Genomic DNA, 72089 nt, shown 5'->3' with positions numbered 1-72089 from the left:
AGGCGACATCAACGGTATTTTCCGTCATGATCGCGGTTATTAAGAAAGCCACATCAAGAGGAATGGTGGTGACATGAGTCCTTGGCCGGATGTTGTACAGGATCACAGATAAAATGCCCCTTGCATGAATGCTCAGATCCTTCCTGTTGTAGTGGGTTGGGTTCCCTTGCCGGCTAAGCTCTGGTCCTCTCCCTGGGATACAAATTGTTTCAGATATCATCTCCACCATGTTGGCACAATTGTTGACATTCTGCCGGTAGAAGCATCTTTCATGCTCCGACAATTGGAGTGGTTCCCCCAAGAATTCACTGATTGACTCTCTGTCGAACGCCACAGTTTTGCCTCTCACATAGGACTGATATGAATAAGCAACAGATTCATCAGTAGTCTTGATGGCATTGGCATAAAATTCCTTGACTATGTCGTAGTCAATTACAGTGTGTGGTTCAAACACACGTTGCCAGTTCCTATTCTCAAGAAAATCCAACATAGCAGCATAAGGACTCCCTCCTTGTCCTAAGGGGACAACCACTTTCTCAGTTAAAATGGTGCGGGAACCCAGATTCTTGAACCTGTCTGCTTGGGCCCGACCTAAAAACCTATCAGCTTGGTTTGCAGTAGCACGGGATCCTCTAGGACCAGAGCTTGTGGACTTGGTGCGTACTCTCTTGGCAGGATTCATCTGCAATTATCACAACAAATGACAAGGCAACAGAAAAAATCAGAACAGAAAAATTAACAAAAACTCTCCAGCCGCGGCGCGACTGCGGTTTCCCGCGGCGCGGCTGCGGCGCAACTGAAAGGGTTTGCCTGCTATGGGTCTTTCTTTCAGCCCTTAACCCTCTTTCATTTGAATCAGAAACGACTTCAGAACCATAAATCGAAGTTGTCTACCCTAGGGTTTGCAAAGAAAACATCATTGGATTCCTAATATTGAAGATTTGAGATTACCTATTGAGGGGTTAACATTACCAGAACATAATACCGAAGAATGAGATACATACCTTGCTGTCGAATGAGTAATGATGAAAAATAGTGAACTAGGTGAGAGATTGGAGCTCTGAACCAGAACTTGCGTTTTTGGGACTTGGGAGTTGTAAAAGATAGAATGAGGGGGAAGTGGGGGGTTTCAAAATAAACCTATTTTTAGCCCTGCACTGCGGCGCGCAAGATGAATCCTGCGGCGCGCAAATATTTTTGTTTGGCGTCGCGGCGCGCACTTACTGCCCGCGGCGCGGTTAATTAAAAAAATGAACTTTTTATTACTTGTTCCCCCACTTCATTCTTTTGTAACTTCCATTGTGCTGATGGCACTGAGTGATGATAATCCATAAAAATAAAAGATGAAATTAAAAGAAAATTACTTAAAATAAAAGATGCTTACTCTGTTGGGTTGCCTCCCAACAAGCGCTTCGTTTAACGTCGCATGGCTCGACGGTTAAACTCCTTTGACTAGGAGTTCAACAGTGAGATTGTGCACACTTCTCTATCAAACTCTCCCCCAAGGTAGCTTTTCAACCGTTCTCCATTAACGGTCCAACTGTCTTTAGTCTTACCATCTTCGATAGTAATGGCTCCGTAAGGTTTAATTTCCTTAATTATGAACGACCCTGACCACTTAGACTTCAATTTGCCTGGGAAGAGCCTGAGCCTGGAGTTGAATAGTAATACAAGGTCGCCCACCTTGAACTCTTTCTTTTTGATTCTCTTATCATGGTACCTTTTCATATTTTCCTTATACATTTTATTAGATTCATATGCTAGGTACCTGAATTCCTCAAGTTCATGGAGTTGATTCTTCCTCTTCTTATACGCCAAACTATCATCTCTATTGAAGAAACGTAAGACCCATAGTGCTTTGTGCTCCACCTCCACCGGTAAATGACATGCCTTACCATAAACCATTTGAAAAGGTGATGCACCAGTTGGTGCTTTGTATGCTGTCCTATATGCCCACAAGGCATCGTCTATCCTTACCGACCAGTCTTTACGGGACTCTGACACCGTCTTCTCGAGAATATTCTTGATTGCCCGGTTTGAAATTTCTGCTTGCCCGTTGGTTTGGGGATGATAAGGTGAAGCTATCTTGTGGTTGATATGATATTTGTCCAACACCTTTGCCACCTGTTCATTAACAAAATGAGATCCACCATCGCTTATGATCACTCTAGGCATGCCAAAACGTGTGAATATGTTACGGTTTAAAAATTTTAGCACCGTTTTGGCATCCGCCTTTGGTGTAGCGATGGCTTCAACCCACTTGGAAACATAATCCACTGCAACTAAAATATATTCGTTAGTAAAAGAAGGAAGAAATGGTCCCATAAAATCGATCCCCCAACAATCAAAAACTTCTACTTCAATGATGGTTTGAAGTGGCATCTCATCCCGTTTACTTATCCCACCAACTCTTTGACATTTGTCACAACTCTTTGCATGGTGATGGGCGTCTTTGAAAATTGTTGGCCAGAAAAATCCGGATTGGAGGACCTTTGTTGCCGTCCTCCATCCATTAAAATGACCACCACTTGGTGAATTATGACAATGCCACAAGATTTGTTGGGCTTCTTCTTCGGTCACACATCTTCTTAGAATTCCATCCTTACCTATCTTGAACAAGTATGGGTCGTCCCACACATAGTACTTTGCATCTGCTAACAACTTTTTCTTTTTGTTCCAGTCAAAGTCCTCTGGTATCATACCGGTTGCTTTATGATTCGCTAAGTCGGCGAACCAAGGTCTTGTTTGTATTTCAAAAAGTTGTTCATCCGGGAATGTCTCATTTATCTCAGCTTCTTGGTTGGTGACATTTACATTGACCAACCGGGATAAATGATCTGCTACTACATTTTCTGACCCTTTTTTATCCCGGATTTCTATGTCAAATTCTTGTAAAAGAAGGACCCAACGAATGAGTCTTTGCTTCGAATCCGGTTTGGTGAGCAAATATTTTATTGCTGCATGGTCAGTATAAATCACCACTTTTGACCCAATGAGATAGGATCTGAATTTTTCAAGAGCATACACTATAGCTAAAAATTCTTTTTCTGTGGTAGCATAATTGACTTGAGCGTCATTTAATACCTTGCTTGCATAGTGTATGACATGAAAAACTTTTCCTTTCCGTTGGCCTAACACCGCACCTATGGCATAGTCGCTAGCATCACACATAAGTTCAAAATGGTTGTTCCAATCTGGTGCTACTATCACAGGTGCGGTAGCTAGCCGTTCTTTCAGGTCATTGAAGGCTTTAACACAAGATTCATGAAAATTAAAACACGTACCTTGATTGAGTAAATTACTCAAAGGCTTGGCAATCTTGGAAAAATCTTTAACAAACCTTCTGTAAAATCCTGCATGACCTAAAAAGCTTCGTACTCCTTTGACATTTATTGGAGGTGGTAGCTTTGAAATTACCTCCACCTTGGCTTGGTCTACTTCAAGTCCTCTTGAAGATACTTTGTGTCCGAGTACAATTCCTTCTGTTACCATAAAATGACACTTCTCCCAATTAAGTATCAAATTGGTCTCAATACACCTTTCAAGTGCCACGTCCAGATTGTTCAAGCATGAATCAAACGTCTTTCCGAACACTGAAAAGTCATCCATGAATACCTCAATACTCTTTTCAATAAGGTCAGAAAATATGGCTTGCATGCATCGTTGAAAGGTTGCTGGGGCATTGCATAGTCCAAATGGCATCCTCCTATATGCAAAGATTCCAAATGGACATGTAAATGCTGTCTTCTCATGATCCTCTGGGTTGACTACGATTTGATTGTATCCGGAATATCCATCCAGAAAGCAATAGTAATTCTGCCCCGATAATCTCTCAAGCATTTGATCCATGAATGGTAATGGAAAGTGGTATTTTCTCGTTGCTTTGTTGAGTCTCCGGTAATCTATGCACATGCGCCACCCGGTCACAGTTCTAGTTGGTATGAGTTCATTCTTGTCATTCCGGATTACCGTCATGCCTCCCTTCTTTGGAACAACTTGTACTGGACTTACCCATGCACTATCAGAAATTGGGTAAATCATTCCTGCTTCTAGGAGTTTGATCACCTCTTTCCTTACTACCTCTTTCATTGTTGGATTTAGCCTTCTTTGTGGTTGGGCCACTGGTTTGAAGTCTTCTTCTAACATAATCTTGTGCATGCAATATGCAGGGCTGATACCTTTCAAATCTGCCAATACCCATCCGATTGCTGCTTTATTCTTTTGAAGGATTTGTATAAGTCTTGCCTCTTCTGTAACATTTAACTTTGAGCTAATAATGACCGGCTTACTTCCCTCTTCATCTAAAAATACATATTTCAAATGAGTTGGGAGCAATTTTAATTCTAGCTTTGATTCTTTTACTTCTTTGTTTAGCTCCAAATCCTCCACTTTGTCTTCTTTGTTGGATATGTTGCCACCTTTCTCTAATTCTTTTAGAAACAACTCAATTTCTTTTTCTTCTTCTTGAGTGAGTACATTAACTGAATCAACAAGAGACCTCTCTAAAGGGTTAGAGAGATGAATTTGGCTCGCCACTCCTTCGACACTTGCTTCAGTTATATCCATGCGAAAACAATCATTCTTGTCTTTGGGTTGTTTCATCGCATCAAAAAGGTTAAAACATACCTCTTCATCTTGGACTCTTAGCTTCATTATACCGTCGTCGATGTCAATCATCATCCGGGCTGTTTTCATGAATGGTCTTCCAAGAATGATAGGTGAATCTTTATCTTCTTCCATATCAATCACCACAAAATCTACCGGAAACAAAAATTTGTCAACTTTTACTAACATGTCTTGTGCAATTCCATATGGGAGAGTGGTAGACTTGTCTGCTAGTTGCAAGGTCATTCTTGTTGCTTTCATCTCAATATTTCCCAGCCGCTTTACTATTGATAAAGGAATTAAATTTATGCTTGATCCGAGATCAATCAATCCATTCCCAATATTTTGATTTCCTATTGTGACTGGTAAAGTAACTCTTCCAGGATCTCTCGCCTTTTGAGGGAGGCGTGATATGATAGCACTACATTGTGCATCAAGTATAATAACCTCTTCTTCTTCCGGTCTTTTCTTCTTTGTCAAGATATCTTTCATAAATTTCACGTATTTTGGCATTTGGGCAATAGCTTCAGAGAATGGAATATTAATTTGTAGTTGCTTAAAAATTTCCATAAACCTGGCATATTGTCTCGCGTTGTCTTTCTTTGAAGGAGCATGAGGATATGGCAAATGTTGACTTGGAATTGTGTTGTTCGCCATCTTATCTTTAGCACTCCTTCTTTTTAATTTCTCCTTCTTGACTTCTCTACTCATATCTTCCTCTTCAGCCCCCTTGTTAATAATTTCGTATTCTTCATCTTCTCCATCATGTTTTTCATCTTCCTTTTCTTTATCCTTGCCACCTTTTTGTCCAGACCTTGTTACCACTGCTTTGCAATGTTCCCTTGGGTTCTCTTGAGTGTTGGCCGAGAAAGTTGCATTTGATTGATTAGTTGCAATCTGCTTAGCAAGTTGGCCCACTTGAGTTTCTAAACTCTTTATAGCTGCTTCTTGATTCTTTTGATTTATTACTGATGTTTGAATGAACTGATTCACTGTCTCCTCCAACTTGGATTGTCCTCCTTGCTGTTGTTGTGGTGGTTGAATGTATGGTTGGAATGCTTGTTGTTGATACCCTTGAAGCGGTGGTCTTTGTTGGTACCCTTGGTTGTTGTATCTTGGTGGATAACCTTGTTGGTATGGCTGATTCTGATATTGATTCTGCCTTTGTCCTTGGTTATTATTCATGTAATTCACTTCTTCTTCTTGCACTGGTGGACAGAATCTTGTTTGATGATCTCCCTTGCACAATTCGCACCTAGCAACTTGATATGAATTAGATACCCCGTTCAGCTCCTTGATCTGTTGTGGTAATTTAGACATTTGTTGTGTCAAAAGCTCCACTTGTGAAGTTAGCAATTTGTTCTGAGCAAGTAGAGCATCACTGTTGTTCAACTCTAACATTCCGGGTTTCTTATCTCTTACTGTTCGATCATGATTGCCTTGACGATCATTTAGAGCCATTCGCTCTATTATCTGAGTAGCTTCTTCAGGTGTTTTGGACATGAGAGAACCACCAGCTGTGGCGTCCAAAAGTGTCTTGTTTGTAGCTGTGAGACCGTTACGGAACATATGGATTTGATCGACGTCTGTAAAGCCGTGTCCTTTGCACTTTCTCAACATAGCTTTATACCTTTCCCATGCTTCATTTAAAGATTCATTACTACCTTGAGAAAATACTGCTATTGCTGTTTTTGCTTCAAAGAATCGGTTTTGAGAGTAAAACCTTTCCAGAAATTTTTCTTCCAATGTGTTCCAATTAGTCATCACTGCTTCGGGTTGATCCAGATACCAATCTTTTGCCTTAGATAGCAAAGAGTGTGGGAACAACCTCTTGAATAATGCTTCCTCATCAGCTTGAGCGACACCCGTAGTACCTGCTAACTCATAGAATCGAGTAAGATGCGTGTACGGGTCTTCATGGTCCAATCCGGCGAAAGGACTTGCACAAATCAATTGTATGATACCGGTCTTCAGTTCTGTCGGTCGCCCGTTGGCGGCAGTTCTAGCGAACTGAGGATTGAGTCTTGGACTATAAGCACATGGACCATTAGCAGCCATGTTGACAATAGTAGGTTGTATAAAAACTTCCGGTTCTTCCTCCGTGAATAGTTCGTGAAAGAAGAATCCTTCTTGCGACTCGTCAATGGTTTCAAGTTGTTGTGACGATGTCGCGGTTGCGTTGTCTCTTGCTTTTGCTATGTTTGCTCTTCTTCGTGCTTTGCTATTTAACCTCCTAGCGGTCCTTTCGATCTCGGGATCAAAAAGAAGTTGATCGCTAGAAACTTTGCTGCGCATACACGATCTTCTGCAAAACTAGCAAACACGTGAAACAACCAAATAGAGAAAATAAAACTTAATACTCAAAATAAGAACTATTGCAATGCGTGCAATATTGACACCAATCCCCGGCAACGGCGCCAATTTTTTGAAAGTATTTGTGGGTAAATATTTTCGGTAATATATCGTATCCACAGGGATTGGTTAATATCACTGCCGTTCTATAGTTAATTATTTTGAGTTAGAAAAAGTAATTGGATTTGTGTTATGATTCTAATATTGTCAAATATAAATAATAGTAAGAATGCAAATAATGAGAATTTGTTAACGATTAAGGAAATATGTTGAGCTTTAGGGTTCATCAACCTATTCCTATACAACTTATGGATTAATTCACAATTGAACAATCATTTGAACTATTATCTTCACTTATCCTCAAATATGATTCCATGTCTGCAAACCAAATTAGATAACTTTTACCGGTATGAGATTCGATCTCTCCAAATATCAATAACGATAATAGTAATTAGGAACGATAATTATGAAAACCCAATCACAATTCCATCTCTGCAAATTGCAATTGAATCAATATAGTAACCTAGGGCAAAAGTAAAAATCCTCTCTTTCGATCAAGGATTCAACAATGATGTGAATTAAAAGCAAGGTTTCTTATTGATAATAAAATTCAAACAATTGTTCATAGGAAAGAATCAATGGTGTTGTATATTCATAGGTTAACTACTACCTTAAACTCAACAAGAGGAATTTAGCTCTCCATAGACATGAAGAACACACAAGAATCAATGGAGGGATTCATCTTCATCAATGGAATGTCTTCGATTGGTAAAGAATTGGCCTTCAATTGTTGTTCTTGACTGCAAACTCAGAATGCTCTCCTAATTTCGCTCACCCAAAAAGATCTCTCTCACTTGGAAGCTAGGGCTTCTATTTATAACTTTTTGGGCTTTTAACGCCGAGGCCGCGGCGCGGCATAGGACTGGCGCGGCGCGCTCACAAACAGAGACTTTGGCGCGGCGCTGGCTAGAACTCCCGCGGCGCGCCCTTGTCAGACTTCAACTTTTTGCTTTGCCTTTGAGACTTCCAGCTTTCTTTCCTCTTCATGTTTTCCTAAAGCTCCAGTTCAACTCTAAACCTGCATCAATAATACCCACAAGTGATTCGATTTGCTTTACACATGAACTGAACCTTTTCAATTCAATTCTCACTAAAAACCTATGGATCCATCACAATTTGCATTAGTTTAGAGAAGAAATCACTTATATTAACACATGAATTTACCATTAATTTACTCCTAACAACCATGTGGCAACTTCTCCTTATACTCCTCAACATAATGGAATAGCAGAAAGAAGAAATATGACCATATTGGATATGGCTAGATGTATGCTGAAGCAGAAGAATTTGTCGAAATCCTTATGGGGTAAAGCAGTCATCACTGTTGTCTATATGTTGAAGTTGAAAAAACATGGAGAGGAGGACAAGGTCAATGCTATTTTTTTCAAACAAATTGTGGGATCCCTGATGTATGTATGCAATAGTCAACCTGATATAGGTTTCACAGCCGAATTAGTGAGCAAATACATGAGTGAACCAAGGGTGTCACACATGAAGGCTGCAATAAGAATCCCGAGATACTTAAAAGGATCAATAAATTATGAAATTCTATTTCGATGAGATTCTGAAAGCAAAGAAGCTACGGTTACCTGTTATTCAGATGTTGATTAACGTGGAGATAAGGAATATTGGAGAAGCACAACATGTTATTTCTTTCAAGTATTTGGTGCCCTAATATCATGGTGCTCGAGAAAGCAACCTGTGGTGGCATTGTCATCCGTGAGGCTAAATATATAACAGGATTCTATGATGTGTTTCAAGTAATTTGTATCAGATACGTGCTTGAATAAATGAAGGTGGAAGTAAAGAAACCTCCGGTGCTGCAGATCGACAACAAGTTAGCGATAAATCTTGCAAAGAATTCAGTTCTGCATGGAAGGAGTACGCACATCGAAGCTAGATTTCACTTCTTAAGGAAGAAGGTAAATCGGTGTGAACTTGAAGTAAGGCATTGCTGAAGTGAAGTAGATTTGGCCGACATTTTCACCAAAGGATTCAAGATCGGAAGATTTCTGAATTTGAGAATCAAATTAGGAATAGTTCAGGTCGATTATGATTAGTCTGTGTTCGACAACTCGGATTATAAGGGGGTGTGATCAAAGTTAGGGTTGACAAACGTCAGCCCCGTTTATGTCCGCCCCACAAAAGTCCGCAAAAAATTGGAGCGGGGAGGGGCGGACATACTTAAGGATGCGAGCCTAAAACATTGATATGCCCCGCGCTAAAAGTGGGGGCGGGGTGGGCCTACGGACACCGCTCTTTTTAGGCTTAAAAATACAAAAAATCATGTAAATGCATATGCCCACAAAAGCCCGCATAAAAAATGGGACGGGGCGGTCACATTAGAGGGTGTGGGCCTAAATCCTTGGCTCGTCCGTACTATAGTCTAGGCAAAACGGGCATGCCCAAAGGGGCGGGCCCGTTTTGCCACCCATATTCAAAGTATAATCCAAGTTTAGTAGCCCATGAGCAAAGTTAATTAGGATTTAGTTTTTTTTACTTATTATACAAGTTAGTTTGTTGTATATAAATGACATCATATAATTCAGTTTTTATCATTCAATAATATCAATCCTTATTTCTTTATTCCCCCTCTCTCGTTCTCTCCTTAACTAAAGTGCCTCACGAACTAACAGGGGTTAATATGAAAATTTTGAAAAAATATGACAAACAATTTGCAAAAATGAAAGATTAATAAAAATTAATTTGATATTCACATGTATAGAGTTGTTTCAGACTGAATTTTTAGACTAACTCTAGCCCAATAATACTTCTTTAAGACTATAAATGTCTCACACCATCATCTCAAAGGTACACAATAATTTAAACATTAACATCATACTCACGACCACCACTAACTTAAGCCACTGACTATTTGTAGGTACACCTCGTTCGTCGGGACCAAGGGTGAAGATGAAATTCAACCCGACTCCATCGTCAAGTCATCTTCCACATTATATCATTGTCGTCATTGTGAACTTGAGCTCAAGATTAGAACACTGATGAGTTTTTATCTGAAATGAGTATATGTTTGTGTTGGGCAAGACAACAAGTTGTATTCCCCTTATAAGCTTATACACTTGATTGAGTACGAATCTCGACACCTACCTTTATAAGTTAAATCCTTCCTCCAAACTCTCACGTTCGTTTGAGTGAAAATCTAGAACCTTAACCTAAACATGCCAAATTCCTTTTCCAAGATCCCAACTCGATTGAGCAAGAATCTCAATATCAAGTTGAACTATGTATAAACTCCTACACATAGTTCAACAAAAACTTCGACACTCAACCTCAACATGTCTGACTCCCCGTCTAAGCTCCTAGAGTTAGTTGAGTGAAAATCTTGAACTTTAGTTTCAGCCCATTAGATTTCCCCTAAAAACTCCTACATATAGTTGAATAAGAACTTTGAGCCTTAATTTCTAGAGACTCCTAATCGATCATCTACAAACTCGAAGAAACATCGAAGTCAAGCCATCATTTGATCCTATCAATTAAATGCTTAGGGACAATTGTTTTAGATTGGACTTTTGGATGGAGACTCTGACTAACAGCCTTAAAATCATCTTTCACATTAGTCCATTTAGATGGAGATTTTAACTAACAGCTGCCTTAAAGTCATCTTTCACATTAGTCTATTTACCGTTGTGAAATTGAGTTCTAAATCAAAACAAGAGTAAAAGAGAAATTTCAAATTCATCATTTTAAAAAGTCATTTGAATTAATTAAATTTAATTTTAAAAAAAACTAAAATACTTCATAAATGTCCATCGTTTAAAAAATACCCCCAATTTTTTTTATCAAAACAGAGAAATTAGAAATACCAAAAAATTTACCAAAATTAAATTAACTCAATATTCTCCCATCCAAAGAAAGTCCAAAGTATAATTAGGATAAAGTTTTTAAAAATGAAAATGGTTGAGCTATCCAACAACATACTATGTCATAATGTTGACCACATCAATTGAATTGGTTTACTTGCTTATGTCATGGCTAACTCAGCATGCAGCCGACGGTCAAGACAAAACATACTGTCAGAATCCCATCCCTTTTAGTCCCCGTTGCCTTTATTTGACTATCAACACATGCATGTAACACAACACTCACCACATTTTTTTAACATAACAAACTTGCCTCACTGTTCAGGCTGCTATAACAACAATCTATAAATACTTCAATATACAAAAACACAAACAAACTCATCTTCCAATAATCGCATCTTTAGCATATTTTCTCTCTCCAACTCCAATACTTACTTTTACAACTATGGAAGCTTACTCCGCCACCTCTTATCCTTCATCTAAGTCTCAAAGTAATTCACTACTCAACTCCGTGAGAAAAACACAACCTAAACCATGGAAAAAAACTTCAGTAATAGCTCCACAACCATCAACAGCTATTAGGGTTTATGAAGTGGATGTTATGAATTTCCAAGAGCTTGTTCAGCAACTCACCGGTGCACCAGAATTCAAGCCTCATCATCATCATCATCATCAACAACAATTTGTCAATGCTAGTCAGAGAGTGTCATCGGATTGGAACAAAGGGGTGCAATCTCATGAGGAGAGTAGTGATAGGACAAAGCAACAGGGTGTGTTGGAGTTGAACTTGTCGTCACCGTCTTCTTATAGTTGGTATTCTTCTCTGTCATGAAAATAGGAATCTGAATAGTGACCGATTGAGAAGAGTTCTTGTTTGGTCTTTCGAAATTGTTTTAATTGTAATTTGCTTTAGTTGTGGCAGTTTGATAACTGTTGCTAATAATAAAATGTAAGAGATGAAATTTATTTTAATTTAATAGATGCTTGATTATCCATCATGGATTGTTAATTAGATGCAAATAATCATATATGATCTATTGACATTAAGAAGATTCTATGGCTTCAAAATCTATGAACTTGCTATAAAGGCAAACCAACATTTCATTCTCAGGTACACGCGGGTTAGCATAAGCAATGACACAAGCTCAAATGTAACAGACCCAAAAAAAACCATCAGCAGGCCCAAGCGGCTAGAAGATTTTGTGTGATGCAGTCAAATACAACAAACGCAAAACAAGAGACATTTTTAAATAAGAGACATTTTTAAATAGAGATGGATAAGAAGTTTTTAGAGTTTGTTAAATATCTTATTTAGATACAGTATTAGCCTTAAATGCAACTTTAATTTTCTTATTTTGTACTCTTTTTAGTTTTGAATCTCATTTTAAAAATCAAATTTTGGTCTTTTTTTTATTAAGTTTTATTTTGAATTAAAGTCCTCCAACCAAATTTGAGAATAATTTTTTATGATGTAACACATTTTATCGTCCTCAAAACTACTCACAATTTATGCAACAATGACATCTTCATCAAACACAAAGAATACATTTCCACTTGCCGCAACCATCAAAGTCCCTACTCTTGTTGGGAACCAAGCTTATGTTCATGAGCCACCCATAAAGGAAGAGAAAGCTCTGGTCAAGAAATTCCAGGTACTACCAATCATCAGTTCACCTCATTATACAACCAGATATCCCAACAACCTCTCATATTTCCTAAACACAAAATCCACCAAGGCTTCACTATATATGAAAAATGTATATGGATCGACCTCTCGCTTCCCTTTTGCAACATATTACTTGATGAATTCCATAGTTTTCCGTCTACTAGTCACATGGGATTTTTCAAAACCTTAGTAAAATTGCAAGCTAACTTTTAGTAGGAAGTAATGATAAACCATGTCAAACAATTTGTTAAGAATTGTTCCATCTGTCAATAGGTCAAACATGAAACCAAGAAAACACATGTCTTACTCCAACCCCTCTTTATCCCTCATGCTATTTGGGAAGACCTTTCCCCTGACTTCATCATTGACTTACCCCTCTCCAAAGGCTACACTTCCATTCGTGTGGTGGAAGACCGCCCCTTTAAGGGTGTTCATCTGGATCGCTTGTTCTCACACTTTACTGCTCACAAAGTAGCTATACTATTTTTTGACACTGTGCGTAAACTGTTTGGAATGCCTTATAACCTTGTCTTAGATCGAGATCCATTATTCATCAGCAAATTCTAGCATAAATTGTTCTCCTTATGTGGAACCAAACTGCGCATGAGTACCTCATACCATCCTGAAATTGACAGTTAAAATTAAGTATTCAACAAAGTATAAGAATAATATCTTTGTTCTTTTGTGTATCACAAACCCTCCCAATGGTCCAATTACCTCCCACTTGTTAAATGGTCTCATAAAACCTCAATACATTCCTCCACTGGCCTTACCCCATATCAAAGCCAATCCTCAATTGAAGCTATTGATTCTATACTAGCTAACATACAACAACTCGTCATCAAACTTCATGCTAAGATACTCAAAGCACAAACTGCCATGAAACATTATGCTTACCAACATTGTCGTGACATCACATTTGATGAAATTTCCTTTGTCTATGTCAGCTTACAAACTCTCTAAATGCTTCTATGAACTATCAAGGTGTTTCATAAAATTGGAAAAGTAGCTTACTGTCTCGCCTTCCTACCACTTGCAAAATTCACCTAGGTTTTTATTGTTCACTCCTCAAACTTCACCATGGACACATTCCCTCTGTCACCATCATACCACCTCTTTCAATTAACCATCAACCTATTATCACTCCCCTATCAATCCTTGACACCAAACTCGACTCATCCACAAACCCCATACTATAAGATGGTACTAGTACAATGGTCAAGATTACCCCAATAGGACACTAGCTGGGAGTCTTGGAACTCACTTTACCCTGATTACAACCTTGAGGAAAAATGTGTCTTTCAATGTACCAGGGGATATTAGTAGGGGTGTGCAAAATAACCGGTAACCAAGAACCAAATTAGTATCCAAATAAAACCACATTTAAAAGTCCAACCCAAACTTATGTTTACAAATTGGTGGCCCATTAAAAAAAACCGGTTACAAACCGGTTTAAGTATGGGTATACTCCAAAACCCATTGTTAAGTAGCAGCAACTTTAATCTACATAAACTAAGATAACCCCCACTTGCATTGCTTATTTCAATGTGAATTCTAATTGGTTAATCTAATGTGTAATGTTTATCTCTAGTTGTAAAGTAGAAACAACTTTTAGCTTATTAAACTAAGACAACTATGTTAACAAATTATAATCTATATTGTTTGACAACAACTTGTATGTTCTTGAAATAGTCCATGTGTGTTCAATTTTATTTATGTTACCAAATTTCAGAATTCATATGTTACATGTATTAATGATAGACTTGTGGTCTATCTTAGTTTATGTAAACTAAAAACTCTCTTTTTTAATTTATTTGTGATATTTTGTATTTAAAAAATTGGTTAAATTTTTTTTTTTTGTAAAATTGTTTTTAAAACTGGTTTTTTATAAAACTGGTTTTTTATAAAACTGTTTTTTTATAAAACTGGTTTTTTTATTAAATTGGTTTTAAAACTGTTTTTTTAAGTAAATAAAAAATCGATTTTGAGAAAAACTGGTTTAAAATTGGTTTTTTAAAAATTGGTTTTTATTTTTAAAACCGGTTTAAAACTGGATTGAACCGTATGTAAAGCGGTTTTAAAAAACCAAACCGGTTTTATAGAAATAGTTTTAAGATCCAAACTAAACCATATATATAATTTGGTTTGGTTTGGTTTATGATCCATGCACACCCCTAGATATTAGCATAAGCAATGACACAAGCGCAAATGTAATTCCCTTGAACAAGCCCAAATGACACAAGCGCAAATGTAATTCCCTTGAACAAGCCCAAAAGAACCATCAACTAGGCCAAACATTTAGAAGATTTTGTATGATATAGTCAACTACAGAATTCGCAAAACAAAGGGCATTTTTCAGATAGAGAAGGATGAGAAGATTCGGTAGTTTGTTAGGATCATTTTAGATATTATCAATTGTAGTCGATTTTTCATTCCTGAATTTGTTGGATTCAGTTAAATTATATCAACCATTAGATTTCATATACCACGTCTATAAATATTGACATTATCATGAAAGGATCATAAAAAGAATTATCCTCATTTATCATCTAATGTCTAAGGAGGTTTCCTTCATCATACTAATTCAAGGAAAACTTCCTTAAAACACAATATTCTATTATTATCCTAAACTTTTTATTTACGATCGTCGTAGATTTAGTCATTAAAGTGTTTACAGGTACATCACCATATTAAACAAAGATCTGAGACCACTGTAAGCTAGTCAATTCGAATAAAAGTTAAGAAATTGATGCTTGCACCAAGGAACCTACTCCAATTGGCGCGCGAGACCCAATCTATTCACTTTTTTTTTCATATGAGGGATTAATTAAATGAATTATTTATTAGATGTATTTGATGGATTGAATGGATTGACGAACCATTAGTGACAATGATGATGGCTAGAAACAATGCCCTTATAGGCAAACAGGGATGATGAACATGTTAAGTCAAACAAAGACTTTGTCGAGGTTCTATGAATGATAAAGATGCTTACAGGCTTATGTCGATCTTTTTGTCTGGTTAGCAGAAGGGATATCAAATATTGGAGTAGCTTTCCACTTTCTGACCATACATAAAACTCCTCTTACCTATCCTTGCGTCACTAGAAGTAGTCACATGAGATGACTGAAGACACCAAGAAACTAGTGAAAGACTGGTTGAAAATCAGATTCAATGTTATGCTAGTCAAGAAGTCAAATAAAAAAGGTTGAATATGTGTAGATTACTCCGACCTTAACAGGGTGTGCCCTAAATACACTTAACTCATGCCCAATTATGGACGACTACTCTAGGTATAATCAGATATTGATGGATCCTAAAGACTACATGAAAACACCCTTTATGACTTACAAGGGTAATTTTTGCAATAAGATGATACCCCTTCAGGTTTATCACCGTGGCAGTAATATTACTATATTTGAGGAGGGTGAAACTCATCTCTCCATATTTCCTGGTCATGGAGCCGTATGATCTACTCTCTAGTTCTATGATCCATGTCTAAGGAGTCTCTAAAATCATCTCGGTCTTAGGGTTGAGAAAAGATGATAAAATCATTCACCAAAGAAACACATATACAAATTTTTTCATCACCTTGTGCGAGGTATCACTAAATACTATCAAAATACACTAGGCTACCATCATTGTGTTTTTTTTATCAAGTACAATAATCAAAATTAGTTTTCACAACACATTCAGAGTGGATTCGAATAGATATATGCAGATACAATTTTGTTACCCTCCATAGTTGGGAGCCCACATTGCTTAAAACGCTGAAGGTTTGAGTAACATATATGTGAGAAGACTATAAATTAAATGTCTTTAACATTTTAAGTCGAATTGTAGTTTTCAGCTCACATGTGTAGTTGTTTGTCTAAATATGAATGATCATCCAAATTTTTCTCATCATCCAATAATAATGTTAAACAATTTATTTGTGATTGTTCTTAATCTGATACTTTGATCTGCACCAGTGTTGTAGGCTCCCCTTAAATCTTTAAAAAATTGAGTTTTCTTAAATCTTCTAGAATTTCTACAAACTCATATTATCTAAAGATTTATTGATGATTGCAACTTCTATATTCTTGCAAACTCGAGGACTCTAACTTATTCTGTAAATTGAAAATATTGGGTTTACAGTAAAAATTAAATAAATTGATAAATGGACATTGAACCAACTCCAAAGTTTCATGCTACACTTGTAACAAAAAAACAATTGTCAAGGAGACTTTTAAATATTGACAAGCACATGATTTTGGATTTTTTAATAGAAAGAAAAAATACATAAAAGAAAAAGGATAAATATGGACTTAGATCATCTCCTTCATTTTTCTCTCTTCATCCCTCTTCCTCCTCTCTATCTCTCTCTATTACATAATCATTTATACTTAAAAGAGAGAAGGAGATTAAGAGAGAGATAGAGAGGAAGGAGAGGGATTGAGAGAAAAAGAGAAGGAGATGATCTAAAATCGAACAAACATAGACAAGGACATGTGAGGATGTCTATAAACTATTTTAAAAACATTTTTGAACAAAACTAAAGAGAATGACTAGTGATTGAAAATGAGGTGTAAACATTGATGAAAATTAAAACAATTGATAATGAAACTAAAAATATATTAGCAGTAGAACAATGATTATATATACTTTGCGGCGGAGCCAAGTAAGGTTCAAGGTTGCAGCGGATGATTTAAAGTGTTGCTCCTTCCGTCTCATAATAAGTATTTCATTTATAATTTTTTGATGTTTCAAAATAAATGTCTCTTTAAAATACCAATACAACATTTACTCACAAAATTACACAATTAAGATTCAAACCAACATTTCATTAGTTAAGCCTACTTACTTTGTGATAGGCCAACTAAACATTTGTAAACTTCTTGCATTCTTATACATATATTTTAAATATTTAACATAAAATATATAAATTAATATTTACAAGTTATTATTAATAAGATTAATTTTATATATATATATATATATATATATATATATATATATATATATATATATAAATTTAATTTATCATTTTTACATTACAAATATTATATTATTATTATTAACTTGCATCTCCGGATCCAAAGTGAATTGCACACCATTTTATAAGATGACAAATATTTAATTCGTCACTATATATTTCAATCAAAGTGAATTGCACACAATGTTATAACATGGCTGAGGAGGTGTGCCCACATGTTTGCTTGGCCGTGCAAGACAGTAATAGAGATCATAATAGAGTTTGACTCAATCATATTAAGAAAAATAAATTAGGATTGTCAAAGATTAAAAAAATAGGATAAGTTAACTTATTAAAGATGAATTTATAGTAATTTTTAAAATTAATCAATAATTGATAATAAATTATTTATTTAAATTTATAATATAATATTTAATAAAATTAGTTATTGAATTAACTTATAATTATTCAATAACATAGAAATATTTAATTAATATTTAATATTCTTATTTAAGATTACATTAATAAAAGTGAAAAAACTATAAATTAATTGAATTAGCTTATAAAAATAAATTATAAATTAATAATTATAATTTTGTATAAAAAATAATAATATTTAATATTCTTATTTAAGATTACATTAATAAAAGTGAAAAAACTATAAATTATTTGAATTAGCTTATAAAAAATAAATTATAACTTAATAACTATAAATTTGTAAAAGAATAATAATAAAAAGAATTTTTTAAATATAAGAGCATTTAAATTATAAAAACTTAAGGTATAAACTCAAAAATATATTTTGCCAAAGACATAGAAACATGCTCAAGGTTCCACAAAGATGTGTAAGAGTTCAATGTTGAGTTTCTTTTCCAACAATTCTTGATCATTGTCTTGTCTTTCTTTGATTTCATTTAGGTTATTGTACTCAAATTTTTTTCAACTTAGCTTCATATATATATATATATATATATATATATATATATATATATATATATATATATATATATATATATATATATATATATATATATATATATATATATATATATATATATATATATATATATATATATATATATATATATATATATATATATATATATATATATATATATAGGGGACGACTCAGGTGAGAACACTTGGTTATTATGATAAATGAGAACAATGAATCACGACCATTAAATTTTGATTTTGTTGATTTTAATGGACTGGATTGGTTTCTCTTTCTATTGGTTTCTCTTTCTATGTTGATTTAAAATAAATATTAAGGATTTTAGAAAGAGAAACCAATCCAGTCCATTAAAATCAACAAAATCAAAATTTAATGGTCGTGATTCATTTTTCTCATTTCTCATAATAACCAAGTGTTCTCACCTGAGTCGTCCCCTTATATATATATATATATATATATATATATATATATATATATATATATATATATATATATATATATATATATATATATATACTTCATTCCTAAATAGGATAAATTGGATAAGAATTACCATTAAAAAACAAACATCAAAAGTATCACATTATACCATACTTTCCAAAACAAAACAAAAAACTAACATATAAAAACTTTTCACAAAATCATATCAATCTTAAAGTTCATATAATGGTTTCTTCTCTTCTTTGATAAAATAATCTCTTAGTAAGAAATTTACTTCATACAACTTTTGTTAATTCAAAATTAGTCTCCAATTTCTGTATTTTGGGGCCAAAGTTTAATAAAATGTAAGGAACTAATATTGACATGAGACTATGAGAGTATATTATAAAATAGCTAAAAATATAATTAACCCTAAAAATAATTAATTTGTTATATTATTGTTATTTTTGTTATGTGGTTGTTTGGGAGTGAAACGACGTCGTAGCACGGTGTCTTATCTGGTTAAGAAATGAGAAACACTTGAACAAATGAAGTGATGGTAAACGCCATCTTGTGATTGTGAGCGAGATTGAGATCAAAGATGTCATGGTTAGCAAGAACAATCGCGAACTCTCTCAAACTCGATGAAGAAGACGAAGACAATTTTGAACAAGAACAACAACCAGAAAACCCTAACAACTCCAAATCCGAATCAGAACCATCTCAATCACAATCTGAATCTGCATCTCCGTCAACTCACAGTCCCACCGCACGCGGCGTCAAAGAAGATATCTCCGAGATTACCAAATCCCTTTCCCGCCAATTTTGGGGCGTAGCTTCCTTTCTCGCACCTCCTCCCGATCCCGATCAGGATCACGATCCTCGAACGCTTGAGTCCGATCCTAATCTCCCGGATGAAGATGTCATCGCTGGAATCCGAAGCGATTTTGCTGAAATTGGTGGGAAATTCAAGAGTGGAATCTCGAAGATCTCAGGTAATAAGACTGTTTCTGAATTCACGAAGATCGCTTCGAGTTTTCTCCAAATCGGATCCGATGAGGAATACGATCTCGACGGCGTGGTTGGAGTGACGGAGGAGGTTGTCGCTTTTGCTAGAAATTTAGCTATGCATCCGGAAACTTGGCTGGATTTTCCACTTCCTGATGATCCTGATTCTGATGGTATATTCTGATGAAATTTGTGTGAATTCTATTTTTTGTGCAATAATTTTGTAGACAAATAGTATGTTTTCTGTTATAGGTTATAGAATTAAGTTGTTTATATTCTAGCTTAGATATTCTAGTTCATATTGTATATGATTCTTCATGAAGGATGCACCATGAATTCATCTTGCAATTTATGTGCTTATGCAGATTTTGATTTGTCTGATGCTCAACAAGAGCATGCTCTGGCTGTTGAACATCTTGCTCCGAGGTTAGCTGCTCTTAGAATGGAGTTATGCCCTGGATATATGAGTGATGGATGCTTTTGGAAGATTTACTTTGTACTACTGCACCCTAAACTCAGCAAAAATGATGCTGTTTTTTTATCAACTCCACATGTAAGTTGAATTTTAATTTGAATCAGTTTTAATAGGTTACTTTGTTGTTTCTAATCATTTTTCATTTTAAACATGTGCAACTAATGATTGAATTTGAGAGTAGAGATAGAGATAGTGAATGTGTTTAATTTGATTGTTGTCTTGGTACTCAGCTATTGATCTTATATAACTATGGCAAAATGAGTAACACTGCTCACATGGTCAAATACTTTTTATAAAAACCCTTGTGAGTTATACATGATTGTTCTGTGTCACAACTAAAAGGTGTCTAAGATGTTTTGAAATTCATAATGAACTTGAGTTTTTTAAATTTTATTTTCAACTGCCTCTAACTTTTGGTATTAATTGTTATTGTATTAACAACAAAATAATGTTTTGCTTGCAGATAATGGAAGCTAGAGCATCGTTAACTCAAGCATTAGACATAAGAAGAAAGGAAAAGAAAGAACCCGACTTAATCAGCATTCCCTCAAAAGAGGAGGAACAAGAACAACTTCTTTCTGTGCCAAGCAATACTCAACTTGAATCATTGCCTCTTCAGACATCTGCTGTTGAAAAATCCCCTTCTATGGTTGTGGATAATATAGAGACGGAGGGGCATACTGTTAAAAGTGATGTAACTCAACCTATTGACAAGCCTGTGGTTAAAGAAGCTCCGTCTATGGTTGTGGATAATGTAGAGACCGAGGAGCATACTGTTAAAAGTGATGTAACTCAGCCTATTGACAAGCCTGTGGTTAAAGAAGCCCCGTCTATGGTGGTGGATAATGTGGAGACCGAGGAGCATACTGTTAAAGGTGCTGTTATTCAACCAATCGACAGTTCTGTTGTTAAAGAAGCCCCAATTATTCCATCTGCAGAACAATCATCATCTGGTTCAACAAATCGGTTCTCATATGAAGCATATGAGGACGATGCTGATGCCGATGATTGGTTGAAAGAGGATGATAGTTCTGAAATGGTTGGTCCCAGTGGAACTTCCATTCATACTGGCGGCGATGACGAGGATGTCTCATTCAGTGACCTTGAGGAGGATGATGGTGATGTACATGCAAGTTATAAGAAAACATCAGGTTCTGATTCTTCCACAAAAGACTCCCGAGATTGGGTTCAGTTAGGTAGAAGTTCACCTAACTCTGATAAGGATATAAACTCTTTGGAAAGCAGAAATGCAGGCTCTGAGATTTCCAGTGCTCGTAATTCTATGACCAAGGATTCCAATGATTGGCTTAATGTTGATGACATTGATGTAATTTGATAATGCCACGTAAATGTCAGGGGTAAGTTTTTTATATGATTCTCTTCTACTTTGTCTCTTCTACTTTGTGAATATTTGCATACTCTTTTTTCCTGTACTCTGTGATTACCTCTGAAGACCGTGCTTTGTGTAAATAAAGCCAGTCTCCACTGGTGTTTGTGCTATGTATGGTTATTATTGCACCGTACTTGAATCTTCTATTTGAATTTGATATATTGGAATATTTCTCGGTTGTTCAAGTTTGTTAATCCTTTTACTTAACTAAAGTGAACATATTCATATGTTCCTGAATGAATCATGGCTTGAAATAATTTTCTATTTTGGCTAAAGGTAAAAAAGAATTTTATTGCTCAAAATAAAAGCAATTGACTAGCACAAGGTGTACCAACTGAACTGACAAACATCATGCCCACTAATGACAGGAAGGTAAGCAAATCCATACAAGGAAGCACAATAATTGAAATGTGCTTCGCCCTCCCTTACTTCTTACAGCTTGTGCCTGGCTTGAAATTATTAGTAGCTGCGATGTTCAGTATTATTTATATATATCATGATAACATCTATATTTTGTAAAATATAAGCATATGTATATTATATAAGAAGAATCATCAATAGCAGAATTTTTAAGCATTTGATACCAATTTGGTTCAGAGGTACCTGGTGTACACAAAAGAGTTTAACTGCATCACCAGTATGGCCAGCTTTAAGTAGTAGCCGTTGTTGTACTAAACATCAAAACTCACTGATGTTTAGAGCTTTTGGCAAATGAGATTTAGATGTTCTTAGACTAAGCGTTGTCAGTCCTGCTATTCTAAACGACATAATCTCTACCGCACATATGGTCTTATGTTTCTGAGAGGAAACATAATTTGAATATTCTTGTTGGTAGACTATTATATGAGAAATGGGATGTACAGTTGTTGATATATACTGCTTTGATCCAAATAGCTGGATTGATTATCTTAACACTATACATCTTTTAAAGCGTGACTTGCTGATTCTTATGAGAAACTATTGTTACTAAAAATTAAGGCAAAATTGGAGCTTTCATCCTTTAAAACATTGTTGACAGTTTTTTAGTTTTTGTTAAAAAAAGCCTATGTGGCTTAAGGGGCTGCTGACATGTATTATCTTCAACATAGTAACAATAGTTTTCAGGATTGTTGTTAGTTTGAAGGAGATGGAAAGGGAGAACTTTGGAGGTAGAGGAGTAAAATAAAAAGAGAAAATTTTTACCATTTTTTGAAACAGTGTTTTTATAGAGAATAGTAAATGATTGTTTATTGTAAATAATTTTAAAAATCTTATAATAATATATATTGAATTTAAAGATCTTGTCAAAGTCCTCCAAAATTTTCTATAACCTTTCCAAATGGGGAAACTTAAAGACAGTGGTCCAATCACAAACCGAAAAATATATACATATAAATCGCAACACCAATACAACGCAAATCATGTTGACTTCCCATTTAGATGTTATATTCTTGTTCATTATTAATTTTTTAATCAAATAATAATTATATTTTACTAGGTTCCAAAAAACATTGCACACATTGTAATAAAAAGATCCAACATGCCAAGTCGACCTATATACAAGCCAAACGTTATGGCATGAGAAAACTCGGTAGATGCTTCTTAATTTTGGTCTTCATCTCGCAGATAATATTGTTAACAACAATGTTGTCCTCCATCTTCCCCCCAAAACTCATCAAGTTCCTGATTTTCCAACATTTATGTATTGTTTCGGTGAAAGATCATTGCACAATCTTCTTCTTCCAACCTTTATGTTTACATATGTTTGTAATTCATCCAACTTTCTGATCCCAACCGTCAGGATTATGATGGACCTTCATCCATTTGAGCACTATAATCCAAATAGGGAGCACACTGGGCATTCAAAGAACAAATGTTCTTGGGTCTCAATGTTTTTGTAGAAACAACATTCAACATTATTAAACATACAAAACCTCATAAGTCTTTCCTTGGTGGCGAGGCTCTCGTGGCAAACCATTCAAAGGGTGTGGATAGCCTTTGGTCTAGCCATGTTATTAAATATGGTGGATCTCCCAGGAACAAAATTATCAACTTTCAATATAGCATAATAAATTTTCCTAGTTTGAAATTTGTCACTTTGTTTCATGTTGATCCATTCAGGTAGGTCCTTAACAGTCTCTCTTACTTTCATCATGCTTCTCATAATCTAGGAGCTCAATTTCTTGATTCCCACAATCATGATATCCCTGCCTTTAGAATAATAACAATGCACCCAACAAATCCATAAGGAAAAATACCCTGTTTGGTCCCTTAAGTTTACCCTTTGGTTCACTTTGGTCCCTCAATTAATTTTCGTGCCAATTTGGTCCTTTAAGTTTCTAAATGTAATCACGTTTGTCCTTCCGTTACTGAAACGTTAGCCAAAGGTCAGAAAAAGCGTCTAGATGGCAAATAGTGTGATGACGTGGTCAAGAGGATTCCAGATGGCATAATGATATTATAATCCTCAATCAACCCTCATTCAGTAGTAGCAAAACGAAGAAGGCGAAGTGGACGACGACTGCGAACAAGAGAAGCTGAATACGAAGAAGGAGAAGGAGCGATTGCAACGAAGAGGAAGCACATACGATTGAAGACGAAGGCACTATACCAGGTAAGTATTTTCTGCACGTTATTAGGTATTGTTATAATTTAGGGTTTAACTAGATTTAGGGTTTTGTTTATTTAGGGCTTTCTGTAGATTTAGGGTTGAAATATTGTTAATGAACTGTGTTAGGTGAGCATGGACGAAATTCTGGAACTGAAAATTCACCATGGTGGTCATTTCGTTAACTCTGATTTTAGTGTGTACGAGGGAGGCGTGGTTGATAATTTGAAAGTAGATGCTGATAAGTGGAGTTATTTTGAGTTAGTAGGTTTTTTGAAAGACTTAGGTTATAGGGACTTTGAGAAAATGTATTACAAGGATCCACAATTAGGTATGAATTTGCTAGTTGATGACACAGGTGCTTTAGAAATTGCAGACCTTTACAGGGTGCACCAAAGTGTTGACATTTACATTGAACACACACTGTCTCAACCTGATTTTTATGATGGACCAGTGGATGATGTTGTTGTTGAGCCTGTAGATGAGGTTGAAAAGTTTCTTAATCAGTTTCATGATGAAATAGCTGATAAATTGGATCAGATGAATGTTGACAATGTTGGTGTGGAAGAAGGGGAAGTTGGGTTGAATGGTGGAAATGCTGTAGAAGAAGAGGAAGTTGGGTTGAATGGTGATAATGTTGTAGAAGAAGGAGAAGTTGGTTTGAATGGTGGAAATGTTGCTGTTGAAGAAGGAGTTGCAGTTGGTTTGAATGGTGGAAATGTTGTTGTTGAAGAAGGAGTTGCAGTTGGTTTGACTGGTGGAAATGTTGTTGTTGAAGAAGGAGTTGCTAATATAACTGGAGGAAATATTGATGGTCAGTCAAACAACATGGGTGAGGTTCATGATGAAAGTGATGATGATAGTGAGGATGAGAACTTTCAGTATGATAGTGCCCTTGAGGTATCATTTGAGGATGAATCTGATGATTATGATGACATAGATGAAGATGAACTTGCTGATCTCATTTCACATGACAGTGATGGAAAGTCTAGTGGGAAAAAGAATCACAGGAAAGATACATGAGAGTGTAAAGGGAGTGATAATGACAGTGATGATCTTCAAAGTGGCTGTGATAGTGATGACAGTAGTGGAATTAATAGGAAGAAGTACCCACTTTACAAAGAAAAGAAAGATATGTCCAACTACAAATGGGAGCTTGGTATGTATTTCACTTCCAAGAGTGACATTAAGGATGCAGTGATATCATATGCTGTGCAGAATGGTAGAGATCTGATGTTCATAAAGAATGACAAGAAAAGAGTAAGGGTAAGATGTAAGGATGGCTGTCAGTGGGAGCTCTATTATAGCAAGTTACCAGATGAGGATTCTTGGCAAGTAAGAAAGATAATTGATGAACATAATTGTAGTAGGGAGTACAATGTGAAGTTGCTATCTACAAAGTGGTTGAGTAAGAGAATTCAGAACTCATTGAAAAACAATCATAGGTTGAAGGTTAAGGATATAAAAGAAAAGGCTTTGAGAAAATGGAATGTGGGGATAAACAAGACCAAGGCAATAAGAGCAAGAGTGGCTGCCAGGGATAAGGTTGATGGGTCATTTTTGGGGGATTACAATAGGATATATGACTATTGTCATGAATTGTTGAAAGCAAATCCAGGATCTACAATTAAGATGATTGTGGACCCTGTTCCTGAAGGTGTTGATGACCAAAGACCATATTTTAAAAGGCTATACATTTGTTATGCAGCTTGTAAAGAAAGCTTCAAACTAAGTAGACATGTTATAGGATTGGATGGCTGCTTTCTGAAGGGACTCTGTGGGGGCTAAATTCTGGCAGCTATAGGAAGGGATCCTAATGATCAAATGCTTCCTATAGCATATGCTGTGGTGGAAAGTGAAAATAAGGATAGCTGGACTTGGTTTTTGGAGTTGTTGATTGCTGACTTAGGAGGTGCTAATGAGTGTTTAACCTACACTTTCATTTCAGACCAACAAAAGGTAATGTACAACTTCCTCATTGTATATTTATGTGATGCAAACTTACTATTTCTGTAATGCAAACTTATTATTTCTGTGATGTAAACTTTCATTTTCAGGGGCTATTACCTGCAATGGATGAGTTGTTGCCCAATGTGGAACAAAGATTTTGTGTTAGACACTTGTACAATAATTTTAGGAAAAGATTTCCTGGAAAGATGTTGAGGGAAGTTATCTGGAAGGCAACAAAGTCAACATATGCTCAAGCTTGGGAAAGAGAGATGAAAAGAATGAGACTGGCCAATGAAGAAGCATATCTCCATATGATGAAGACTCCACCAAGGTTTTGGAGTAAATCCTATTTTAGGACAACCAACAAATGTGATGCTGTGCTCAACAACATGTCTGAGTCATTTAATAGTGTAATTCTTAACTCTAGAGGAAAACCACTTGTGACAATGCTTGAAGAGATCAGAACTTACCTCATGGAGAGATGGGCAAAAAACAGAATGAGGTTCCAAGATGTATCTGGTAATGAGATTTTACCCAACATTAGAAAGAAACTGGAAATAACTAGCAATTTTACCAACATGTGGCTTGTAAGGTATGGTTGAGTATTGTATATTAGTGTTGTTATCTATTGTTAAGTATTGTCTATTAATTGCATCTATTGTTATTGTAGAATGGAAGATGAGCATATATTTGAAGTGAGGCATTTTGAAAACCCAGCTGAGACATTCAGTGTGAATCTGAAGGATTTGCGCTGCTCATGTAGAAGATGGGAGCTAACAGGTCTCCCTTGTATCCATGCAATGGCATCCATGAAGAGTAGGAATTTTAAGGTTGATGATTACATTCCTGACTACTATAGGGTTTCTGCTTACAAGGCAGTATACAAGCATGTTCTCTATCCGGTGAATGGGTCTAATTTGTGGGTCAGGACTCCATATCCAGATGTTCAGCCACCTAAGTATAGGAAGATGCCTGGTAGACCAAAGAAGAGAAGAAATCTTGAGCAAGGAGAGATTGATGGGAGTGACAAAAAGATGAGAAGGACAGGTTTTATTATTAAGTGTTCTAGGTGCAAGAAGGTTGGCCATAACAAGTTAACTTGCAAGGTGACACCACCAGCTCAGCCAAGTCAAGCAACAGTTATTGATGCATCTCAGCCAAGTCAAGCAACAGTTACAAATACAAGTCAGCCAAGTCAAGCAACAGTTACTAATACAAGTCAGCCAACTAGTACCCAGGTGCCTACAACTCAGTCCTCATCATCTACACAGGCTTACATGAGTGCAACACAATCTTCTAGAGGAAAGCAAGTGAAAGGACAATGTTCAAGGGGAAATGCAGGTAACAACCAATCTTCAAAAGTGGATGGGAAGTTACAAAAGCTTGGTGTACGAAGGCCACTTGTAGCCCCAGGACTAACAACAAGATTATCTGCAGCAAAGAATGTGATTGGACCTACAACTAGAAGGACTACCCCAACAAAGAGGCTCCCATCAAAGAAAATTACTTAGTCTTACAATTAGTTTTAATGTAATTTGAATTCTGTTTGAACACTTAGGGTTATGGTTAATGTATTTTGAAGTCATTTTGAACAATTAGGTTTGTTGTTTTGGTTTGGTTCATTTTGAATTCTGTTTTGGAGAAGTCTATGTAACATGTTAATGGTAAACATCATGCTGGAGTTTGTATTATCAACATGTTTATGTCAAATTCTTTTTGGAATAGAGTGGAAATATCATGAAATGTCATGTTTGTTTTGGTCTGTCAAATACATTATACACCAAATATTGATATATTCTAAAACTCATTTCATTTCACAACTGTGTTACAATTACACATTCAAAATACACATTCAAAGTACACATTCAAAAACCAGAAACATCCTAATCTAATTGCCAATACTAAAACATCCTATAAAACCAGAAACATAATATTACAAAGCATATAAACTTCCACTTTTGAAACTTCTTCAATTTGCCTTTAATTTCAGTCACAGCATTCCCTAAATCCTCATTTCTGCTCTTCAATTTTTCAAATTCCTTGGATAAGATTTCAAACTTATGCATCAAATCTTCACATTTGTCTTCCACCACTTCCTCATTGAACCACTTGAAAAAACCACAACCTCTTTGCTCAGACCCCTGTAAATAAAAAATTTGTATCAACAACACAACCTCTTCACATTGCTTTAGCATACCAAACCAAAAATTAGGGCTTACCTTGTAATTGATACATCCCCAAAATTTCTTTCCGAAATTCTTGTCCGTGTTTGCCCTACGAATCACAGCAGCATCACCACAGTAACAAATTGGAGAAGCACGAGCCCTACTAATAACACAATAATCGTTGTTTTCTGATTTGGTCTCTTTGAAGAACTCAGAACAATGTTTTTCCTTCATCGTTGGTGATTAACACAATGGAGAAGATGCAAAAGTGATGAACACGAAGGAGAAGGAGAAGAGATAAGATGCAGAAATGATGAACACGAAGGAGAAGGAGAAGAGAGAAGATGCAGCAATGGGGAGAAGGAGAACGTGAAATTGAATTGGGGAGAAGAAAAACCTAATATACTATGACACATCACTTGCCAGCTAGACTAAACAAACGGACGTTATAGCCAACTTGGCGGACAACACTGACGTGATTACATTTAGAAACTTAAAGGACCAAATTGGCACGAAAATTAATTGAGGGACCAAAGTGAACCAGAGGGTAAACTTAAGGGACCAAACAGGGTATTTTGCCAATCCATAAACTATATGCTTTTCCTGATAAGTTCCACATGTTCTTTGCTTCACAAGCTTTATTCCACTCATTGAGTGATATAATATCAAGACCACTTTTATTATTGGGGGCACACACTTTTTTCTAAGCCACATGGGATTTCCCGGTAACCACATCGGAACTAGACAAGAGAAAAAACTTGCAGATTGCCTCCACGAGAGGAAGGCATTGCATCAAGAAATTGCCAATTGTAAATAACACACCTTTTTATAAGCTTTATTCTGTCAGCAAAGCTTAGTAATCGAGAGCTTTGGTGCCTAATTTTGCTTAACTATTCTATCCACCAGTCCAATGTAGTTGCTCACAAACAACTTTTTGCTAGTTAGGGGAATGCCAAGGTATCGAAAGGGAAGAGGGCCTTCCTCAAAACCAGTATCCTCTTTAATTTCCTGTATGGTTTTATCCTCCATATTGCCAAAATAGATCTTTCATTTTCTATTGTTCACAATCAGCCCTGTAGACTCAGAAAAAACCTTGAAAGTCTGCATGACAAGCTTTACTGAGATAGTATCCCCTTTGGCAAATTGGAGGAGATCATATGCAAAACTCAGGATCACAATGTTCAATTTTTCACAATTTGAATGGTAATTAAAGTTGTGGCTCTTTTTCAACTCCTGCAGCATTTTTTGGAGATACTCCATAATCAACACAAAAAATGAGGGGGATAGGGGATCCCCATATCTCAGCCCCCTCTGAGCTTGGAGATTATCTGTCATTGCACCATTCACTTTGTACCTGTAGGTAACAGTTTGATCGTAAGCATAGTCCATTTGATAAACTTATTTGGAAAACTCATCTCAGCCAAAATCTCTTCTACCACTAGCCATTCCAGACTATCGTATGCTTTTTGCAGATCCATTTGAATCATACATCCAAGAGCTCCCCCTTTGGTGCTATACCTTATTATCAGTTCATAAGCAAGGACAGCATGATCCTGGATGTGTTGCCTTGATACAAAATTTGTTTGAGTCACATGGACTAGATTGCTTAGCACACTGTTTAGTCTTCTAGCCATTACTTTAGAAATAAGCTTGTAAATCGTGGAGCAGCATGATATAGGACGAAAATCCTTCACCATGTTTGCAGAAACAATTTTAGGGATGATGGTTACAATGGTATTATTAACTGCTTTGTAAAGCCTATCATTATCAAAGAAATCCTTCATTGCAGCTATGATGTCCTATTTTATGATAGGCCAAGTAACTTTGAAAAAATTAAAGCCATATCCATCAATGCCAGGAGCAGTTATCTCACTAATGATCTTGAGAGCAGTATGAATCTCATCTTCAATCACATGCCTGGTCAGGAAGAAGCATTGCTCATTGTTCAACTGCTTCCCATTTCTCATGGCTTCTATGTTGATTCTTTTTAAGCTTATTGATTTTCTCCCTACCAAACCCCTATAGAAGTTTACGACCTCATCTTTAATCTCTTTCTGATCACGCAACAGATTCCCTTGATCATCTTTGAGAGCCTCAATGTGTGCTATACTGTACTTACTCTTCAGGGAAGCATAGATAAGTTTTCAAGGCAAGCGTCGTTCCTGCCAACATCAAGAACTCTGGATTAAGGACCAATATCCAAAATCACCTTCTCTAACAATGATTCCATCAATGTTCTCCCTCACAACAGCAATCCCATTGTCATCACAGTCAAATATGATGATTGAGATATGAAGTGATTAGTGATCGACCTTGGGAGCTCATCAAACATCTTATTTTTGTGTGCCTTTCAGTGGATTCCTCAAAGTCAAGTATGAATTAGATATCTAATACCAACTCTTGAATATTAGATATCTGTTAGATCCAAATTGTCTGAGATTAAAACCAATATTTAAGAACCAACCTTTATTGGTACTTTGCACCATATTTTCTTAGACATGTGTGTTTACCCTTGCTATATCGATTGGAACTTCATGGATTTCCTTAAGAGTATTCCACACTTGTTTGGTCGTGCTAATATTAAAATCTTGCAATAACTCTCTAGTGCTTAACGCATTGGCCATCAAGTACTGGCTTGAAATCGAAGTTGCACTCTTCTCTTTTCCTTTGTCGTCCACAAACAATTGGATTTGTCTAGTACTTCATTATTTAAAAAATATACAGGGACAAAATGATTGCTTTCCATTTATCAAATTTTTCACCATCAAATGATGGAGGTATATTCATGAAAAGTCCCTTGTTAAAAATAGAAGAAGTGTTTGAAGTCATTTTCCTACCTCTTGAGAGGATTGGTCATATAACAAGAATTAAACTTTCATGTCACTTATTGACCAAGTGACTAAAAACACAAGAGTAAGTTATTTAATATCCATTTTACTTCATCAATAATGTAATTCAAGGAGTAAAGGTGAAGTAACATAAGTTAGAGAAACTAGCATTCACTTTGGTGATATCTACTCGAACATTAAGACACTACTATTAACCACGTTCCATATTCATTATAGATGACTTCTACATCAAAAATATTCTTCACAAATATGGGCCATCAGGTATGGTGGTGGCAGGATCAGGCAAAGTCCTTAGATATGGGAAGTTATTTGTATCTTTAGAATTTGAATGCATTCTTCCATGTATTTCACGCCCTTTCTCGTTTGGCTATTTCAGATTTGAAGAAATTTCAAATTTCAAGTTAACTGAATGAAATGTAACTTTGTAGTAGTGATAATCACATGGTTAATAACACTAATTTTACACCTAAAGTGTGATTTCAAATTTTGTGGGTTCGTCTAATACAATTTTGAAGTTTTTTAGTTTTATATTTACGTGAATTTAAAAGAGAATTAATAATTGTACCGGAGTTTTTACTTATATATCCCCTTTTTTTTATTTTGGATATTTGGGTACAACTATTTTAGAATTTTTTCCAAATACATAAAATTTATAATTATAGTTTCGATCCACTATTTTCACTCATACATAAAATTGGTTCTCCCATTTTAAATGAAAAAAATCTCAATCCATCTCCTCAACAATCTCAAGGACCTCCAGAATTTCTAAATTACACCATTTTCAGAAAGATCCTTCCGGTAATTCGTTTTTCATGCTCTAAAGTTTTTTAAATCTTTAAACACGGAAAATGAACTACTATAAGAGTTCTTTTTTGGAAGAGTTTTGTGGGGAATTTTGAAAAACCTCCGTTAAATAACCCATCTATATAGAATATTTAGATTTGAACATAAAAATTGACTTTCAGATGAATCATTCTGAGAGAATTTTGTGGGGGCCTTGTAGCACCAATTTTCAAGTAGAAAAAAATAAGATATTTTTCTGCAGAAACATTTTTTAAAATGAAACTCAAATTTCACTAAAACTTTTTTTAACAACTATGTATCTCAAGGAGACTGTATATTGGTATTTTTAGTAAATAATCACGAGTTTGATTCACTTATGATATTAAACTCGAAAAAAACTCAAGGATAATTTGTACAAAATATTACAATGAAAAATATTTGTGGTTGGAACTTAGATGTTTGGATGTTGACAAACTGAATATAAATTCTAATGAAAACAAGGTAGAATTGTTTTGGAAAAAGACAATAAATAAAGAAGTATAATAAATGTTATGAATACTTCAATTAAAAAATTAAAAGAAATAAAAGAAAGAGGACGCAAACTCATGTATTTTCTCACAAACTGTTTCTCTCTGTGTCTTGGATACTTTAGTTCTATAGAGAATACTTGATGGATTTTAAAACTCTGATCACAACAATGAGACCAACTTATATACTAATACAATTTTAACCGCCGATAACGGTTATCTCCAAGAACTTGACACATATCCTAAAACTGCACCAAACCACTCATCATGTTGATATATAACAACTGCTTTTGAACTCCCTAACTGCCTCTGTCGAGTCTCTAGTCGACTCCTATAGTGTTGTTGAAACATCCCTAGTGTGGTTGACTCTTAGAGTAAAAATACACTAAGTCCCCAACATCTGATAGACGTCAAATTCGACATCTCTACACCATATCTCAACGTCGAAGTGTTTATTTGTGCAAGCCCTTTTTGAGATTTTAGATAAAATTTTGAAGAGAGAGTGATCCTAATATTGTAGACCTGTTCTTAAGGCTATTCCAAACCAAACCTAGTAAGTTAGTCGAACCATCTTGATCGATGTGACTAGTGTGTTAAAGACTGAGTCTCTTCACACTTGGTTACTTTCAAACATGGTTATTATCATTTTGAATCCTTCAGCTAAAATTTTCAACTAACAAAGACTTATTAATAAAAAAAATTTACTTAAAAAAACTTAATAATCTTTTTACAATCCAGTACTTTTGACAATTGAATCATAACACAGAATCCTATATCTAGACTTGGTTGTGATTCGATTCCAGTGGACTTGGAAGAAAAAGCTTACTTTTGAAAAATAATCAACATAGTGGAATGAGATCCTACGATCTCAGTGAGCTTTCAAAGAGGGAAAATAAGGCAATATATAGTGATTGTTTCATGAGCGACGCAAGTAGAATTTTGGTTACTATAAATCTACCAAATTTGTGTTGCGAAAAGATTATAGCAAGCGTCCGACATGTCATTTATAAGTCAAGTGTCGGCATCTTGAATTGTGAAAAAAATCTACATTAAAAAATCTAAAATATGTCATAGGTTTTTGAAGTCACTATAATCATCGTTGTTGGCACAATGAAAAAAAGACTTATTTTTCAAATCACGAGTACTCAAACGTGTCCATTTTCTTTCCGTTTCAAAATGAGTGTTGTTTAAAGTTTTTGCACATAAATTAAAAAATATTATAATAGTGTCATAAAACATGGTACTTTTATTAAATTAACCTTCTTAATATATTGGAAGTAGAAGTAGTGTACAGTGTAATACTCATTTTTAAACTGATGGAGTATTATAGTGATGATGCATGAAGGGAGTAGGAATTGTATTCGTATTGTGCATACCAGTCAGAGAATTTTTTTTTTAGGAGTGACACAAACCTATTAAGAATGTTGTTAAATATATTTACTTAGAAGAAGAATGCTAAACCAAGGAGTAGTGGTGCTTTGGCAGGTGGAATTGTGAAGGAAAGGTTAGTGCTAAAACTCAACAAATTAGATGTGATAAAGCCATAATTCTTTTTATGTGTAAAAATTAGTTAGTGATTTTATTTGTCATCATGGACTGGCCTCGAATACATATTTACAGAGTTACCACCAAGAACAATCTAAAAGAATGAGGAGAAAAATGAAAACTAACTAAAAATTCTATGTACACTGATATTTGGCAGGGACATTCCTTCATGTAGAACACCAGTTCCAGTAAATGAGAGCTTCTCAGTACTTAATAGGGCCAAAATTGCTTGAAAATTTCCCTATATGAGACCATAACATGCTTCCAATAGAAATTTTTCGCTTATCCTCTACACTACCGTTGCTTTCACTCGTTACTGACGAGGATGACGATGATCGAGAAAGCCCACAGGGACATTTGTGATCAGTAACTATTTCGACGGATCCACCACACTCTTGTCTCAACAATTCCACTATTTTTGGATTCACTTCTTGCTTTAAAGGATTTGTGACATAGAATGTTCCCACGACATTCTCTCCGCGTGTTCCAATCTCAACTCTTGGTATTGATAATCCATTTTCTTGAATCACGCGGGTTACTTTTGATAGTAAACCCACTCTATTTGGAGTGCAAATATCAACCCTTAAACCCTGCACCATAACATATATAAAGATCACCATCAGGACATTATTATGACATGAAAAGGAAAATACAAGAGAAACATTAATGCTGTCTTTTATAGGACTTACATGACAGACTCTACGCTCTATTGCTGCTATTATGCATAAGACGAGCTTTTCCCTCTCGATTTCGGTTTGAAGAGCTAAATTATTCATCTTATGCCTTATAAAGTACTCCTGCAACAAATGTATAGATATAAACGAATTATAGGTGCGTCTTATAGTTTAATTTGAACTGAACTCATTTTGTGTTTCCCATAGTTCCTATTCTATCTATAATCCTATTGGAGATACTATTGTCACATTGCAATAGACTAATTTTTTCTGCTAAACTCATGATGTTAACTCTTATTTATCTAATCAGAGGTTGAATTTGAGATAATGTAGTACCTGATTGGCTATAGATTTCTTGGAACTAATGGCGGCGTGAAACACTACATAATGCATGTCCCTTAGAACACATACTGTATCGAACAACAATTTAGGACGATCCTTACAGATCACGTTCACCACCCAATAACCTCTGTCCTTGCATCTACTAATAGACACATGAGTCCCATCACACCCCCTTTTGTGCTCTCCACTACTATATCCATGGCAAGGGCGACAGCCCTCGTAATCCTTGTCAGCATACATTAACTGGTGAAGCCGCCTTTCAGTGTGCGTGCGCCCGGTGGCAAAGTTCCTTAACCTCACATTGTTTCTGTCTCCATTGACACCACGGGCCTGCACAACAGTCTCCAGCTCTTCCTTTACATGAGCTAACCTCTTAGGGTCCTTGATCGGCCCAGGTTTGGATTTTTCTTCTACGTAAATTATGCAGGCTGCCCTTCGATTATGAGTCCATGCCGTTGCTGAGGTGACATTACAGCCCATTTCCACCAACACTGCTGATATTTCTGATAACAAACCCGGTCTATCCATCCCACTCATCTCCAATGCCGTGTTCTCCGTCGACACGTTTAGTTTCGTGTAATACGATTCTAATTCCCCGCAGCTTTCGAGTTCTGATTCATCGTCTATGTCCTCTTTTGCCCTTGTGGCACATAGCTCCTGTCAACATAATAAACACATATCTTAGTTTAAATTCATATCAGTAACTTACTTATTTCCTAATTTGAAAAGTAAAAAACTTAGGCAAGAAGAGACATAAAAACCTTCTCAATTTTTGCATGAGGTTATTATCAGTGACCTTATTGCCAGCTTGATCAGTGACGTGGAACACTACACAACACAACTTGCATCAGAACAAAGCCATTAAAATATAGTGATGAATGATGATATCATGTCGTATTCATCATAGCCCAACAAACATGATTAAAGTAAAGTAACTTTTTAATCATAATTTGCTCAACTATCATTATGGTAGATTCAAAAAAAAAAATTGAAAATAAAGAAAGTCCATTGGAAAGGGATAGATAGATAGATAAATACTGACCGTCCATGAACCATCCACCATCAGAAGAAATGTATGACTTTGAAATAATGAGGTCAAGATCTGTCAACACCTGTACCATCTCCAACAATATCCCATACTTGTTTGCACTATCAACCTGTCAAATATGTCGGCAACAACATTCAACTTATAGTCATAATAAAATTAAATTAAATAATTATTACCGACTTGTTATTAGAAAATTAAGTTTAAAAAAAGCTTAAACTTAAACTATTTGATTATTTTGGCCTGTGCTGGTTTTCTCTAGACATACAGAATTGAATATTTTATAGAATTGTATCGAACCTTTAGAACAGTACAGTCTTTGCAAGAATTATTGTCTATACAAACCCTGGAAACAGAAAATTAAATGTGTATTCATAACGTAATTTACAATTAATTAGCTAGGAAAAAAAATTAAAATTCATATAGAAATTAAATTAAAAAGATGTAAGTGTGTTGTTAGTTTACCTGGGAGGATGTAATCTTTCGGTAAGCGTTTCAATCTCCCTATTAAGACGAGAATGAAAAACTGTTTCCATTATTCTTTCTAATTGGAGAATGCAATTTTGTGATAACGCGGGAAGAAGAACTGCTTCTATATCTACATAATAATCAAGATTCACAACAGAATCGTCACAAATATTCAAAATAAGGTCAAAGAATATACGTATTAATGTAGAAAAAACGTAGCGATATTAATGAAGCCGTTATCTTATTGAGGAATTGAATAGGGTATTGTTGAAATGAAAAACATGAGGCGGTGATGAATTACCTGTAGGATTGTTGAAGGAGGAATTGGATCAAAGAATTAGAGAGAAATGTGAAATCTTGATTTTTCTATTTTTGGCTCCGGAAAGTTGTTTGTTGTTGCGTTGCGGCTATATATATATATATATATATATATATATATATATATATATATATATATATATATATATATATATATATATATATATATATATATATATATATATATATATATATATCAGAGTTAACAATGCGCGCGCAAAACGAAACGCGTTACTAGATACCAGTATTCATTTGTGATAGGATATAGTGAGAGAGGGTTGTTATGTTCAAGCGTTGGAATAGGGAATCTAATAGAGAGAGTGTGAGGAATCACGGGGTTTTGTTCGGATACTGACACGTGTCTTTTTGTTTTATAGGTGGTGATTTTAGTTGCACGAGACGATATGAAATGACCTAGTCTTTTTGTGTAAATTTGCGGTTGGGAATCCCTTCTAGATACCCTAAAATTTTGCAATTTTTATAGAATATGGGTTTTAAGCGAAGGTAGCGAGAGAAAATAACAGAAAAATTATATGCGTAGATATACAGTTAAGAAATTTACCTCTACATGTTGATCAATTCTTACTACGTCAATTATGACTCCAATGCAGAGTAACTGATTCAATGGAAATAATCACTCATTCTCACCATTTTTGTATGTTAGTGAAGAATATTACTCCTCTGGTTCTTATTAGAAGACATAATTTATTGGAATAATTAAAATATTTGGTTAATATATAACTATATAAGGAACAAATAGATTTTTTCTGGTGCCATTATGTAGAATATTAATAGATATCCTCTGGTGCCAGAAAGAAGAAATTGAAAATAAAAAAGAAAAACTGATTAGGAAGTTATTACAATTAAACGGATTGATACGGTCGTTGATTGTCAAATCAACAAATTGGAAAAGAAATATTTTTGTTAACGAAATTAAATGAATCAGTTTAATTGCAAATGATTTTGATTTATTTTTTTTATTTTTTTTATTTTTTTTCAATTTGTTGAACTGATTCATTTAATTTCTTTAATTTTTGTTTTTATTTTATAATGAGAAAATGGGTCATGCACTGACAGTGTAAAATAATTTTACACTGTCAACTAATCACAACCATGTATCTAATTTCTCCACACTTTTATTTTAAAAAAATTTTAATGACATGACATAATCCTTATTTTCTATTGGATGACAGTGTAAAACTATTTTACACTGTCAGTGCATATCCATTAAGGCTCTGTTTGGTAAGACCTGATTTCGAGCTTATAGCTTATGTCTTATGTCTTATAAGCTCATATGATAATTTAGACCCGTTTGGTAACGGTCATTTCATCACGAGCTTATAGCTTATTTTACTAGCTTATAGCTTATTTTCCAGACGCTATTTCAAATAGCGTTTTAGTTTATGTCTTATAGCTTATTACTTTTTCTTCCTTTTTTATCCTTATTATTTTAATTAAAATTCATTTTTAACCCTTATAATTTATTTTAATTTAAAATAAAATAATTATATATTAAATACCTTTTATGTTATTTTATATTTATAAGTTGATTGAACCGCTAATTTTACCAAACACTTCAATGAGCTTATAAGCTATCAGCCTCAACCATCCGCTATAAGCTATAAGCCATCAGTCATCAGCCATCAGTCATAAGCTATAAGCTATCAGCTAGCTAATCAGTCAACCGCTATTTTTACCAAACAGACCCTAAACCCTTTTATAATAATTTTTTGTGTTAATGTTTTCTTTAAGAGTTTATTTTCTATGTATTGTATGTGTAAAAAGTTTTACACCATCAATTTATCATAACCATTCAACTATATTATTTTTAAAAAGTTGAATTAAAAGTCAAACATTTTAAATTAATTAACTATTAAGATTAATTGATCAAAATGCTCTTTTTATTGTTCTTATTTTTTATCGGACACTCTTATGGATTTCAAATAAAAAATAATTAATAAACAAACAATATCTTTTTAAACTCTTAACGAATGCTCTAGAGACACTCGTTAGTATTCCAATCAAGTTATACAAAAATACATAAAATTAATTTGAATTGAATCGCTTTTGAACCCTAGATGAATTTTTGTCTCAAAATCAATTCAAACTACATTCAAACGCTCTTAGGTGTAACTTGTTGATCTAGGGTTCAATCATCTATATTTATTTATTAATATTTTTGTATTAATAAAAATATATTATTTTAAAATTTAAAATAATATTATTAGGCAATATCTTAATACACCCATTGATACTCTTAGTCACTTGGCGAAATTTCAATTATGTCCCCAGATTTCGTAGATGCACATCAGGAAACACATTTTTTTAATAAAATTTAGTTTTTTCCAGAGGTGCATAAAAAACATCGTGAACGTTGGAAAAATTCAAATTATTTTTGTTTAAAAAATATTTCGTAGATATATCTACGGAAGGTCTTAAAAACAGAGTGTTCCGATGTACCTAATTCTGTTATATTTTAAATCAACATCATTTCATTCCAAAACTCCATTTTTATAACAAAATAATACATCAAAATATAGTACATCAAAATAGTGTAATTATAAGGCAATGGAATACAGTACACAAAAAGAATACATTGTATAAATCATCCAAATAGTGTCATAGAAATAATCAAAATAAAGTACATGAATCTAATAACAATACAATCTTCAAATAATTAGCATGATCACTACTCTGTGTGTCAGACAACATCCTCCTCCTCACTTCTACCTATGACCCCGTCTCTGCATCCACCGCCTCGTCTGCCAGATACTCTACCTCTACCGTCAAGTGCCTCATCCGTCCTAACACGATGTCTACGATATCACCCTAATGATATCATCCAGTATACGTGTAACGCCCCAAATTTAATTAATAATTTAATTAAATTATTAATGGAATTAATTATTGAAAATCATCAAAGTTGGGATTTATCGGTATTATCTTAAGAGAATTAATTGGCTTATTTCTATGAAGTATTATTTAATTGGTGGATTGACGAAGTTGTAGAAAAATAATATTGGAATAATATGTTGCTTGGACGGTTAAATTCATAGTCGAGTATTTAGTTGGCTTAATCGGGGAAATAATATTAGAAATAATATTATTATTTTGGATATATTATTTAATTAATTCGGTTGGACTTAGTAGTGGTGTGATAACTAGCAAATTTGGAGGTGTGTTTAGTTGGCCCAATAAGGACATAAGACTAATAGAATATTTGATTTGGTAATAGAATTGGTTTTATTATAATAAAACAAAGGAAGAAAAGAAATAGGTTTTGTTGCTGTACGTGAGAAGAGAAACAAAACAAGGGTTTGGAAGCTCAGTGGTTGAAGAAGAGGATACGAGAAGTGCACAGCCGGAACCGGAAAATAGGAATTCGATCAGAGTTAGAGTGACCGTTAAATCTAAGGTAAGTGGTGGGCTCTAACTCTATAACCGAATTTATGATGGATGATATGTGGGAATTAGATTCGTATAAAATTATCTCGATTTATTTGTGTGTGATTTATGTTGCAAACCCATAAATTTTATATGATGTGTCGAATCTTGCTGTTGTTGAATCGACAATGTAATTGAATTTGTGCTGCAAAATAATTATTGGAATACTTGGAGACTGAAACTGGTGATTAATCGTGTAATTATGGAGACGAGAAACTGAATCGGTACTGTAAACGATCTGGAAAATACATCGAAAAGATAACAATTTGCAAGTACCTAGGTGTATAGGCCACACATGGTGGCCATGAATTTTGGTGGAGAGACCCACCTGGTGAAGGGGCGGGCGCCTCAAGGGCTTGTTGGGAGGGGGCAGACGGCCTTCATGTTGAATAAGGAAGGGGACGAACGTCCCTTGACAATGTGGGCCATGCTAGGTTCTTTTAATTTCTATATGTTTTTTTATTTGTGTGTTCCAATGAGTGAGAATAGATATTAATATAACACTTGAGTTTAACAGGATAGTAACATATGAAGGCTTTAGTTAATATTGGTAGTGGAATTAATTGGTAGCAGTGACATATTACTTAGTACCAGGTGGAATGCTAATATATCTTTTGATAGATTAAAATGGACTTATTGCAGTAGAATTTGGAAATAATAAGTAGCAGTATTTTTTAGTGGTAGTGTATACATATGAATTAGAAGGAGGTTTTAAGTAGCACAATTTAGTAGCAGCTTCCAATTTGATACAGGAATTAATATAAATTGTAATAGTAGAATAAAATAGTGACGAGGTAGTGATAGATTTAAATAGACAATGAATTAACAAATTTTATTTAATAGTGGAAGAATAAATAAGGGACTAATATATAATAATTTTAACAGTTTGCTTTGTAATAATTTAATAATTGTGTTGTCCGACTGTGAAGTTGTTGTTATTGTATGGTTGCCATATTATGTTGTTTATTGCGAATTTGCAGGAAATTGGTGACGATGTTTACCTCTAATTATTGGTAAAGTTTGTGATATATGCTTATGTCTGGCGACGTGGATTTGTGTTGTTGTTTAAGTTGTTGGTATGTTGTTGAGGTTGTAGGCTTATGGCCAGTGTTGAAGGGACGATGAGTACCTCTGTTTATTGGTATAGCAATGATATAGGCTGGTGCCTTTGTGACGATGATTGTTGTTGTTGTATGTGATGGTTGCATTCATACATATGCATTTTTGTGACGGCCTGGATTGACAAATTAGCGACGAAGGCTTATCCCTTGATGCCTCTATTAATTGGCAATTGACGATGGGGGATGAAGCTCTGGATACCACATGCATATGCACTGTTGTGTCTCATTTGAAATGGCATAAGTTAATTTGTTGTGGTGTTGAATAAGTTGTTATGCTAATGACTTGTTGTGACAGGTACTGTCTGGAAGGTGTGAAATAGTTTTATAACTACTAATATGTTGTTGTTGGCTTTTGTTATTATAACTGTAAATGTTAATTGTTGTTATAACTGTTGTTTGAAAGCTGTGACGCGATAATTTTGTATGATTTAATTCTAATATATTATTTATCATACGTTTGTTTATATTGGTAGATATCTCACCCTTTCTTTTGTTTCGCCGTTACCTTTATACAGGTAACGTGCAGGTGATAACTTGGTGAAGATTTAGCCGTCGTGAGTTGAGTCGGTTGTCGCTCTGATACGTATCACTTGGGGGGACAAAACGATTGTTTTTATTATTGTTTTAATGCTTAATTTTATTATGTTTTGGTTTAATTTGTAACTTGAAGTTATCGTGCAGAGATTCTACGACATTATTTGAATATTCTTGAAGTTCGTTGATTGCGCTGCGAGTAAATTACTGAATTTGAACAAAGTGATTTTTAGTAATGATTTGATTATCGTTTTAAATTCCTACGTTATGTATCTATATGAAGGCAAGTAAGCCGTAAATGTTTTTGAAATGACGAATATGTGATACCTCAAATGAACGTCTTTGGAATTTATACTCTGATTTTTCCGTATAATTTATCGGGTAGATTTTGGGTGTTACAATGCGCATGTGATCAGACCTCTTGAAGGATAGAAAAACACTTAGAAAGGGGGGGTTTGAATAAGTGTAGTCTAAAAACCTGAACGATAAAAACAATATGCACAGTTATTTTTATCCTGGTTCGTTGTTAACTAAACTACTCCAGTCCACCCCCACGGAGTGATTTACCTCACCTGAGGATTTAATCCACTAATCGCAACAGATTACAATGGTTTTCCACTTAGTCCGCGACTAAGTCTTCTAGAGTATCCTGATCACAACCTGATCACTCCAGGAACAAATGCTTAGACACAAGCTAAGACTTTCTTAGAGTATCCTGACCACCACGTGATCACTCTAATTACAACTGCTTAGACACAAGCTAAGACTTCCTAGAGTATCCTGATCAACACTTGATCACTCTAGTTACTTACAAATTAATGTAATCAATTCTAAGAGTATTACAAATGCTTCTGAAAAGCTATAATCACAACAGTGATATTTCTCTTAACGTTTAAGCTTAATCTCACTAATATATTACAACAGCAATGTAGTGAGCTTTGATGAAGATGAAGTTTCTGAGCTTTGAGTTTGAACAGCGTTTCAGCAAGTCTTTCAGAATTGGTTCTTTCAAAATCGTCAACCTTGCTTCTCATCAGAACTTCATATTTATAGGCGTTTGAGAAGATGACCGTTGGGTGCATTTAATGCTTTGCGTGTTCCGTACAGCATTGCATTTAATGTTTCACGCTTTTGTCAACTACCTCGAGCCTTGTTCACGCTGTGTCTACTGACGTTGACTTTAATAGCTTCCAACGTTCCTTTTGTCAGTCAGTGTAGCCTGCCACCTGTACTTTCTTCTGATCTGATGTTTGTGAATATAATATTTGAATATCATCAGAGTCAAACAGCTTGGTGCATAGCATCTTCTTGTCTTCTGACCTTGAAGTGCTTCTGAGCGTGATACCATGAGAACTTCAGTGCTTCTGCTTCTGATCTCAAGTTCTTCTGATGCTTTCATAGACCCATGTTCTGATTCTGCCTTGACCATCTTCTGATGTCTTGCCAGACCATGTTCTGATGTTGCATGCTGAACCTTCTGAGACAAAGCTTCTGAGCGCTGATTTGTGCATACTCTTTATATATTTCCTGAAATGGAAATTGCAATGTATTAGAGTACCACATTATCTCACACAAAATTCATATCCTTGTTATCATCAAAACTAAGAATATTGATCAGAACAAATCTTGTTCTAACACCTCTTAGGGAAGAAACCATCGACAATTCCTGCATGCGCCATCTAAAGTATCTCACAACATCGAGGAAGAACACCCTTTGTGTGGTCCAACTGAGACTGATGAGTCTACAATATCTCCCGATGAGCTGGCCTGGTCGGTGATCTCTCTGTAGTGGGGATCATATATGGGTGTGACACTGTGAAGTACCAAGTGATGTACCCATCCGCGTAGCTCCGATCTACCATTGCCCTGGTCGTCCGAGCCTCGTCCAGAACCATGTGATGCTCAAAGTAGGAGCGGAGACAGAAGGGTGGCGAGGTATCGTCTGACAGTAGTCGAACTAGCGTATGACGCACTCCGGAAGATAGCGAACAGTGATGTTCGAATTGGAAGCCAACCATCCAAAATATAATGCAATATTATCCCACAGAACCATCTCACGGTGATTAGGTTAACAGTCATAGCGGACGTCCTCGATAGCCATGCGGTCTAGATAGTTTCTGTACGGATCCGAAACCTGGTCCCCTCTGAGGGGGGCGAAGGCACTAGCACGCGGTATGACCTCAGTGTAGCCCGACACCTCTCCCTAGCCAATGATCCTAGTAAAGTGTTGTAATATCCAACCCTGAAATGCATATAAAAACACGGGGATCAAACATTATTACGAATATAAAAAGAGCAACTTTGAGAAAAAGTAGAAGGATATTAGATTGTTACCACTAAGAGTGAACATCTGCTTGCCAAAGTCCTTGCCTTCCATTGGAGCCCCTCTCCGAGTCTATAGTAGTTGTACGCCAGTGTTACTGCTCCCCAGTTGTACTCATGGATCTGTGCGGTATCTGATAAGTGCCTCAGGTAAACGAAATCTGTGTACGAGGAGCTCGTGTCCACAAATAGCAGAGTGTCTACTAAAAATAGTAAGTAACACCTCAACACTCGTTGTTTGTGTATCTCCATCTCATCTGGGTCACCAGAAGCCTGTTGTGCTACAAGGAGCTCGACATCATATTTCTGGGTCAAGAAGTGAAACCTCACGTGTGCGCCTCAATTCCTCTCCACTTCCTCAAGCACATCCTCTGAATCATCCCCGAGCTCCTCAATCAGAGCCTCCCTCGCCTCCTCCTTCGTCATCCTACAGTGACCAAGGAGGGTACCCCCGCTAGGTATATACAGGAGGCATGTGATGTCGTCCAAAGTGATGGTAACTGATAAGTGCAAAAATGTACTTATTTTGTATATATGTTTTGTTGCACTTATCGATACTTTTTATTAATACCGTTTGAATAATACCCCGTTTTGTGTATAAATATGTATACTTTGTGAATAGATGTATTTCCATATACTTTTATACTTTTTGATAGTTTTCTATTCATTTTGTAGTTATTGAGGCGTATTTGGAGCATGAGAAATAACGTGTCAAAGACACGGCTTCAAACGCGCGTTTTTGAGCAACGAAACCAACTCGTCAACGAATAAAGCTCAAAACTAAAGAATAATAAATCACCAATTTGGTTGATATGTTGTCATTGTTAGATGGGAAGTTGAATAAGCTTTCTAACGCTTCGAACCGGACGCAAATCGGAGTTACGGTTCTCAAGTTACGTCATTTTTACTAAAAGCTATTTTTTCATGACAGTAGGTTGGGCGCGATGCGCGCTCCTGCGCGCGACGCGCGCTGTACAGAACTGAAAATTGCATAAATAGGCGAAAATCAGATTTTTTAGGTAATGTTTTGGGTATTTTTGAACCCCAACTCATCCTAGGTCATTTTTGGGTAGATTTAGCTTGAAAACACCATTGGAGGTTGTAATCGGATGGTCCGGAGTCGAAGCTTCTTTGCTCGTGATTGACACCGCGAAAGATTTGGTTTTCTTCTCTTCCTCTTATCTTTGTAACCACTTTTGTTGGGTTTGTTTGTAAGTTTACTCTAAACCTATGTATATTTGTTACTCTATTGTTGTATAAAGTTTGATTTACAAATCTTAATCGGTGTTTCCTTGATCTTTTTGCTTAAATGCTTTGGATTTGTGTTGATGTAGAAATAGACATCACAAATCTTGATTAGGGGGATATCTGTTAGCTTTTGATTCTAGACATAGGATTGGGGTTAACATCCATATAACATATGAGTTTAATGTCTCTGTGTTGTTCGATCGGTTGAGACATCGTCGAAAGAGCAATATAGTTGAACTCTCGTCGGTGTTGCAGAAATGGACATTGATGTGAAGGATATGTGGTGATTCTGATGAGTATTGTAGATTGAGTACGGCGGAGTGATAAATCTAAGTTTGTGAGGAGTAGTTTAGATTCAAACCAGATAAGTTATTCTCTATCAAGAATGTATTTATTTTATGTTCATATGTTATATTTTCCTATTCTTACTTAAAACCCATTGAACCCAAACTCAAGAACTAAGAATCCGTCGAACGGCAATTCAGTAGCACTAATCTCTGTGGACACGATAAATTCCCGGATAAATACTTCCAAAACTTTTGTTGCTTGTCGCTTTACCACTTCAACAGTAACCTATCCATGATGCAGATAGAATGACGATGTCTCTAGGTGCCACCTATTTGCAAATGCCATCAGATTCCTGTTGTGTATGGTTAAGTATCCGATTTGACAGAGGTCTTTCAGCCCAAAAAATGTGAGGACATCCTGGAACCACAACTCTGTAGGCTACTGCAGAGAGGAAATCTTCTACCCGTGGTTGTAGAACTTATGGGAAGCTCTTTTCTGAAAATTTCCTAATAAAACACTATTAATAACAAGCAATGTTAGAAATAATAAATTTCCACTAAGGACAAAAAAGTAATAAGTCTTAGAAATTTAACCTCTCTGTTCCAGACATGTCTCACTGTATGATCTACATACCCTTTCAACAGGGATAAATCTCCAGCTATTTTATTATTAGTATAATTATTTAATTATTATTTGGTGTGATAATTATTTAATTGTGTGTTATTATGCTAAAGGGGTTAATTGAACTATTAGTAGAATAATCAGATAATAGTTATTGGTCCTAATAGTTAAGAATATAAATAATATGACTGAGTGTGACTAAGCCCATTAAGTTAAGAGAAAGATAGTAAGGAAAATAGGGTTTAGAGTCATAACTATCATTTGATAAAAGAGAGAGCTCATGTGAAGAGAAGAGAAAGGGGGGAAAGAGGAAACTAGAAGTGGAGGGAGATTCAACCTAAGGTAAGGGGGAGAATCTTTATTATTGTGGGTATGGTATAATATGCTATGGGTAGTAGTGTGCTTAGGTTTTCATCTCTCATTTTTCATAGTTTTCATATGTTAGGGTTTGTGTAAATCTATGAGATTCGTGAAATAATCATGTTTAATGATGTTATAATGATAACCCATGGTTAGAAACATTATTAGGAACCTTACATATGTGATTAATTGTTGTTTGGATGAACTTTGGTTGGATAAAAGTAATTTTTGGAATGCTGTCAAATTTTGGGTTTTTCCAAAATCACAGAGGGCGCGTTGCACGCTGGAGCGCGCGTAGTGCGTTATTGAAAACTGAACAACTCATTTTACAGAAGGTAGCGCGCTTGGCGTGGTGACCTGGGCGCATAGCGCGGCCTGACATGTAATTTTTTTTTTATTCTTTGACTTGGTTTCTTGTATGTTTATGATTTAAGATGAATTTCTATGTATTTTAATAATTTATTTAATGATGTTTGGATAGGTTTTGAATCGAAAATGAACTTATACATGAAACTTGTGTTTTAGTTATGTATAAATGTGAATTTGTGAATTGGGTGGATAACATGAATTGGCTAATCTGCTATATGTTATATGTGATCATTAAATGCTAAGTGTGTGCTTGTTTAATGATAAATGTGTGTTGTACAATGTTTTGCTGGATAATTCGAATTGTGCAAATTATTGTGATATGCTTGGATCATTAAGGTTGTGTGATAATCTTAAATATGTTATGAATATTTTTGCACATGCATTCATGGGGAGTTGGAACTCCGGTTGGCTTTGATCCTAGTGTGAAAATAGAGGCGTGGCTTTGTTCCGTTGTAGATTCGGAAGCGGTGAACTATATGTTCATATTTTGAGGGTTTTGGTCTTGTCCGGATCGGAAGCGTGACTCTGGTTCTTGAGTATGGAATCGGGAGCGGTGAGCTTGATACTCATATGGTACCACATGCATGAGTCGCATTAATTTGCATTTCGAGTCACATTATTTGCTATGTGATTGTCTGAATTAAGGTGTGCTTATGTGATGATTTGGAAATTTATGTTATGTGCATTAATTGTGAAACTCATTTAAATTATGAAGTGCGATGGGTGATTCTGCCATTGTATGCTATATTCATTGTCGTATTATATATATTCATAAAGATTTGAATTCTCACCCTTTCTGTTTGAATGATGTTCAACGTGACATCGTGCAGGTTTCGACGAGTAGCGTGCTTACACGAGGATTTAGCCGAGGAACCTATCAGTTATTTCATTTTGATTTAGGTACCGAGTCAATGCTCTGATCATGTAACACTGGGGGATATTTGGACTCATGTTTTGGATGGTTTGATTATTGTTATCTTTATTGTATTCGACATGACATTTTGGATATACTATCTTGATGGCTATGTTGCCTAACGTTGAATTCATATGACATTAATGAGATGATAATGTTATTATGATTTGGTAGATGATTATAGTATGAGATATAATCATTGAAATGCTTTAGAATTTATTATTCCGTTGCGATATGCATATTGACGAAACATGAAGTTTTCAAATCGAGTTATAAATATGATCAGGTGCATGTTTGTATGCTTTATTTTGGTTTTCATTGTTATGGAAACAACATGTGACGCCCTTTTATTATATGCATGTTATATTACTCTGTGAATGTATCTTATTATTTGGGATTAGAAAATGGGTGTTACATGGAAGGCCCCTGTCCACTATGCTTTAGGTGAGTTTGCGCCGTGGCCCCATCCGTCACCTTTATTAGAACGGAGGTGTCGGGTACATCTGCTGGAACGGAGGATCCATCTGTCACCTATGAGTCTACCTGCATTTGTGCACGTCGCACAGAGGCATGCTATGCAACCCTCTCACGTATAAGTCGGTCTGATTGGTCGACCATAGAGTCTGCATTGCATTACAAATAAAGTCGGATTAGATACAATTAACTTATAAAAATAAAAGGGAAAAAAATTAAATTTAATTCCGTAGGTGTAAATATGGAAATCTTCTGTAGACACATCTACGGAAGCACCCAACATTTTAAAAATTGGGTTTGTTCTGTAGCTATATCTACGAAACTACCTAACGTTTCATTTGTTCTGTGGATGCATCTACGGAACGTTCTAAAAGTTCAAATACACAACAATGGTGTCTGTCATTATTCCAGCCATTGAAAACTCATTTTTGGTGGCTTGATCATCTGTTTTACACATAAAAAATACATACATTGTCTCTAAACTATATTTCTAAAACTATCCAATCATTTCTACACCTAAAAATTGAATTCTAACTCTATTACGGGAAATACTCGAAAAGTCGAACACTTACCGATTAAATTGAGTTTTGAAGGAGACGGAGTCTCTTGATCATTGATGGTGATGTGTCCTGACGAACTTGTGAGAAAATAATGAAGTTTGGTGGAACTTTAATTTTAGAGGTTTAGAGAGTTTGAGAGAGTAGAAGTTGGAATGCGAAAAATGAGAGAGGAGAAAAGTCTGACACAAATATAAAATTAAATTGTTTCGTAAATGCATAACTGAAAGAGTTTTATAGATGCAACTACGTAACAAATAAACTTCAATAAAAAGAAGTATTTTTGAAGATACCTCTGCAAAAACAAAGAGACATTTTTGGTAACGCATGGTTTGATTAAGAGTTTTCCTATTATTATCTCCTAGAACAATTAAAAATTGAATATTTAAGTGGCTCTTGTAATTTGAACACCGCGATAGCTTCCATCAATCGCAAACTTCATTTTCACCTCACAACCTTCTTCCACCTCTGTTTTCTCCGCCTCATTTATTCATATTTCTAAGCTTTCGTAACAAACATCATTAACTAATTTCAGTTAATGGAACTTCAATTAGTTCAAAACGGTTTCGATTATGTCCGCAAAAGAAAGAAATGGACCCTCATCTTACTTGCAGTAGGGTTCACCAGTTACGGTTGTTACAAAGCTTATCACGCACCTTTCCTAGCTCAAAAGCGTAAGAATTTTTCTAAGCTACTGAATTCATTGGTTTCTGTAGCAGAAGCCGTTTCCGATTCTGCTGATACCATTGGTATTGTCACCAAAGACGTGAAGGATTTTTTACAATCCGATTCTGATCGAGTTCCGAATAGTTTGAATCAAATCTCCAAATTGTCGGCCTCGAAACAGTTTTCGGATTCTTTGGTTAGTATTGTGACCTCCGTGACTGTCGGAGTCTTGCGCGGTTATCAAACCATGAACCGGAGCGATGAAATTCATCAGTCCGGTTCTGGTTCAAGTGTTGCGGACAAGGTGTTTGATAAAATGTTTACACCGGCTGGTTCGGGTTTTGCTTCTGCTGTTATTGGAAGCTTTGCTAGGAACTTAGTTATTGGTTTTAATTCGGATGCCAGTGGAAAATCAAGTTCAAGTAATGCCGATAATGGTTCCAATTCTGATCATGTTGTTCCGGAATGGGTTGATGTTGTTTGTGGTGATAAATGTGGGGAACTAATTGGGAATTTAGTTCAAGTGTTTGTTAGTACGTTGGTTGCTGTTTATCTTGACAAAACCATGCATATCAATACTTATGATGATTTCTTTTCGGGGTTAACTAATCCGAAAAATGAAACTAGAGTTCGAGAAATGTTGGTGGATGTTTGTAATAGTGCCATAGAGAGTCTTGTCAAAACGTCTCACCAGGTGTTTAATAGCTCAAATCCGGATGATAGTTCTGGGGCAGTTTCTTGTTTTGGTATCGAAGAAACTCCAAGTTCTGTAGAGATATCATGTGCTGAATCGAAAGGTGATGTTTGTGATGAAGAGAATGAAAGTGGTTGGATCAGCAAGGTTTCATCCACATTGGCTATTCCTAGTAATAGGAAACTTGTTCTTGATGTGACTGGGAGGGTCACATTTGAGACTGTTAGATCTTTCATGGAGTTTTTTTTGCAAACATTATGTGCTTCTGTGAGAAGATGTGCTCGTAATGTTCACGAGGGAGTGGTTGAGATTATGAGATATGCTGCAGCTAAATTCTCTGTTATCTTCATAATATGTCTCTCGTTATGTTTGCACATGATGGATCGCACTTGGGCTTTGGTGCCTGCTTAAGTGGTGGTTACTAATTTTCATAATATGTCTCTCGTTGTGCCTGCACATAATAGATATGAAGATGATCGGTAATTTTAACTAGGAAATTTTTATTTTGCTGCTTCAATGCTTTAATATAATACTGTATGTCTTTATATCATACACGTATTAATTTTGTAAATAATATAGAAAGGTATAAAGTGACCATATACATGATACTTCTTGATGTTATGTTTTTGTTTATACTCACATTATATAGAACAGCCACCTTCAGAAACTTCCGTATTCCATGTTCGTAAACTTTGGCATTATCAATCAGCTGAGTCTCACCTAATATATATATATCTGTGCTTATAGTGAGTGTGAGTGTATTGCAAGTTTTGTCACCTATTATTCTTTTATCACTAATAGAAGTGAAACCTTTGATATCTGGCTGGTACTTGCACTGAAAATTGCAGCTGTGAAATGTTTGATTAAGTTTTGTTTTGTTTGTAGTAGTAGAGGTTGTTGTCATATATTAGCTGGCTTAATGTGAGTTGTAATCTGGTAGTTTTATTTTATAAATTAGACTATGGACTGTTCAGGATACTAGTCGATTACTTGGTAGATCACTCTTGTTGCTCATAAGTACTTTGGAACATAGTATATATCGACTGAGTGTATGGTAGACTGTATTTGCCTTACAAGCTCAGTGCTTGAGTTGAGGGACTCTAAACCGTATTGGATTCAATCAAGTGCTGTAATAATTTTAGCAAGATTGGTCAAGTGGTCCTTGTACGTGTCCAATCAAGTGTCTGTAACACAGTCAAAATGAAGACACTTGGTTGGTTATAACTTATAATCATGAGTCATTTTTGGAAAGATCACCTGAACACATGTTTGTTCTCTCATGGGACTTGGATTTGTGCTCATATAACTGGAAATTTATGTCTGTAATAGCTTGTGTGGGCCAAGAAGAATTTTGGACACATTATACATAGGCTTGGAGGCGTGTATTTTTCAGACTGGATTTAGAACAGGGATCTATGAGACAGGATTTAGAACAGTGAGCAGAGGTATAACAGGAGAACAAAATGAAGCAGTAAGGATGGGAACAACATATTAATTCAAAAACAGAAACGTGGAAATTTTGATTTGATAACTAACGGGTGGAGATTCTAATGTAATGGGGAGAGCAGTGGGGCACCAGCGGATTGAGAAGCACTACACAAAGAATAAGATGTTTGCCAATTTATCCGAATGGCATCAGATGTATATTACAAATTAAAAAAAAGAAAAGAAAAGAAAGTCATTGTGGAGCAAGATGTAGCAGGATGGTTAGTACAACAGAAATAAGTTAACTATTAATATTAGAAATTGGATGACTGAGATATTATTTGAGTTAGTATTATGTAAGAGAAAGAATATGGTATCCCTAGAATGCTGTCACTGTATTAACAACAGAAATATTTTGAGCTTATTGGTGTTGGAACTGGTTGAGATGCTAACAATTTGAGGTTTGAACTGGTGTGGTTTTGCATAGCTTCAGCTAAAACCATTCGTTTATATTAATAATGTTATGACTGAATTTGGATTCTAGCTGTGTTTGCTTGCTGCATAGTGATAGGATTCTAGCTGAGCACGATAAATGTATCAAACGTAGTATGTAGGCATATGTTGATTATAAAGTAGCTCATTGAAAATGATTATAAAATACAGTACTAGTATGTGCTTATTTATGACTGAATTTGGCATTAGACCATTAGTTGAAAACCCTATACAGTAGTTTTTATGACTGAATCATGGCATATTGATGCATGCAACAGCATCAAAAGGCACGTCCTTTCAATAGCCGCTTATATCTCTTTGAGAGTTTCTATATGTGTAAAGTCAAATAAGAAGTCTTAAATAACACCTGAACCTATAATGAAAGCCCCAACCATCAACCAATTTGATCAAATATCTCCATCTGAATAAGCCGCAAAAGTTGTTTTACACATTGAATATTGCATTCAGAGAAGAGTAATAGCTTGCATTAAATCCAGTTATGGTTGCCTCAACAAGTCAAATATACTCACGCTCAGAGTACTTTTTTTCTGTCACTTTATTAACCTGTCATTATTTTATTTTAAGAAACGAGGATTATCATTAATACTACTGCTATGATACTTAATGGATTCAAGTAAACAGCTCCACCTATTTATATTTGGTTAGTAATGGTATGTTACAATAAACTCACTATCAAAGACATAGTACAAATATATTACACAAAATATCATAGTAAAGAACGACACAAAGGCTTTGTATAATACTATATTACTAATTTATAAACGAGTAAAAGGGTGAAGATTGTTTCAAGGGTTATGCTTCTGTGTATAAATATAGTCTGTGTGAGCAATGAGTGTCCTCCTCATCAAGCATTCATCCTCTTCAATCCCTTCACAAATTGTATCATCTGCCTCAACATCCTATAAACATATGAAATGTAAATGGAAAATACACCTGTTAAGCATCAATAGAAGATATGAAAAAGTTGTGTAAGAAGTTAACAATAGAACCAACCTCATGCTGTGTTACTACCAAAGATTCCTTTTGAAAAGATGGTTCATGTCGTGCAGAGTGGGTGAGCATGCAGCAGAGAAACAGAGACATGAAGAACATAGCTGTTATTCTGTTCATATTTGGTCTATTTTAGACGAGGTAACAAGAAAGTTAAATGGTTGAGATAATCTCTGAGGGGAATAAGAAAAGAGAGAGAATATGTGTGTGTTGAGTTGTTGTAGGAAATGAAGGTGGGAATTTATAGAGGTAACTGGTAAAGGAAATTGTAGTGTGAACGGTAAGTGTGAACTTTAAAGTTTCTGAAAATATTTATTTATTGCAACAGATAATCGAAATCTAAGAAGAAAAAGACATCAAGAGTTGGAATGAGGTGATTAATAAATTACTGTCTCCTTTATACAATTACAATTTTCTACTCCCTCCTATAAATTTCACATATTTTAAGAAAGTTATGGTAATAACATTATGTATTATTTTTACATATGTAAATCTTATATAATTATTAATGTTATAAAAGATTAAGAATTAAGTTTTTTTTAATGTTAATCAAAATATATAACTTATTATTTTTATAAATTAACGAATAGTGGAAAAATATCTAACTGAAGCATAAGTATCCACATAAAAAATAATTAAAAAGACTATAGTGAAATAAATGCTAAGAACAAAGTATAATATGTATTTTTTTCTTAGCAAGAACCTCATAAGAGTAGGAAAGAGAGAAGCAAGAAGAATACAATAAAATTGGTTATAAACAGTTTTTTTTATTTTCTCTTTGAAACAAGATTATAAATGTTACCGAATAACAAATAACCTCTCTCACCCTAATTAAGATTTACAATATGCAATGATGAGAGGCTAGTATGTTATTTATAAGAAAACTAACACACTAAACTAATGGATTTTTTCACACAGACCCATTACACAAGCTAACTTAGGAAACAAGCTAATTTAAACAATTGGGCTTGACAAACAAACCCAATTAGACATGCTAACAATTCTAGTATACTTCGATTATAGCGTGTGAACAAACTTCGACCATACTAGAGTTCGATCCAATATCTCACAAATCTCCACCTTGGAACAAATTCCATAATATCAAGGGAACAAACTGGCTTTTTTCATGCAACTTTATCAACTTCATATAGTGAAAAACTTGCAATTTAACAAAGTTTTTGTGATCATATCAGCAACGTTGTGATCTGTCGAAACCTTCACCACTTGGACTTCTCCACGCTCGATTACCCCTCTGACGAAATGCAGCTTCACATCGATGTGTTGGGTTCTCTCATGATAGACTGAATTCTTCGACACGTGTATTGCACTTTGACTATCACATTTAACAGTGATCACTTGACCTTGAAGTTTCAGCTCTTTAGCAAAATCTTTAAGCCACAATGCTTCTTTCACATCTTCAGTGAAGGCGATATATTCCACTTCAGTGGTTGATAAGGCAACAACCTTCTGAAGTGTCGCTTTCTAACTAATTGATGTTCCAAACATAGTGAACATATATCCAGAAATAGATTTCCTAGAATCTATAGAATCTACATAATTAGAGTCGACAAAACCTTCAATTACTGCTTTACTATCTTCACCATAAGCTCCATCATAAGTTAGGAATCTGTTCAGAGACTCATTTATGTACCTTAGAATCCACTTCAATGCTTGCCAGTGAGCCTTTCTAGGATTCGCCATTTACCTGCTTACAAGACTTATTGCATATGCTATGTCGGGTCTAGTACATACCATAACATACATCAAATAGCCTACTATGTTAGCATATGAGATGCTATTCATATATGCTCTTTCGACCTTAGTACTAAGACACTGATTTATACTCACCTTGAACTAAGGATTTGTTGGTGTCACAACTGGCTTTGAATTTGACATACCAAATTTGTTGAGAATCTTCTTCAGGTATGTCTCTTGAGATAAGCATAATCTAAACTGATTTCTATCTCTTCGGATGTCAATCCCAAAAATCTTGGATACAACTCCTAGATCCTTCATGTCGAATTCCGAATTGAGCTCAGCCTTAACCTTCATTATATCCTCAACATTGTTACTTGCTATTAGAATACCATCCATATAAAGCAAAAAAATAACAAATGAATTTCTAGGTCGAAATATGAAGTAAACATAGTGGTTGAACTGACTTCTAATGAAACCTATGTGTGCCATGAACTTGTCAAATCTCCTATTCCATTGTCGAGGAGATTGTTTCAGTTAATATAAAGATTTATTCAGCTTTCACACATAGTCTTTCTTTCCCTTTTTTGCATACCCTTCAGGTTGCCTCATTAGGATTATTTCACCTAGATCACCATATAAGAAAGTAGTCTTCACATACATCTGTTCTAGTCCTAGGTCAAACTTCGCCACCATAGCTAACAACATTCTGATGGATCTATGCTTTACAACAGGTGAGAACACATCATTGAAGTTGACACCTTATTTATGAGTGACCCCCCTCGTGACCAATCTTGCCTTGTATCTTTTCGACAGCACTCCATCGATTCCTTCCTTGATCTTGAAAATCCAGTTACAACTGACTAACCTAGCCCCTTTAGATTTCTCGATCATCTCCCAAGTGTTATTATCATGAAGAGATTTCATCTCATCATTCATGGCTTTAAGCCATTCAGTCTTATTTCGACTCCTCATAACTTACTTATAGTCTCTAGGTTCTTCATTTAGAACCTCACTTGCAGATATTAAGGCATAATCTATGAGATCTGTATACCCAAGTCTCTGAGGTGGCTTGATGACTCTTCTCGGCCTATCTCTTGCCAACAGGTAGTCATCAACAGTTTCCTTAACTTACTCAGTCTTTTCAGCATCTTGTGCTTCTTCTTTGACTTCATATGGGATACGCAATTCAGCACTGACATGCTCCACTTCAATAGGAATCTCTCCTTGTTCCAACTCTTCATATATTTATGCGCTTCGACCAACGTCACCCAGCTTTTTTGAAATCCATTTCAGCTTCGTTGAAAACTACATCTCGACTAGTGATACACCTTCTTTGACCTGGATATAGGCACCATATCCTATAAGCTTTGACTCATTCAGGGTATCCCATGAACATGCATCTCAGAGCTCTAGGTTTAACCTTGTCTTGCCTAATGTGAGCATAGGCTACGCAGCCAAATAATCTAAGTTTATCGAGATCTGGTGGATATCCCGACCAAACTTCTTCAAGTGTCTTCATATCTAACGTAGTCGAAGGACATGTGTTTATCAAATATGTTGTTGTCGAAACAACCTCTTCCCAAAACACCTTCTTTAACCCAGCACTAGTCAACATGCATCTAACTCTTTCCAAAACAGTTTGATTAAATCTTTCAGCCAAATCATTTTGTTAGGGAGTGTCTGCAGTAGTTTTGTGCCTTGCAATGCCAGAAGCTGTACAAAAACAGTTGAACGCCTCATTGCAAAATTCAAGGCCATTGTCGGTTCTCAACCTCTTGACCTTTCTGCTAGTTTGATTTTTGACCAAAGTCTTCCAACTTTTGACATTCTCAAAAGTTTCATCCTTAGTCTTTTGTAGGGATGGCAACAGGTAGGGTCGGGTGCGGGTTTCACACTACCCAAACCCGCACTTGAAATCACCACTCCAACACGAACCCAAAGGCTATTCGAGTTGCAAAATAACACCCACGACCATACCCGTTGGTTTGGGTTTTTTCACCCAAACTCGAACCCGTAGCAAAACACATAAATTATGTAATTTTCCATCAATTTTCCTACAACTTTCCAACATCAACATTACAATTTTCTATCAATTATGTAATTTAATGTCTAAGCGGGTTTGATTTTGGGTTTTGGGTGCAGGTTTCATACTATCCAAACCCACGCCTGAAATATCGGATGGCACCCGAACCTAAACCCAGTCAACTCGGGTTTTCACCCGTTGACTCAGGTTTGGGTGGACCCGTGGGTTTGGGTCTGCCTGCCATCCCTAATCTTCTGGATGAATGCCCGTAACTTTCTAGAATAATCATCTATTATGGATAGAAAGTACTTTGCTCTTGAATGTGATGGAGACCTTGCAGACCCCTAAAGATCAGCATGGATGTAATCAAGGGATCCATGTGTTTTTTTGCCTTTATTGAACTTCACTCTACAAGATTTTCCTAATACACATGTGTCATACCCTAATTTTTGACCCCCTTGAGATGACATATCTTTAGGATTTTCATCAGGTCAAAGCAAGTACCCAGAGCAGTCACTTCTTCATCTGGCATTTAATCGAGGATGCTCAAAAACAAGAAAACTCAGGCAAAGGATCAATCAATAGAAGGATTAGTCTCTAATACAATCATAAGACTCAAGAGCTTCATTATTTCACCTATGATTGATTAGACACCCAGTCATCTGAATACAGGTTTACTCAGGTCACCAGACTAGGGTTTTTTAGCCTATCAAGGACTAAAATCAGGGATCACCTTTGGGAAACCCTAAAAAGCCCCAGGGGATCATTCAAAGACATCAATCATTTTTAAATAACTCATATGACAAGATCCACTGGACATCACACCTCAATTCAAGGTCTACAGTCATTATTTTCATATGGTCGACAATTAGGGTTTTTGACCTAATTCACCAGGATAGTTGACTTTTAATCAGGGCATGGATCCAAAACTCAAGACATGATTCAAGAACCTCTACTACCTCAATATAATCCATTTACATCATTCATTTGAGGAGAAGATCTTGATTCTACACAAAAGTCCAAAATTTCACCTTATCTGGAAAAAGTCAACTGTATGGGTTCACCTTTGACTTTTAAGATTTTTGGTCAAACCATGACTTTCAAGGATCAATATCATCAATATATGGATATTAAAGTCATTTGACCAAAGAAATTCATAAAGAATCTTCAAGGAGCAAAAAGTCGGGAATTAGGGTTTTTGAGGGCATTGTGGGAACTCAAAATTTCACCTACACAACTCAAAAAACTTCCAACATGAAAGTTGTAGATCATGCAAAATAAAACAACATCTTACAAAGGAACTTTTTTCAAAAGATCAATCATTTAAGAGTTTTGGAAATTTTGGAGTTTTAGGTCATAAACACTTAGAAATTTTTCTAAGTGTTTTAACCTAGTTTTCTTCCAACTTTGGCCTCATTTTTCACAAATTTGCCAAAGGATTTTGAAGAAACTCCAAACTAATGATTTGAAGTAGATGTTTAGGGCTTTCCAAATTGTGTTCAACCTTCTCCAAATTCATTTTGAGCTAAGAGTTATGCTTGTTCAAAGTTGGCCTCATGAAGTGAAATTATAGGTCATGCATCATTTTGGAACTTTGAAATTTTGTGCACATGACCTCAAATATGGATGCTACACGACCCATAACACATCTGAAAACACACCATGCATTCATTTTCACCATGCCATGATAATTGAAGAAGATTCCTAAAACAAGAACATGTGATTATGTAATGATTACATTTGTGAATTTATGGCAAATTGATGAATCACCCAAGGAATCTTCTCACCAACCAATTAGAGCTCACTTTGCATCTGAAATGTTCCCCAAGATCAGATAGAATCAATGGATAGGGGAAGCTAGCCCGAAAATGCATCATTGCATTTAGGATCTTTTCAAAATTTCTTCTTGGCTAAGAAACCAAACTTCTTTCATTAAGCAAGCTCACCACAGCCAATTGATCTGCATTCATTTGCCTATAAATAGGAGGGCATACTTCAGTAGAAAAACACACCAAAGCAACCATATTCCTTGCTTTCTCTTTCTCTTCTCATGCTTATTGTTTTTCAAAGTTCTTTGGCAAGAAGAATCGTTTTCTTCAAACCAGAGCTTATCTTTGGAAAGTAAGCATTCTAACATCTCAAGGGAGGTCATTTGAGGTGATCCAAGCACCTGGATCATTTCTGTAAGTGGAGGAACACCATTGTTGCTCTCACTTTGAAGCTGTTGCAGTTGGAGGTCCATAGTGCAATTCAGAAGGTTTCCAATCGAGCCAAGCATCCAGGCACGTTCCATAGGAGGTAGTGAAGCTGTTCAGATGGCTGCAGCTCATCTGTAACTCAAGAATCATCACTCTCCATGTTCACTTGAAGCTCAAATCGAGGGAGGTCCATAGAACAATTCAGAAGGATTGAGGTTACAACAAGCATTCAGTTAGCATCACTGAGTCCCAAGGAAGCTTTTGGGATCATTCATACAAGCCCAGTTGCTCTATATCATCCTCACGACCTCCATTTTCAGAGGTAAGTTTCTGAACTCCACCTCTTTAATTTAAGCACTCTTTATGATATAGCTCGATTCTATCTTGTTCATCATCATCAGAGGATTGAAAACCCTCTATCATCATTCATTTATCTTTCAGTATAGCCATTTAATTTGATTTTTAAATTTTAGGGTTCTTCACGATTTCTGGTAAATTAGTTAGATGTAGTTAATATAAATCTATGTTAGTTACATATTTAGAATCGTGAGTGAATTTAGAGCAAGTTTGGTCTTTACATCGTTGCAAATGGTTGAGAGTTGAGAGAGTTCAGATTTTCAAAAATTCAAAGCTAGAGGTTGAAGATGACAATGGTGGTGGCGCGCAAAAATTCAAATTCAGGAAAGAGTTTATTTTATTTTGAGTGATAGTTGTCTTATAAACGACTAAAACGTGATAGCCCAGTGGTAAAGAGTGTTTGTGTGTTGCGCGTGCCCAAGGTCTGGGGTTCGAATCCCCCTCGCCCCAGACCTTTTGATTTTATTTCTCTTTTATTGCTTCTATGCATTTGAGTAATGTATGATTTGCAATGGAACCATTCTTTTGTCACTAAGCGCGCGTTGGCTCAGTGGTGTTGTTTTAGGCTGGTAACATAAAGGGCGTGGGTTCAAACCTGGTTGGTGACAAAACCCTATTTTTTACCACTTTTTTCCATTTGATTTCTTCACAACTTCAACCAATTATTTAACCTATCAAATTAATTTATTTTCACTTCATTTTTCACACACTTGTCATTTAATATATCTATTTTGTAAATAATCAAAAAAATCATAAAAATATTATTTGTTTCATGTATTTTAATTAGGTTTAAAATAGTATATTTTTAAGTGTTTTCTTAAATACTTTAAATATATATTGTCATTTTATTTTAACCTATTTATTTTGTGAATAAGCTCATAATAAAACCCTATTTGTTTAGGTCTTAATTAGGCATAGATCTTTATTCTTTACCTTAATTAAGTTGACTTTTGTCAATTTTCAAAGCTATTACCAGTCTCCGATTAAACGGATGATTAAGGTTTTCAAACAACAAAACCTTATACCATTTCAAATCATTTTCAAACTGCTTTTGTAACCAGTACTGTAAAGTACTGGGCCTCTAATAGAGTGTAAGTCCCAAACACCTTCTCTTCTTAGCTTGTTTTCAAAACTGTATTTTCAAAATCTTCTTTCTGTTTTTCAAAACATTCCTCTGGTATTTGAAGGGCATTATTCCCGGTGAAACTCTTCAGATACCTATGTGACCTTTGTCCATCTTCACTTCTTCTGTTTTCAAAAACCCTTAACTGTTTATAATAAATATTCAATTGTTATCAACAAAACAACAAAAATATTGTTGAGGCTCTGTACATACTTCTCCAAAGGCCTCCACTCCATCCAGGTTAGGCTTTACAAGCTTTCAATTTACAGTCTTTATTTAAATTACTGTCAAATATAAACTGTACATATATATTAGTTTAGAACTACGTTTGAGTGTAAACCCTAGGACAGTTAAACTATATATATTATAGGAATATGACCTAGGATTGAGAATGTCTTCCCGGTGAAGGCTCTTTCCTAATTAGAGATCTGTAGTTCAAACCCCCAAGATGAATTATTCCCGGTGAAACATCTTGGCAAAAACCTTAGAATCCAAAAAAATAGGACACATCCACCCAAAGAGGAATTATTCCCGGTGAAACCTCTTACCCATTTGCTTAGAGCCAAAATAAGTTCAAAACTACATAGCTTTCTCTTGTGCTATAACAAGGACCCTCGATTAGCCTCCTCTTGGGCTTTGTACAAGGACCCACAGGCTTCTTAAAAGCATTTCCAGCTTCCTCTTGAGCTTGTATACAAGGACTCATCAGGTTTCTTATAAACATAGGAACATGTCTTTAGTCACCTTTTAACATACCCTGGTGAGTTTCTTCCAATTTAAACCAGACTTTAAACAAGCTAAGTTTGTCTCAATTTCACATTGAGTACACCTTTTGGAATGAGAGACATGGACAGTCTCTGTCACCCTTATCTTCATCAATCTTCCTTAGTAGAGTCTAGGATCTATGTGTGCTTATCCTCAAAGTGTCAGCCTTCATCTTGGGCTTTAAACAAGAAGTCTCCAATAGATAATCTTTCTGCTATCATTTTAATAAAATTCCCTGGAAAGGGTTAGCCTCCAAAATCATTCCTTCATTTTAATAAAATCCCTGGAAAGGGTTAACCTCCATACATTCCTTCATTTTAACAAAATTCCCTGGAAAGGGTTAGCCTCCAAAGTCAATTAATAAAAACCTGTTTAAAATGTCAAAACCCCTGGAAAGGGTTAGCCTCCAATATCAATCTTTCAAAGCCAAATATTCATTCTCTTAGGAGATAATTTCCCCAAAAGAGTCAAAACCCCTGGAAAGGGTCAGCCTCCAAAAACATGATAAAGTCAGTCTTTTAACAGACAAATTCACCAGCTGAGTCAAAATCCCTGGAAAGGGTTAGCTTCCAAAGAAAAACAATCTTTTAATAAATAAAATCTCCTCAGTAGAGTCAAAACCAACAAAAACAGTTAGCCTCAACCTTGGGCTTCATACAAGGCACCAAACAATAAAACTCCCCTGTCAAGAGTCAGCCTCAACCTTGGGCATTGTACAAGGCAGATAATAGAGTCTCCCCAGTGAGTTCTTCGTCATTCAGTAGCCACAACCTTGGGCTTTGTACAAGGCAGATTAAACCATATTTTTATGTGTCAAAGATTCCTAACACCTAGGATCTTTTCCCCATAGAGTCATCCATACTCAGTTTATTTAAGAGTCAGCCACAACCTTGGGCTTTGTACAAGGCAGAAAATAATGTTTTTCCTAGCTAGAGTCAGCCTCAATTCTGGGCTTTGTACAGAACACCAAATAAAAATCCATCAAAATAAACACTCTCCAAATAGAGTCAGCCTCAATTCTGGGCTTTGTACAGAACACAAAAATACCCTGTAATTAATCCTCAATGGAGTCATCTCCTAGAGTCAATAATAATTAATAAATCAATCAAAAAGCCTCAAGCTTGGGCCTCATACAAGCCAGTTAAAAATCAAATCTTTTATACAGTAGATAGACATAGCTTATCTCTATAGAGAGATATTTTTACTACTCTACCACATTCAAACAAACAAACATTTCCATTTCAATTTCAATTTTAATCAAGTCTCCCATTTAGGATTTTGAAAGGCATGAGCTGGCAGTAAAACCCAGACATGTGGTAACTTTCCCTAATTTGGATGAGCATCTTTCTTTCATTTAAGAGGCATTTGACTGGTATACTTGCACATACACAAGTAAGGTCCCCCTCTTGAATGAAATGAATTCAGTTATTCTGTCACTCTTTTAAATGTTTGTGGTAGAATAGTAGAAATACCTCTTTGTAAAGATGATTTCATGTCTCTTTACTGTAAACAGAGATTTAATTCAAAGCTTCAACCTTGAGCTTCAAGCAAGGCACCAAAAACAATTAATTTCCCTAGTTAGTTCCCCGAACTACATTAAGCTCTGACTTCCACTAGGGATATGTAGGCATGAGGTTCACAAGGAATCTCAGCGAGCTAATAAAATACCAAAACTAGTCTGTCTGTCTTTCTTTTATTCAATTCAATTCCTTCTCCTAACACAAAGGAGAAACTTTCCCAATAATCATTAGCAGCACAAACACATTTAGACACAGAGAAGGTTCCTGTAGAGTACTACAGATATGTAGGGTGCTTAAACACTTCCCTATGTATAACCGACCCCCCGGACTCCAGAATTTCTAGTCTAGGTGAAATCCCCACACTTAGCAAACTCCTAGGGTTTAGTTGAGATCTTTTTTTCCCTTTCCTACTTGTAGGACAATAAGAAAGTTCGTGTGATATCGTAGGAAGAACTGAAACAAAATTCCTCCCACCTCGGGCGCATTCTCCTTCCAAATTTCGCGTGAAGGGTCTAGCGCGCCGTCCTCCCAAGTGAAACGGGGAGGTAAAAAAAAACGACAACCACAACATGGTTCACAAAACTTCAGCTTTTCAATTTTGTCTCCACCAAGCAGATTTTGTTTCCCCAATTCGACCAGACCCCTTTCGCTGACATTGCCCAATCTAATATGCCAAATTTATATCTGCAACAAAGGTTTCATGGATGCAACATATGCAGAACTACTTACAACTTCAGCTTTAAAGGTATACAAGCCTTGTTTCATCACGCCTCTCCAAGTTTCCTTCGATCCTTTCATGACTCTTAGGATACTTTTCTCTCCTTAGAAAACATATCCTTTCTTGTTGAATTCACCAAGAGAAATCAAATATGTCTTTAAATCAGGAACATACCTGACTTCAGTCAACAACCTTATTGACTTATCATGGAGCTTGAATCTCACAGATCTAACACGTGCAGTTTTGCAAGCTTTGATGTTTCTCAGCAATACAGATCCACCATCTTGATCTCATAATTCCTCGAATAAGTCTTTGTTAGAAGTCATGTGCCAAGTGCAACTTGAATCCATAATCCACTCTTTACTTGAGTCATTGCATGAAACCACAAGAACATCATATGAGTCGAAATCATCTTGAATAATGGCTGCTTTGCCATTATCCTTACCTCCATGACCTTTCAAGCGTTCAAGGTAGACTTTTCTTGCACGACCCTCCTTCTTACAATGATAACATCGAATACCAGATGCATCAATACTATAAGACTTTTGCTAACTTTTACCTTTCTTCTCGTCAAACTTGCCATCTCTCTTTGTAAATTTCTCCTTAACCGACAGGCCTTCGGCAGTCAAAGATGGCTTGTGTTCCTTTCGTTCGTTCAAATCCTTAGATTACAAGGCTGATTGGATTTCTTCAAAGGTGTGTTTCTTTAAAGTGAGCATGTGATATGGGAAAATCACACAACAACAGGGCTTTTTTTTTTTTTTTTTTTTTTTTTTTTTTTTTTTTTGATAAGCTTGAAAATATCAATGTCAAGGTCGATGATGAAGATCAAGCCCTGTTGTTGTCGTCTCTTTCGAAACCTGTCGAACAACCTTACCACCAAGGCTCAATAAGATGGAGGTGTGGGATTTATCTACCATACTCGTTTTCTCATTCTCCATTAATGCACCGTCCATGGTTATAGCTCCCTTCAACGATTCTAACCAACCTTGTTGAACCAATAGGGCTTCCATTTTCAAGCACCACAGACCAAAATTGTTCACTACGATGAACTTTTCAATCTCATACTTTGTTGACGATATTCTTCTCCATGCTCACCGCACCAATTTATTGTGAAATCAATGCCAAGAACAAAGTGTAACATATTTCTTTTCTTGGAAAGAGACTCACAAGGGTAGGAAAGAGGGAAGCAAGAAGAAAACAATGAATTTGGTTATAAATTGTTATTATTTATTTTCTCTTTGAAACAAGATTACAAGCGTTACAAAATAAAAAAATAACCTCTCTCACCCTAATTAGGGGGTTTATGGGCCTTGTAGTTGCGTTTGACCCAAGTGTCTCTTAGGGGGTTCGACTGGGGTGTGTGGGGGATGAAGCCCTTTACATTACAGTTTAGGGATATTATTGTATTATGGATCATTAGTATCCCTATATATACTTGTAACATTGAAACCGTAATGTGTAATTCATAACAAATCAATAAGACGAAACTATAACTGCTCTATAGTCGTAGACATACAATTTGGCCGAACTATATGAACAAAAATTTCGTGTGATTCTCCCTACTCTGATATCTAATCGTGTACTTGTTCCAATAATTGGTATCCGATGACACTTAATCCTAGAAGTCTGAAATTCGAAGTGAATCGGTTCGACGGAACGAGCAATTTTGGTTTATGGCAAAGGAGGGTTAACAATCTATTGGCTCAACAAGGTTTATAAAAGTAACTTTGTGATGAGAAACCGGTGGGCATCGTAACCATTGATTGGAGCGATATGAAGGAGAAGGCCGCAAGTTTGGCTCCCGAACTTTGCAAAAGTTCATTTAGTTTTTATAAACAGGAAAAACTCTAAAGGATGCTCAGATGTTCTGAACATGGTCAAGATTCAAGACCAACCCAGTTCTGAAGCTTAGTGCAAATTCACAACGGTTCTGACAATTCATCGTGTTCTGATAGCAATCTAGGATCTGAGATGAAGAACTAGGTATTTTTAGTCAAACTCTGATGAAATTGCAAACAGTGAAGTATTCCTTTCCACCTACCTTCTTATACTTCAAAATTATTTTGTAAGTCTTGAGCTCAGGAAGAGCGTCTAAACAAGCTAAAATGAATTTTGGGAGTATAGTTCTCAGGGGGAGCTCTTTAGCTAACTCTGAATTTGATTTATATGATTAAATATAGTATAAATTTTTCATCAAAATACATGGTTTTGTCATCATCAAAAAGGGGGGATTGTATGAACAAGATTTGATTTTGCATCTGGTCTTATGTTTTGATGATAATATTACATGATATCTTAAAGAACAATTTAGTACTCTAACGGGTTCTGTCTATTGTGTAGCTTTTTGCTAATAGGCTCTGACTCTAAAGAAGACGCATGTAACGTCATCAGGTTCTAAACACAACACACTCTGACTCTGGAAGAAACCAGTAGTGTTTACGGACTCAGTCAAGTTTTAGAGTGCTTCTATAACAACGGTTCTAATGAACCTTAGTGATAAAGCTTCTGATCGTGACGCTTGTGGAAGAGCTTCTGGAGACTCCTTTAGCTCTGAAATTCTGCTGTCCAAGTTTTGAAGATTCTGAAGACAATGTTCTAGAAGAATAAGTTATGAAGATTCTGAAAACAAAGATTATGAAGACCAAATGCTAAAGACTCTGAAGACAAGGTTCTGGATGAACAAGTTCTGAAGACTTTGAAGACTTAGGCTCTAAAGATTCATGTTTTGGTCCTTCTAAGCATGCTTCATCATCAACTATCAGAAGCCTCAGAAGATTACAAGATAAGATCAAAATTGGTTTATGTGAGGAAATAGAGGTACATATGTTTCCACTACCCGTATAGGTGACACAATGACTGTACTACTGTATTATATTGTCGACCACTCCCTCAGTGACAGTTGTGGACAAAACAACTGGAATTAAGTACTCTGATTCTACCATTCAACAGACTTCTTTTTGGTTATAAAAGGAAGACTTAGAAGAAGAAGAAATACACTCAACAGAACTTACGCTGAAACACTGTTCAATTCTCTCTAATTTATTCTTTGTAAAGTTTTGTAAAACAAGTGAACTTTTGTTCGTTAACTTACCGGAAGTGAACTTTTGTTCATATACTTGCTAAACACTGTTGTGTTTTCGATTGTATTAAAATTTGTGTAACATGATTTAAAGAAGCAACTCTGTAAACACAACTCTTTGTATTCAACTTGTAAGTTGATAGTTCCTTGAGAGACTAAGGTATAGTCAAATTTCTCAAGAAGACATTGACAGGTAGTCTTTGTGGTTTGCAACATTGACAGTTGGTCTTTGTTGTGGTTTTTGTAATCAGTTCAGTTATATTGTATTAAGTTCTTGTTGACAAGGCAAAATCACCTTGGCGGGTGGACTTGATTAACTTCGTCAATAGTGAACCAGGATAAAAATAATTGTATCATTTATTTTTGTTCTTGTGTTCTTTGTTTTTGACTTGGGAAGAATTTTATTTTAAACCATTAAAACCCAATTCAAACTCCCCTTTCTTGTGTTTCACGCACCTTCAAATATCTCTTATAAGTGTGACTCACACACATCACTAGCATGATCCACAGTAGGATATCACTCTCACTTCCCATTGAATCAGACGTAGGCTCTAATGCCACTTGTTGGGGAGTCTTGGGAAGGTGGGGGCAACAACAGGGTTTCAATGCTCTAAGATATCAAGTGAGAGAGATGTCACATCTCCTGCTAAAACCTTAAGACATTATGTATATGGGTCATTTGTCTTATAAATTCAATATTTTACCCATTCATAAGCAACGTGAGACTTAAACACTCACATTTGCACCAACACTCTCTTCCACAAGTGTGAGTCTCCCACATTCTATAACATGATCCAACACAGGATCTAGCTCCCACATTCTATAACATGAGCCACTTGTTGGAATTAATTTATACAATGCATGCTCAAATACGACGAGATAACTATACTCATAATTTAAGGCGGAAGCTAAAGAAACATATGAGCAAGCATAGACATGTAACCTTAGCATCTACGACATATTAATTTATCAAGAAATATAAGAATACATGGACAGATTGAAGGAGAAAACTCTCTAAGCAGTGGAGCTATAATCCTAAAATAGAAAAGTCTAGAGACAAGTGACTAACACTTGACATGTGAATCTTCTTCAATCGATACTTATATTTCTTTAAAACTTTTTAAATTAAGAGACGATATTATCTACTTTAATGTAGAGTATATCAAAGTCTAAAACCTATATATAGAGTGATGGACAATTAGGGTCCCGTTATTTAGAAATGAGCTATCCTAACATCAATTCATATTTGAATTTATTTTCAATTAATTAATTAGTTAATTAATTAATTACTAAATATAAATCTAATTAATCTTATAAATGTATTTCATCGACTCTTAATATTATAAGTAATTAATATAGTTAATATAAATATATATAATCACACAATAATTATTAGATTATAATAATTAAATAATATTTAAAATGCAAAATTTCTCAATATAAACTAACTTTTTCTTCTATCTATGTCCAATAAACTTATGCATTTTTTTGTTATAATGATTATTCTTCCTAGCCCTTTTTAGAGAAATGTATTTGCATCTCTTGTACCTTAGATGAATTAGTTATGACCCATAGAAAGCAGTTATCAAGACTTTGATTTCTTGAAATTGTTTATTTCATAATTCCTTGGTCTTTTTTATAAACATTGTGCCTAAATATAATAACTTATTACTCCAATACATCACCAAAGGACAACGTATGTCTATAAGCCCACCAAAACTGCTCCCCTCCTTTATTTATTCTTATTAATTGTCAAACACAAATCAAAATTACAATATACAAAAGTTCAATGGTTCACAAACTTAAACAACTTAATCTCATGCAGTTAAAACTTAGCACAGCAATTTAAAAAAAAAAAAAAAATCCACACGTAAATTAGGAAATAGTGTATAAGAAATTATAGATTCCTTGGCTCAGCTCTGTTGTCTGGTAGAGTTTTCAAAACATTTATGTCACGAAATACTTAATTAATTTTATCAAAAGCAATTGGAACACGAGTAATGTAATTCAACACGTTAAGGATCTAAAATAGAACATTCAGTCAGCGTATATATGTCATATGATACATCTTTCGGCAAAGAATAACTAAAGCTGTTAACACAGTCAAACATTTGCGGCACTTCTTTTCAGCAACATCTGTTTGTAATTTGCAAATAGTGTGTGATAATTTTAACTTTATTTCTTTTTCTAGAAAAATGTTACAACTTTGATTTGTTTGATAATATTTATTTTCTAGTAAGATTGATACAAAAACAAAAGGTACTGGGCAATAAGATATTTTATGTTTTTAGAAGTTTTAATTTATTGAGACGATCTCAAATCTTAAATTGTTTAGATAAAATTATTTTAAAAATTATATAAATTGACATCTATCACCTTACAAATTAATTTTATATGATCAAATTTATTTATTAAATAAATTTTTGTTTAAGTCTGCCATTATTGGCCTTATTTTTGGACAACTTCTACTCTTAAATTATTCTTGCAAATTTGAAAGATAAAAAAGAATTTTGGATAAAATGAAAGATGAATGAGAAATTAAAGAAATGATAATTTCCTACTTAAAAATGAGTTTTTTTTCATAATATAAAATTTACATAATGCAAATTTCAAAAATTTTAATATATGAATTTTTAATAATAAATATTTATTATTCTTCTTTAAAAAAACATTGTTTTAATCAATATTAAATATTCTTGCATGTGTAAGAATATTTGAGTGATAGAATAGTTTTCTTTTCTTTTGAGACTTTCCTCTCCTATTCTTTAAAAAACAAGAAAAGATCACGCATATGCAATTCAACCAAAAGTTTGTTGTTCTATTATTTTAATATAAGATTGAACAATACTTTTCTTATTTTAGGTCATACATATGAAAGTTGTTGTTTAAGTTTATACTAAATTAAGATTTCATCAAACTTTACACAAGATATTAGAATCTCTAAATTGTGCACATATAAAAAATAATGTCAAATTTATTTTTAGGGTTAGCGGTTATTTTCGCCCTGCAATATAGACGTGTTTTGATTTATCTTCTTTTAAAAAAGTTTTTAAAAACTTCTTTGAAATATTAAAATTCTAAGTCTATTGTCTTTCAGATGACAAATATATTCCCCTATAAATTTTTTTTTTGATTTATCACCCTGATTTTTACACGTTTAGGGGTACCCCAAAATTATAGGGGATATTTAATTTTTTTTTAAAGGAGTAGATCAAAACACATCTATATTGCGGAGGATAAATCACTATTAACCCTTATTTTTATATCAAAAGTAGTTATTACAAATACTTCATTTAATAATTTTAAAGTATAAATATATTTGTGAGTCCTTTAAAACAACAAACACTTTAAGTTTAGGTTATACAAAATTACAATGTTTTTTTATAAGTAAATATGTGTTGAAATTGAGTATTAGGGTACTCAATACAAACAAAGAGAGAAGAAGAGGGGAAGAAAAGAGACAAAATTAAGAAAAGAAAAGAGTCGGATTTCTAACCCAATCCTCGAATTGAAAATTAAAAGGCTTAATTAACTTGGCTCATATTTAAACCCAAGCTAACTTTTTAGCTATTACAACAATATCTGAAACCACTTTATGACCCCTCCTTAAAGAGAATATCATTTATTGGCAACCATAAAGCCCAAGCAACCAACAAGCAGAGCAGAAGACAAAATTTTTTCTTTATAGATTCAGCCAAACACTTAAAGAAATCAAACATGTGAGCCGAGAAATTAAGATGAGGAGGTGTCATACCCCAATTTTTGACCTAAGATACCACCTCATATCATTTGCATATGCATCATTTGCATCTCTAACAAATTGCATAGCTTGTGTTTGCTACTTGTGACTCAGCAGGGTTTAATCTAGAAATCACTCATCAGTACAAGTAACAATCAATTAGGGTTTTGTTCTCCCTTCATCTCAAATGAATCATCTTCATCAATAATCAACATTTGGTCCTCAGAGATTCATTTCAACAAGCTCAACAGCCTTGAATCGACTGAATTAGGGTTTTGACTGAAGACAGCACACTCCTGACTTTTGCTCAGAATTTGACCTAATGGCTTGGGACATGACCTCAAGACCCCAAGTACATCATTTTGACCTAATCCATTGGCTCAGAACATCTCCTACACAAGGATTGATCAACAGTGAAATTTCAAGTCATCAGAATTAGGGTTTTTGAACTATCAGGGACTAAAATCAGGGATCACATTTGGGAAACCCTAAAAATCCCCAGGGAGTCAATCAAAGATTTCAATCATCCTCAAATAATCCCTATGACAATATACAATGGAAATTACATCTCAATTCAAGATCCACAGTCATCAATTTCATCAGGTCGACAATTAGGGTTTTTGACCTAATTCACTGAACCACTGACTTTTTAATCAGGACATGGTGTCACAACTCAAACCATGGCTCAATATCCTCTAATGCTTCAATATGATCCATTCATACCATTCATATGGTGAGGATAGCCTGTTTCATTTGAAATCTCCAGAAACGCGATTCGTCTGAAAAAGTCAACTCAACAAGATCACTATTGACTTTTGGGGAATTTTGGTCAACCATGACTTTTGAAGTTTTGAATCATCAATATATGATATATGAAGTCATTTGATCAAGAAAAATCAAGAAAATCAATCAAGAATCAAAAAGTCAAAGTTTGACTTTTCATACTTAGAAAAATTTCTAAGTGTTTTTCAATGGTTTTTTCCAAACTTTGAAAGGGAATTTCTCAAAATTTCACCTACAAACTGAAAAAAACTCCCAACATGAAAGTTGTAGATTTTGATCCAATAAACAACTTTGACACATATAAATTTTTTCCATAAGATCAACCATTTAAGAGATATGGAGCTTCAAAGTTGACATCTTTTGAAAGTTTCACTTAAAACTTCATTTTCTTCAAAGTTCATGGATCTTTTTCACCCACTTCCTTAAGGATCTTGAAGAAACTTTCAACTAGGGTTTTGAAGTGTGTAATATGAGCTTTCCAAAATGTCCAAGAGCATGAAAAAATATGGAGCATAGCTATGGTTTTGAATTTTGCAATTAGAGGTCATTATGCATGAAATTACAAGCCATTTTCACTAAGCTCAA

General features: G+C 35.2%; 6 protein-coding genes across 7 annotated transcripts; 3 read left to right on the top strand and 3 right to left on the bottom strand.

Annotated features, from left to right (window-relative positions):
* Positions 1–19264: 19264 nt before the first annotated feature.
* On the top strand, positions 19265–22293 carry LOC131652291 (uncharacterized). Of its 2 annotated transcripts, none has more exons than XM_058922116.1 (4): positions 19265–20014; positions 20207–20394; positions 20780–21674; positions 22075–22293. In XM_058922116.1, the coding sequence occupies exons 1-3, from the start codon at positions 19435–19437 to the stop codon at positions 21650–21652; spliced, it is 1641 nt and encodes a 546-aa protein (XP_058778099.1). In that variant the 5' UTR covers positions 19265–19434; the 3' UTR covers positions 21653–21674; positions 22075–22293. The 2 variants fall into 2 exon arrangements, with proteins under 2 accessions (XP_058778099.1, XP_058778098.1); XM_058922115.1 differs by having other exon boundaries at positions 21983–22293.
* Positions 22294–25427: 3134 nt separating this feature from the next.
* LOC131650194 (uncharacterized) lies at positions 25428–27754 on the top strand. Its single transcript, XM_058919915.1, has 4 exons — positions 25428–26004; positions 26092–26252; positions 26351–26835; positions 26914–27754. The coding sequence occupies exons 1-4, from the start codon at positions 25428–25430 to the stop codon at positions 27752–27754; spliced, it is 2064 nt and encodes a 687-aa protein (XP_058775898.1).
* A 160-nt stretch (positions 27755–27914) lies between these two features.
* LOC131650192 (uncharacterized) lies at positions 27915–28826 on the bottom strand. The gene is made up of 4 exons (XM_058919914.1): positions 28463–28826; positions 28238–28384; positions 28092–28154; positions 27915–28004 (listed from the first exon to the last, which is right to left on the bottom strand). The coding sequence occupies exons 1-4, from the start codon at positions 28640–28642 to the stop codon at positions 27915–27917; spliced, it is 480 nt and encodes a 159-aa protein (XP_058775897.1). The 5' UTR covers positions 28643–28826.
* Positions 28827–34082: 5256 nt separating this feature from the next.
* On the bottom strand, positions 34083–37069 carry LOC131646936 (ACT domain-containing protein ACR1-like). The gene is made up of 8 exons (XM_058916863.1): positions 36943–37069; positions 36639–36771; positions 36474–36519; positions 36171–36285; positions 35891–35956; positions 35123–35787; positions 34802–34909; positions 34083–34702 (listed from the first exon to the last, which is right to left on the bottom strand). Exons 2-8 carry the CDS (start codon positions 36707–36709, stop codon positions 34316–34318), a joined length of 1458 nt encoding a protein of 485 aa, XP_058772846.1. The 5' UTR covers positions 36710–36771; positions 36943–37069; the 3' UTR covers positions 34083–34315.
* A 12517-nt stretch (positions 37070–49586) lies between these two features.
* Positions 49587–51186, top strand: LOC131652289 (protein PHLOEM PROTEIN 2-LIKE A10-like). Its single transcript, XM_058922113.1, has one exon. It carries the CDS (start codon positions 49749–49751, stop codon positions 50979–50981), a length of 1233 nt encoding a protein of 410 aa, XP_058778096.1. The 5' UTR covers positions 49587–49748; the 3' UTR covers positions 50982–51186.
* A 1693-nt stretch (positions 51187–52879) lies between these two features.
* Positions 52880–53755, bottom strand: LOC131652290 (phytosulfokines 3-like). Its single transcript, XM_058922114.1, has 2 exons — positions 53502–53755; positions 52880–53407 (listed from the first exon to the last, which is right to left on the bottom strand). Exons 1-2 carry the CDS (start codon positions 53616–53618, stop codon positions 53294–53296), a joined length of 231 nt encoding a protein of 76 aa, XP_058778097.1. The 5' UTR covers positions 53619–53755; the 3' UTR covers positions 52880–53293.
* Positions 53756–72089: the final 18334 nt, after the last annotated feature.

This window comes from Vicia villosa, linkage group LG2 (genome assembly GCF_029867415.1).
Source record: "Vicia villosa cultivar HV-30 ecotype Madison, WI linkage group LG2, Vvil1.0, whole genome shotgun sequence".
NCBI lineage: Eukaryota > Viridiplantae > Streptophyta > Magnoliopsida > Fabales > Fabaceae > Vicia > Vicia villosa.
This window is presented reverse-complemented; position numbering and strand designations above follow the sequence as displayed.

Bases quoted from the DNA above. Each gene is read 5' to 3' on its own strand.
- LOC131646936 (XM_058916863.1), bottom strand. From the start codon at position 36,709: ATGGAAACAGTTTTTCATTCTCGTCTTAATAGGGAGATTGAAACGCTT. The intron at 35,788-35,890 runs GGTTTTTATGTC...TATTATGTTGAC, and splicing joins CCTCATGCAAAAATTGAGAA to AGGAGCTATGTGCCACAAGG. The intron at 34,910-35,122 runs GTACTACATTAT...CATTTGTTGCAG, and splicing joins AGAAATCTATAGCCAATCAG to GAGTACTTTATAAGGCATAA.
- LOC131650194 (XM_058919915.1), top strand. From the start codon at position 25,428: ATGTCCAACTACAAATGGGAGCTTGGTATGTATTTCACTTCCAAGAGT. The intron at 26,005-26,091 runs GTAAAGAAAGCT...AAATTCTGGCAG, and splicing joins ATACATTTGTTATGCAGCTT to CTATAGGAAGGGATCCTAAT. The intron at 26,253-26,350 runs GTAATGTACAAC...TTTCATTTTCAG, and splicing joins TCATTTCAGACCAACAAAAG to GGGCTATTACCTGCAATGGA.
- LOC131652289 (XM_058922113.1), top strand. From the start codon at position 49,749: ATGGAACTTCAATTAGTTCAAAACGGTTTCGATTATGTCCGCAAAAGA.
- LOC131650192 (XM_058919914.1), bottom strand. From the start codon at position 28,642: ATGAAGGAAAAACATTGTTCTGAGTTCTTCAAAGAGACCAAATCAGAA. The intron at 28,155-28,237 runs GTGACTGAAATT...CTGGTTTTATAG, and splicing joins ATGAGGATTTAGGGAATGCT to GATGTTTTAGTATTGGCAAT. The intron at 28,005-28,091 runs GTATTTTGAATG...TGTATTTGACAG, and splicing joins TGAATGTGTACTTTGAATGT to ACCAAAACAAACATGACATT.
- LOC131652290 (XM_058922114.1), bottom strand. From the start codon at position 53,618: ATGAACAGAATAACAGCTATGTTCTTCATGTCTCTGTTTCTCTGCTGC. The intron at 53,408-53,501 runs GTTGGTTCTATT...ATATGTTTATAG, and splicing joins TGGTAGTAACACAGCATGAG to GATGTTGAGGCAGATGATAC.
- LOC131652291 (XM_058922116.1), top strand. From the start codon at position 19,435: ATGTCATGGTTAGCAAGAACAATCGCGAACTCTCTCAAACTCGATGAA. The intron at 20,015-20,206 runs GTATATTCTGAT...GTGCTTATGCAG, and splicing joins TGATGATCCTGATTCTGATG to ATTTTGATTTGTCTGATGCT. The intron at 20,395-20,779 runs GTAAGTTGAATT...TTTTGCTTGCAG, and splicing joins TTTTTTTATCAACTCCACAT to ATAATGGAAGCTAGAGCATC.